Source organism: Mercurialis annua, linkage group LG2 (assembly GCF_937616625.2).
Source record: "Mercurialis annua linkage group LG2, ddMerAnnu1.2, whole genome shotgun sequence".
Classification (NCBI taxonomy): domain Eukaryota; kingdom Viridiplantae; phylum Streptophyta; class Magnoliopsida; order Malpighiales; family Euphorbiaceae; genus Mercurialis; species Mercurialis annua.
Window position 1 is genome coordinate 25451808 of NC_065571.1, and position 72089 is coordinate 25523896.

General features: G+C 32.7%; 1 protein-coding gene across 1 annotated transcript; it reads left to right on the top strand.

The window, feature by feature from the left end:
• The first annotated feature begins 11374 nt into the window (after positions 1 to 11374).
• LOC126668378 (uncharacterized) lies at positions 11375 to 56130 on the top strand. The gene is made up of 8 exons (XM_050361584.1): positions 11375 to 11402; positions 12093 to 12217; positions 12288 to 12349; positions 13635 to 13721; positions 52655 to 52829; positions 52911 to 53112; positions 53156 to 54937; positions 55010 to 56130. Exons 1-8 carry the CDS (start codon positions 11375 to 11377, stop codon positions 56128 to 56130), a joined length of 3582 nt encoding a protein of 1193 aa, XP_050217541.1.
• Positions 56131 to 72089: the final 15959 nt, after the last annotated feature.

The window sequence follows — 72089 nt, forward strand, 5'->3', positions numbered from 1 at the left end:
TTGTTTCACCTTTTAAGCGATTTAAGACAAATGTTTGTAAACATTACAGAACAAAACAGAACGTTTCACCTTTTTATCAATTTAAGCTAAATGTGTACAAACGTTATGAAACAAATACAAACGTTTCACCTTTTTAGCGATTTATGCCAAACGTTTACAAACGTTTCGTAATAAAACCAAACATTTCACCTTTTTATTGATTTAAGCCAAACATTTACAAATGTTATGAAACAAATCCAAACGTTTCCCCTTTTTAGCAATTTAAGCCAAATGTTTACAAACATTACGAAATAAATCCAAACATTTCACCTTTTTAGCGATTTAAGCCAAACGTTTACAAACGTTACGAAACAAAACCAAATATTTCCCCATTTTAGCGATCTAAGCGAAACGATTACAAACGTTACAAAACAAAAAAACGTTTAAAACGTTACAAAAAAAATCCAAACGTTTACAAACTTTATGAAATAAATCTAAATGTTTCAGCTTTTTAGCGATTTAAGCCAAATGTTTACAAACGTTACGAAACAAAACCAAGCCTTTCACCTTTTTACCAATTTAAACGTTTGGTTTTGTTTCGTTACGTTATTAAACGTTTGGATTTGTTTCTCAACGTTTGTAAACGTTTGGCTTAAATCGAACGTTTCACCTTTTTAGCAATAAAACGCAAACGTTTACAAACGTTATGAAACAAATCCAAACGTTTTACATTTTTAGCTATTTAAGCCAAACGTTTATAAACGTTACGAAACAAATCCAAAAGTTTAATAACGCTACGAAACAAAACCAAACGTTTCCAAACATTACGAAACAAAACCAAGCGTTTCCCCTTTTTAACGATATAAGCCAAATGTTTACAAACGTTACGAAACAAATTTTCACCTTTTTAACGATTTAAGCCAAACGTTTGCAAACATTACTAAACAAAATCAAACGTTTCATCTTTTTAGCGATATAAGCCAAACGTTTACAAACGTTACTAAACAAATTTTCAACTTTTAGAAATTTACGTTCTACTTCCATTAGTCGACATAATACACAAGGGCGTCTCACTTCCATACCACGTACGTACTAGCCCACTTGTCGACTTGTACATAGGGGTCATAATCGTAAATCGTGTAGCCTAATTGTCACGACCCAATCTCATGGGCCGAGACCGGCGCTAGGAAATGTGAGTGGTTGCTCCGAAACCCATAGAAAGCCTAAAAATGTAAACTAATTTTTCGCAATATATATACGTCATGCATGACAGACGTACACACGTGTCATGCTGGAAACACATGCCAGGCATACATGTCCTCTGGCAGTATCAAATATCAAAACGCAGTAAGCGTAAAATATTATTAACTTTAAAACATTAAAGTTATATTTACAGAAAACTATACATTACAAGCTGACTGGGAAAACACTTATCTACTGCATCTCTAAGAGTAAAGTACTGTTTCTTTACATACTTTCAAAAATACAGACTTCTGGAAGTAGGATATAAGTCTGTTGCTTCAAAGCGTCTTTCACCTGAAAGAAAGTCTGTGAGGGGTCAGTATATGGAAATATCTCGAGTTAGTTCATACATTTACTAATAAGTATTAAGATAAAACATAAAATAATGCCAAAGCATTCAAAACATATGCTGCCTAGAACAGGATCCGATTGAAACCCTAATCCACAAACAAGCTAGTCATATATCGTCTAACCCAAACATTAATCTCAAGTTGTGAGTCCAACTCACTGGTGAGTCCAACCCACTAGATACAGGGACTCTAGGTTTCACCGTAACCAAGTGCTCACTCGTATCAAATTCATACATTCAATCTCGAAATTAATACTCATAATCAACTCACAACTGTATCAAATCAAAACTGCTGCTGATAAGAAGGCTGCATCACAGTAGTCATCGAGCCCTAAGGCATCTGCCTCGGACAATCTCTAGCAAAATGACCTCGTTGACCACAGTTGAAACATGCTCCAGTAGCAATGTAACATGCGCCGTAGTGCCTCCTATTACAGTTCAGACATATAGGAACTCCGCCTCCCAAATCACTCATAGATCTGGCACTAAATCCGGTGCCTGAAGCACTGACTCTAGTTCCATATCGAGCTCTCTTATTTTTTTGCTGACGTGATATAGGTCGAGAATGACTTCTAACGTATGATAGAGTAGGTGCTCTCTGTACGCTACAGAACATATCACTCCTCATAGGCGCAAAATTGGAAGGATCGGAATCATTCCAAAACGGATTAGAGAAACTTCCATTTGCCTAGCACTATCGATCAGTTGCACTAGTGTTCTTCCAATATCAGACGTCAGACTCATAAATTCAACTCCTAAACCCTCTACAAACCTCGAGTTCACTCTGATTGGGTCTGCAGTCAGGTCAGGTGCAAACCTACTCACTCTGGTAAATTCCGTTACAAACTCTTGCACAGACCGATTTCTTGTACTCAGGGTCAGCCACTGATTACGATAACTCTCCGTCACCGCATACGGTGAGAAAAACTCTCTAAAACGATTCACGAATTCAGCCTAGGTCATAGTGTCCATGGTTTGCTGAATGTGCTGCTGAAACCAATCTTTCGCAGGTCCTTTCATTGACATTTCCACAATGATGATGGTCTGTCTCTCATTAGCTTGCAGATGTCGAGCGTTACGTTCTACTTCTTCTAGGAAGTCTAGAGCATCACCTGAGCCGTCAAACTTAGTTGGCTTGAGGAGCATATAAGCCAAAACGATATCTCCATCAGTGAAAGCAACATTGCGTAGCTGTTGCTGTCGTAGTTGTTCACGATGCATATTCTGCACCTCAGCCTGATTAGTTTGCATAGCCGCAATTTCCCGTAAGAAACAAGTTCAAATCAAAACCCACAACATTAGGTTGCTGGGCTTGCACTTGCACTTCAGGCGCCTGCGCCTGGGCCTCTTGGCCACCACCTCCGCCATGAACAGAAGACTCATCTTGAGCTTCTGGATTGACGTCATGTGCCCCTTCTATAACATTTCGTGCTGCAGCGGCAGCTCGCTCTTCTTCTTGTCGTTGGTCAGACATCCTGACCAAGACAAACAGCGTCACGTAGCCACATAATCGCATATCATCGCAAATGCATATCGTATTAAACGCGCATCTCATCACATGCGAATACACACGTAGGACAGACTCACATCCTAGAGGGAAAGCTGAAAGTTTGAAAATCAAATGAATACGTAGCAAAGACAAAATTCGAATCCTATGTGCTGCACTAGAATCCTATGAAAATCAATCACTCTTCTAACATAAGCAATGGTAACTGGACCATGCTCTGATACCAACATTGTCACGACCCAATCTCATGGGCGGAGACCGGCGCTAGGAATGGGAGTGATTGCTCCGAAACCCGTAGCAAGCCTAATAACGTAAACTAATTTTTCACAATACCTATACGTCATGCATGACAGACGTACACACGTGTCATGCTGGAAACACATGCCAAGCATACATGTCCTCTGGCAGTATCAAATATCAAAACGCAGTAAGCGTAAAATATTATTAACTTTAAAACATTAAAGTTATATTTACAGAAAACTATACATTACATGCTGACTGGGAAAACACTTATCTACTGCATCTCTAAGAGTAAAGTACTGTTTCTTTACATACTTTCAAAAATACAGACTTCTGGAAGTAGGATATAAGTCTGTTGCTTCAAAGCGTCTTTCACCTAAAAGAAAGTCTGTGAGGGGTCAGTATATGGAAATATCTCGAGTTAGTTCATACATTTACTAATAAGTATTAAGATAAAACATAAAATAATGCCAAAGCATTCAAAACATATGCTGCCTAGAACAGGATCCGATTAAAACCCTAATCCACAAACAAGCTAGTCATATATCATCAAATCCAAACATTAATCTCAAGTTGTGAGTCCAACCAACTAGATACGGGGACTCCAGGTTACACCGTAACCGAGTGCTCACTCGTATCAAATTCATACATTCAATCTCGAAATTCATACTCATAATCAACTCACAACTATATCAAATCAAAACTGGTGATCACGTAGTCCTATTGCCGCTCAATAGGTAGCACGTTCCATCGGATCAATACTGGTTTCAAATCAAGCGTATGCGCAATTCATATAAAAATTTCGCATCTAAAACATGCAATTCAAACATAAAGCAATATAAAATAATTGCTTGAATGAATACTTTAAAAGCAAATCGTATAAACTCACTGAAAACGCATATCCAAAAATACGTCGGGGCTTAGGAACGTCAAGCTTACCGAACTACTGGTCCAGCTGCTTCTGGCCTCGCCGGATCTAAAACATTTTTTAAAACACTGTGCGAAAACACTGTGCGTACGCGCGTCTGCCTATGCGACCGCACAGGGGACTGTGCGTCCGCACAGTCTTGGCAGACTGTGCGTTTGTCGTTCGCACAGTCACCTGACTGTTTGTTCGCACAGTCACCTGACTGTTCGTTCGCACAGTCACCTGACTGTTCGTTCGCACAGTCACCTGACTGTTCGTTCGCACAGTCACCTGACTGTTCGTTCGCACAGTCACCTGACTGTGCGTTCGCACAGTCACCTGACAGTTCGTTCGCACAGTCTCGCGGTGTGTTCGCACAGTTCGGCTGTGCGACGCACAGTCACGGGCTTTTGCCCGGGATCGATTCTGACGTGCTCCAACACGCCAAAACGCTCTAAATGCCAAAACACTAATTCTAACTTCAATACATTCAAATTCAATCCTATAATCGATAAAACGATAAAATCGTTTCGTGGCCTAAAACTTCGAATCGATATAACTCAAAATATATCCGTTTAAACGATAAGACGTCAAGCTTACCGTGATACGCCACTGAAATACGATCATTTCGAGTTATTAAACATCGGAAACGGAAGAGAAACGGAATCGAGCGACGGAAACGGCGATGAAAACGGCGAACCAGAGAAAGAAAATGAAATGAAGGAGTTGAGGTTCTGGATCCTTCAACTAAAGGAAATTTTATATATAACGGCTAATTTGCACTTTGGTCCTTGAAACTTTTCAAAAGTTTCAATTTAGTCCAAAACCTATTCGCGTCCAAATTTTTAAACGGTCTCCGATTGACTTGAAACTTTTACCATAAATACTATATATTATTTCGCGGACTTTGGCGAAATAATTATCGTTACGGGATTTATAATTTATTTTATATTAATTTTTGAAGTTAAATCATCAAATCCCGCTAATTAACTTATTAAAATTTATTTTAAATTCCCGATATAATTAAATTAAATTCTCCTTAATTTAATTTATCGGAAATCTCGACACGTGGCACGACTTAATTATCTTAAAATATTTTTGGGTATTACACTAACTTAAGGCATATACCTTATGTGAAAAGACCTTCCTATACTAGGTCGGTGTTAATCATCGTATACTACTGACACATAAAAAGGGGCTCATACTTTGTGCAAGCCTAGAAGACTTCTAGCACAAAAATGATGCTCTGTCTTATCCGAATCCAGCTACCTAAAAGACATCAAACGTGAAGGGTCAGTATTTGGAAAAATACTGAGTGAGCTTGCAAATTACTAACGTTATTATAAAAATATAACATCGCATTTCAAATAAAGCTTTCGTATAAAAATACATATAATCAAGCATTTGATCCGTTCGAAACTAAAAGTCTGAAACTTAACACGACATACGAATGTTCAAATCAAACTGATCCAAATGGTCAAGCCCGGGAGTAGCTCAACTCAACCAAGTCAGCCGCGACCAACCTCTTTATCCTAAGTGGTGGGTCCAACCCACTAGATACGGGGCTCAGTTTACTTTAACCGAGTTCACTTTCGTATCACATTCATATCATATGCGCATTTTATAATCTTAATGAAAATCTAGACACGCTAGACTGACTTAACTACTGATGATCACGCAGCCTATTGACACTTAATAGGTAGCTAGTGTATTCGGATCGCATACTAGAGTCTCGACTCAAAACAATCATTCAAGTCATCAAGTAATCAAATCAGATAAATGCGATGTATAAAATCATAATATATAAAAATAACTTTTATAAATAATACACGAAAGTAATTGCAACTCACTAAAACCGCTATCCCAAAACCGCATTATCACGATTCCACTAAAGTAAGTTCCATGCGTCGCTTGATCCATTAGCTACTCCAGCTCGTCGGTCTAATAGCTCGTCGATATGTCCATTTCCTATTCAAATCACTCGTACGCATAATTCATAAACGTAAACTTAGTACTAAAACCCTAAGTTATAAACATAGGTTAGCACGATTGTATTCCAAATATGACTCTTAACTTTGATAGTGTTCTAACACTTAGTCGAGATACTTGTTTTATATCTTTTTATTAATTTTCAATCATAGGTTCCTTATATCTCAAAATCCTAATCGAACACGTCGTGTTCGATATCCAAATTTCTTGTTTTCGGGGTCCGTATTTCCTTTTTAATGTTCGACACTTTGATAGTCGGAGACTAGGTCTTAATGGGGCGAGAACGCCTAAACAGGTAGGTTCGTGGGTTGTGCGAGCGCAAGAGAGGTTGTGTGCGTTCGCACAACCTTTTGTGCGGTCGCACATGTTGGTGTGCGCTCGCACACTGTGTCCGCTCACATACATTGATGTGCGCTCGGACACCGTATTATGCTTGCGCACAGTACGGCCGTGCTTTCGCACGCCGCTTTTGAGCCACTCCGACATGCTCTAATTTTATTCCGTCATGCTCCTATCTCATTTTAAGACAAACTCAACTCCAAATTCATCAAAGCGACAATAGAAACGTGCTTACAATTCGTTAGATTCGTTTCAAAACGAAACAGCCCTCTAAACTTCGATTTCAGAAACCACAAGGAAAATATTACCTTGATTTGGAGCTTGAATATGACAGAGGATTGAATTCCGAACAAATCGATATAACGAACACGTGATTTGGTCGAGAAACGGAGAAACGGCGACGGATCGAAGTAATCGTCGTTTTCTTCCTTTCTGATGCTTTCTCCTTATTTCTAGAATCATTTGATTTCTATTCTTCCTTTCCTTATTCATATATATATCTTGTCAAATTTTCCACTTTAATCCTTCATTTCTTTAACTTAAACAATTTCTCTTTGAAACTTATCCTTTTAACCAAACGGTTAATTATTCACTTTAACTTAATTACTTACGTATTATTTATATCCAAATAAATAATACTAATCCAAAATTATTATTTTGTGTAAATAATCTTCTAATTGCTATTCTCAAAGCTTAGTTAGCTAATTTACACTTTGTTCATGAACTTTTCAAAAATTACAATTTAGCCCCAAAACGCATCCGCGTCCAATTTTTAAAAGGTCTCTGATTGACTCGAAACATTTACTACTATTACTATAAAATATTTCGCGGACCTTGGCGAAATAATTTCCATCACGGGATTTATATTTTATTTTATATTAATTTTCTAACCTTTTTTCTCAAATCCCGCTAATATGCTTAATTAAAAGGCTTAATCACCAAAAAATGCCAAACCTATAAGTCTTGTGTCAATTATAGCCAAACCTTTAAAAATCACCAGATTTAGCCAAACCTTATATTTTCTGTTTCTTTTTTAGCCATTTTTGAATCGAACCGATTTTTCTGACACCGTGTCGTCCACGCCACCGCCAACTAAGCAATTGGCTGGCATGGCAGCTGAAATATTTAAATAAGGTTTGGCTATAACTGACACAAAATGCATAGGTTTGGTATTTTTTGGTGAATAAAACTAATTTTAAAATTAAATAATTAAATAATTAAATGATTAATTATATTATAATAAAATTCATATATATTTAAAAAATTATATTTTTATTTAACGCTAACTATAATTTATTTATTTTTTTACTAAATTTAAATAATTCTAATAATTGTTTTTTACATAATTTGATGGATATAATTAATTTAAATTATATTAAAAATAAAAAATGTCATATTCATCTTAAAATTTATTTTTTTTATATTCCATTCGTCGGTTCTTTGACTCCGCCGCCGTTTGAGACCCAATTGTTCGTCTTCCGACGAACAATCTGAGAGTAATATACACAACAAACATATGACAGTGTTCATAATTCAACTATACACACATAAACATAAAAATAATCACTAAATAGACTGCTTATTTAAAGGACGAGAGTAATTATTTTCTCATTTTTTTTTCTTTAAAAAGTGAAGCTCATTTTGGTGTAATCAATATATATCATGATGTTTATAAGCATAAACGCATATGTCATTTTACTCGGCATAGCCAAAAACTTACCTTAATTTACACATAACTATTTTATTTATTACCTAAATCTAATTATAACAAGATCTCAACAACATTAAAAATAATAAATCAAGTTCAAAATCATCATGAACATTAAACCCTTTCACCAAATTTAATTCAACATTAATTCCTAAGTAATACATGAATTCATTTTTTTAATTACAAATGCATTAAAATATATTATAATATAAATTTATTATATTTAATTAGGTTTAATAAAAAATTAAAATTAATATTAATTAGTATTAAATAGAAAATATTAATTATTTTTAAATATATATAAATTTCATAAATGATATAATTAATTTACTAATTATTAAATTTAAAAATTGGCTTGAATTTAAAATTAGGTTTATTCACCCAAAAAATACCAAACCTATTTTTTTTGTGTCAGTTATAGCCAAACCTTATTTAAATATTTCAGCTGACATGCCAGCCAATTGCTTAGTTGGCGGTGACATGGATGATACGGTGTCAGAAAAACCGGTTCAATTCAAAAATGGCTAAAAAGGAAACAAAACATATAAGGTTTGGCTAAATCTGGTGATTTTTAAAGGTTTGGTTATAATTGACACAAAATATATAGGTTTGGTATTTTTTGGTGATTAAGCCTAATTAAAATTAGTGTAAATTCCCAATAATGTTAAATTAAATCTATTTTAATTTAATTTATCGGAATTTACGACACGTGGCACAATTTCATTATTTTAAATATTTGGGGTATTACATTCTTCCCCCTTATAAAAATTTGTTCTCGAATTTTCATATACTCTTCTTACTTATTTTAATCCCTATACATAAATATACCGTATACCTTACGATGCTTGTTGGCGCGTGGAATTATCATTCCAGTTTTATACTTCATGTACATTAATGTCAATCGTCATTGACGACCTTCATATCATTATCTCCTTATATGATCTTCTTCTCTTCTATCTTGGATACATAACTCTTTCATCTGTTCTTTGTCTGATATATAACACTATGAACTCTTGTATTCGTAATTGAACTTTCAGTTCCTTGCTGATTTCCAATGGTAGTTCGTCCTAGTGATGTCTTATCAGTAAAGATGATAATCCTCGTTCTTAGGTTTTTCTTATTTATCGCCGACTGATGTAGACAACTCTATAGTTTGCACTATTCAATCTTCTTCGTTCAGTCGTTATTACGACTTGATCTTGATCTTAGACATCTTCTCTAATGACATTATCAGTCACCCCCACATGTACTTATGATTCTTCGTTCTTGATTCTTCCTCGTTGTTTGTGGAGTAGGTGGATATTCGATTAACTTTTAATTTCACTACTTACGTAGTCTATTTCTTAGGGTTATTGCCGTTGCCCAATATCTATTCGTCATGATGTTGGGGACTTGTTTCCATTATTTACTATCCTCTTATGACTCGTTATTTCAACTTATCATACAACATTTTCCTTTTTTTACTAGTGTCGTCCATTGACACGAATTGGATTCTCATGGCGTATCTTCATAAGGTCTTTTCTTTCTTCATAGGGCTTACTTGACCTTCTCTTTGTGTCTTTACATCTTGTATACATCCTTATTTGTTTCTATATCCATTGATCTATTTGCTTTTCTTAAGCGTGACGTACTATTCTTGAAACTCTTTGTCTTTTCTCACATGACATTGATCTGTTTCACTAGTCTTGTTTACAACCAAATATGGTTACTATGTTCTTATCTTAATAAGAATCGTGTGGTTGATGTTTTGGTAAGCTTCTTAAGCTTACATCATCTTCCTCACTTACTTAGGTGAGAGTCTTTAATCCCTTTTTCCCAACCGTTCATACACACTAAAATATTATTTAGTGGCATTGTTATATGCTTGATCTTCAAAATTGTTAATCTATTATCTTATCTATCCGAATGCATCCCCGTGTTCTCATGGATATCTTTGTCTATCCTTATCGCAAGCGTAACCATTCTTTACGACCTTTAATACATGTTGATCCTTATAAGCACTATTATTCTCAAATCTTATTGCCATATTTGGCACTTACCGACTATCCACAGCAACCTCTTTTCGATACCACTTTCTCATTTTAGTGAGTTCTCACTATTTTCCTCGTTGTGATCCATCTTTAGGAACTTTTAATATTTGACTTTAGTGTTAACCCTTAGGTCTTGGCGTTAATCTCTTATTTATCTTTCTCTTGTCTGATCTTTATCCATCTTGTTCCTTTAGCATCTTGTTGACATAGTTTGTTTTTCGGTCTTCAATAGGCTTTTAACATTCATCATCACGATCCAATTAATTTTTTATTTATCTTCCCTTTCTAATACTCGATCTTAGTTTGACTCTTAGTTTCCAAACTATCTCCTTTTGTTATCATGTAGCTTTAGGTTTAGCTTTTCTTACTATCCATAATCTTATTAATTCCATTGGCAGCTTCTTTCTTTCATCTCTACCGTACATGTGTTTCTTTTTCGATATCTCTTCGACTTTGTATTCTTAATAAATCATCAGGATTAATAGCTTTGGTGCTATAATCCTATGAAACTTCTCTTTTTATTCTATGCTCTTGCTCTTATCGTGTTTCTCGATCATCTTTTCTTAAACTCCTTATATTCGTCTTCATCATATCTCATATAACTTGGACTTCTTGCTTTAGCACCTTTAACATCGATTATCGATAGAGTGTCGCAGCCTATTCCGTTCAAATTACTCGACGTGCTACGTTCTCGGCCACACGCATATCCACTTATTTTACTCTTACTGACATTGTGACTGCCATTAGGGTTAATCATATATTTGTATTATATTTATCCCTTTTTGTTCCTATGTTGTCACAACTACATAGAATATTTTCCACCTAATTCTCTCATCATCTTTCCACGTGACTTTATCTTTTTCATTTCTCAATAACTCCTTATCAAATTCTTTGTGACATGCGCAAGTTGTTCGTACTTTCTTGATACTTGTCACTTTAACTGATCTCCTACTATCCATAATCTACCTTTGAATTCTTATACCTTATCATACATGTCATATGTCTTTGGCATACCTTACTTTCACTTCTTATTTCCCATTCGATTTATCTGATATCACTTTTTTTAGTATGACCCAGTTCTGATATGGAGTCTTTCCTTCACATCCTTTCAAGTATCTCGACACATAAAGCCTCATCCATATGTTCGATACGTTTAACGCTACATAATGTATCTATCTTTTCAAGGATTACAATTAATCTTCTACATCAATCGCGCTATGCACTTTACTCCTTATTAGCCAAACTAGAAACTTAAGATCCCATGCTTTGCGTACCTCTATCACACTTAAACTTGCTCCAATCTTTTCATTTGCTTTATAATCGCAACCTTATGGAAGTTCCAACTTCTAACTCACTTATTGCAACACTTGTCATTTATCTCTTGATCTTTCTTATCGTATAACTTCAAATATTCATTCTCATGCGGGGTTGGTGTTGGCTATACTTAGCAAGCCAAATCTTACACTTTAAACAATTCATTCCCATGCAAAACTGACATTAACTATACTTAGTTAATCCAATTCCATACTCTGTATTTCGTATTCTCGTCACACGCCCTCTTGGCTCGTCGCTTTTATCCGTATATATCCTCCATTGATATTTTTAATAAAACTAATTCAAGTCCTTGGTTTGACGATCGCAACGGTAAATACTTAGGTAACCATCTTAGAAACATCGAGTTCCAGTGACAACTTGATCCAACGGCTCTATAAAGAGTTGTCACGGTCTTACTAAGCCTGGCGACTCTAATATCACGCAATGTTCACATCATTCTTCCATATGGGTAATCTTTTATCTTCAAGGTATAAGCTATGAGTCGATTTCTATATTCGACTATCCTCCTGTTGTAGCATGGTGTCCTAATCATTTCGTTTATAGATGGGAACATCCCAGTTCATCGTTCAATCAATTACATTTCGCTACTCACGTACATCTTATCATTCGCTTCTCATATATAAACTTCATTCTTCTAATACACTTCTCTTCTTGTCTCGTAGTTTGATACCCTCGATGTGTCGACAAAAAGAGCACTTACATTATCGCTTATAACTAATCGGATGTACATTATTATCCGAATATATATTATTCTAGTCGTGCTCTAGTCCATTCAATCAATGCTAAGTCTATATATAGAAGCATAATCCTATGTCCTCGCGACTACACGTGTTCGTTCTTCTGGTGGCCTTGATCGCAACTTGATCTCGAGCATTTCATTGTCGTTACAGAGTTCTGGTCTAAGTATACTTACATAAAAACAAAACTCTTTCTAACAAAACGAATCATTTTGAAAGTTATATCAAAATTCCATTAAAACATTAGCAAAATTGTGCACTAGGGTGATGACGTCTCTCATCCCCAAAGAGTTGCCACAACTCACCTTGTGTATGTCCACAATGCACATGATGCATGTTCTATCAATGCATGTCTTCATTTATCATTCTCTTTATTAATAATGTATGTAGTGATTCATTCCTATCAATGTCGTGGAAATCATACATTTCTGTATCGGGTCTAGGCACAATTATGCTTTCCAAATCGTTTAAACAAATACCTTAGAAAGTTATAAACTTGGAGTTTTGTAAGCTCTCTAGACCTTTAAACTCTGTATCCGGCAAGTTCTCCTACTACTATAGCTTCATATCTCTTTCATACACGTCTTGGCGTCCCGATTAATCCCTTTTGACAGCATCTTTCGCGCTATTCGATGCTAACTACATACGCCTGACTATCGAGTCATAATACTATCTACTACATTCGACTCATAGGAGGCATTACATCTCTCCGAGAGTCCATCTGGATATGCATGTCGCGTATGCATATCCTAATGAAAACAAACACGCGTATTTATCTCGTATAAGCATGGCACCGCGAAATAAACAACATTTAACAAACTAATCTATCACTCTTATCACAAACAAACAATGCAAACTACTTGGATCAGACAGAACACAACTCTACAGCTGCAGTAGTTCCTAGGTCACTTAACCAACAAAACACATATTAGCAGAGGTAACTGGACCAACTACTCTGATATCATAATTATCACGACCCAATATATTGAGCCGAGACCGGTGCTAGGGAACGGGAGTGGTAGCTCCGGAACCCGTAGCAAGCCTAAAACCACTATAAAATTTTTCGCGATTAAACAAATAAGATATAAGTATAAACGGAAGCAACGTTATATATATATACACCAATCATTCGACATAATACATAAGGGCGTCTCACTTCTGTACCACGTACGGACTAGCCCACTTGTCGACTTGTACATATGGGTCATAATCGTAAACGGTGTAGCCTAACTTAAGGCATATACCTTATGTGAAAAGACCTTCCTATACTAGGTTGGTATTCATACCGTATACTACTGCTGCACAGAAAGGGGCTCATACTTTGTGCAAGCCTGGAAGACTTCTGGCACAAAAGAGATGGTCTGTCTGATCCGACCCCAACTACCTGAAAGACATCAAAAGTGAGGGGTCAGTATTTGGGAAAATACTGAGTGAGCTTGCAAATTACTAACGGTATTATAAAAATATAACATCGCATTTCAAATAAAGCCTTAGAATAAAAATACATATAATCAAGCATTTGATCCGTTCGAAACTAAAAGCCTAAAACTTAACAAGGCATAAGAATGTTCAAATCAAACTGATCCAAATGGTTCGGCCTGAGAATAGCTCAACTCAACCACGTCAGCCGCGACCAACCTCTTAATCCCAAATGGTGGGTCCAACCCACTAGATACGTTGCTAGGGTTACTTTAACCGAGTTCACTCTCGTATCACATTCATATCATATGCGCATTTCATAATCTTAATGACAATCTAGGCACACTAGACTGACTTAATTACTCGTGATCACGCAGCCTATTGACACCCAATAGGTAGCTAGTTTCTTCGGATCGCATACTAGAGTCTCAGCTCAAACTATCATTCAAGTAATCAAGTCATCAAATCATATAAATGCGATGTATAAAATCATAATATATAAAAATAACTTTTATAATAGCTCGTCGGTCTAATAGCTCGTCGATATAGCCATTTCCTATTCAAATCATACGTACGTTTAATTCATAAACGTAAACTTAGTTATAAAAGCCTAAGTTATAATCTTAGGTTAGCACGATCGTATTCCAAATATGTCTCTTAACTTTGATCGTGTTCTAACACTTAGTCGAGATACTTGTTATATCTCTGGTTTATTGATTTTCAATCATAGGTTCCTTATATCACGAAATCCTAATTGAACACGTCATGTTCGATATCCAAATTTATTGTTTTCGGGGTCCATATTTCCTTTTCAACGTCCGACAATTTAAAATTCGAAAACTAGGTCTTAATGGGGCGAGAACGCCCCAACGGGTAGGTTTGTGGGTTGTATGAGCGCACGAGAGGTTGTGTGCGCTCGCACACCTTCGTGTGCGATCGCACACCGTACTGTGCTTGCGCACAGTACGGCCGTGCTTTCGCACGCCGCTTACGAGCCGCTCCGACATGCTCTAATTTGATTTCATCATGCTCCTATCTCATTTTAAGACAAACTCAACTCCAAATTCATCAAAGCAACAATAGAAATGTGATTACAATTCGTTCGATTCGTTTAAAAATGAAACAACCCTCTAAACTTCGATTTCAGAAACCACAACGAAAATATTACCTTGATTTAGAGCTTGAATATGATAGAGGATTGAATTCCGAACAAATCGATATAAAAAACGCGTGATTTGGTCGAGAAACGGCGAAACAGCGACGGATCGAAGTAATCGCCATTTTCTTCCTTTCTGATGCTTTCTCCTCATTTCTGGAATCATCTGATTCCTATTCTTTCTTTCCTTATTCATATTTATATATCTTGGAAAATTTGCCACTTTAATCCTTCATTTCTTTAACTTATACCATTTCACTTTCAAACTTATCCTTTTAACCAAACGGTTAATTATTCACTTTAACTCAATTACTTACGTATTATTTATATCAAAATAAATAGTACTAATCCAATCCGTCAATAATCTTCTAATTTCTATTCTCGAAGCATAATTGGCTAATTTACACTTTGTCCTTAAACTATTCAAAAATTAAAATTTAGCCCAATATGCATCCGCGTCCAATTTTAAAAAAGTCTCCGATTGACTCGAAACTTTTACTACTATTAGTATAAAATATTTCGCGGACCTTGGCGAAATAATTTCCATCACGGGATTTATATTTTATTTTATATTAATTTTCTAACTTTTTTCTCAAATACCGCTAATATTCTTAATGAAAATTAGTGTAAATTCCCAATAATATTTAATTAAATCCATATTAATTTAATTTATCGGAATTTACGACACGTTGCACAATTTAATTATTTTAAATATTTGGGTATTAAAACGTTTCACCTTTTTAGCGAATTGAAGCCAAACGTTTACAAACGCTACGAATTTAAGCCAAACGTTTAAAACGTTACCAAACAAATCCAAACTTTTCACAATTTTAGCAAATTAAGTCAAACGTTTACAAACGTTACGGAACAAAAACAAACGTTTCCCCTTTTTATCGATTTAAGCCAAACGTTTACAAACGTTAGGAAACAAATCCAAGCGTTTCAATTTTTTAGCGATTTAAGCCAAACGTATAAAACGTTACGAAAGAAATCCAAACGTTTCAAATTTTTAGCGATTTAAGCCAAACGTTCACAAACGTTACTAAACAAAGCAAAACATTCCAAACGTTTCGCCTTTTTAGCGATTTATGCCAAACGTTTACAAACGTTACGAAACAAATCCAAACGTTTCCCCTTTTTAGCGATTTAAGTCAAACGTTTACAAACATTACGAAACAAATCCAAATGTTTCCCAATTTTAGCGATTTAAGCCAAACATTTACAAACGTTACGAAACAGATTCGAATGTTTCCCAATTTTAGCGATTTAAGCCAAACGTTTAAAACAGTACGAAACAAATCCAAACGTTTCCCAATTTTAGCGATTTAAGCCAAACGTTTACAAACGTTACGAAACAAATCCAATTGTTTTACCTTTTTAGCGATTTAAGCCAAACATTTACAAACGTTGCGAAACAAATCCAATTGTTTCGCCTTTTTAGCAATTTAAGCCAAACGTTTACAAACCTTACAAAACAAATCCAAAAGTTTCACATTTTTAGCGATTTACGGCAATCGTTTACAAACGTTACAGAACAAAACTAAACGTTTTACCTTTTTAGCGATTTATGCCAAAAGTTTACAAACGTTACCAAACAAATCCAAGCGTTTCACCTTTTTAGCGATTTAAGCCAAACATTTAAAACGTTACGAAACAAATCCAAACGTTTCATATTTTTAGCTATTTAAGCCAAACATTTACAAACGTTACGAAACAAAGCCAAACATTTACAAACGATACGAAACCAATCCAAACATTTCCCCTTTCTAACGATTTAAGCCAAAAGTTTACAAACGTTACGAAACAAATCCAAACGCTGATAAACGTTTCTCCTTAACTCGCTAAAAAGGTGAAATGTTTGGATTTATTCCGTAACGTTTATAAGCGTTTGGCTTAAATCGCTAAGAAGGGGAAACGTTTGATTTTGTTTTGTAACGTTTGTAAACGTTCGGCTTATATCGTTAAAAAAGTGAAACGTTTGGATTTATTTCGTAACGTTTGCAAACGTCTGGCTTAAATCGCTAAAAATGGGAAACATTGGTTTTGTTCCGTAACGTTTGTAAATGTTTGGTTTAAATCGCAAAAAACGTAAAACGTTTAGATTTGTTTCGTAACTTTTGTAAATGTTTACTGTAAATCGCTAAAAATGTGCAACATTTAGATTTGTTTCGTAACGTTTGTAAATGTTTGGCTGAAATCAGTAAAATAGGAAAATGCTTGGATTTGTTTCGTAACTTTTGTAAACGTTATGTTTTGTCGATTTAAGCCAAATATTTACAAACTTTACGAAACAAATCAAAACGTTTCACCTTTTTAGCGATTTAAGCCAAACGTTCACAAAACCAAACGTTTCACCTTTTTAGCGATTTAAGCCGAACGTTTACAAACGTTACAGAACAAATCCAAACGTTTGGTTTTGTTCTGTAACGTTTGTAAACGTTTGGCTATAATTGCTAAAAATATGAAACGTTTGGATTTATTTCATAACGTTTGTAAACGTTTCACTTAAATCATTAAAAAGGTGAAATTCTTGGATTTGTTTCATAACGTTTGTAAACGTTTGGCTTATATCGCTAAAAAGGTGAAACGTTTAGATTTGTTTTGTAATGTTTGTAAATGTTTGGCTTCAATCGCTAAAAAGGTGAAACGTTTGGATTTGTTTTTGTACCGTTTGTAAACGTTTGGCATAAATTGCTAAAAAGGTGAAACGTTTGGATTTGTTTTGTAACGTTTGTAAACGTTTGGTTTAAATTGCCAAAATGGGGAAACGTTTGGATTTGTTTCGTAACGTTTATAAACGTTTGGCTTAAATCGCTAAAAAGGGGAAACATTTGGATTTGTTTCGTAACGTTCGTAAACGTTTGGCATAAATCGCTAAAATAGGGAAACGTTTGGTTTTGTTTAGTAAATGTTTGCCTTAAATCGCTAAAAAGGTGAAACATTTGGTTTTGTGAACGTTTGGTTTTGTTCTGTAACGTTTATAATAGTTTGGCTTAAATCGCTAAAAATATGAAACCTTTGGATTTATTTTGTAACGTTTGTAAACGTTTGACTTAAACCGATAAAAAGGAGAAACGTTTAGATTAGTTTCGTAATGTTTGTAAACGTTTGGCTAAAATTGCTAAAAATATGACACGTTTGGTTTTATTCCGTAACGTTTGTGAACGTTTGGCTTAAATAGCTAAAATATGAAACAATTGTATTTGTTTCGTAGCATTTGTAAACGTTGGGCTTCAATCGCTAAAAAGGTGAAAACATTTGGATTTGTTTCGTAACATTTGTAAACGTTTGGCTTAAATCGCTAAAATGGGGAAACGTTTGGTTTTGTTTCGCAACATTCGTAAACGTTTGGTTTAAATATCTAAAAGTATGAAACATTTGGATTTGTTTCGTAACATTTTAAACGTTTGGTTTTTTTCGTAACGTTTGTTAACGTTTGGCTTTAATCACTAAAAAGGTGAAACATTTGGTTTTGTTTCGTAACGTTTGTAAACGTTTGGCTTAAATTGCTAAAAAGGGGAAACGCTTGGATTTCTTTCGTAACGTTTTAAACATTTGGTTTTGTTTCGTAACGTTTGTAAACGTTTAGATTAAATCGCTAAAAAGGTGAAACGTTTGGATTTGTTTCGTAACGTTTGTAAATGTTTGGCTTAAGGAGGAACGTTTGGATTTATTTCGTAACATTTGTAATCGTTTGGTTTTGTTTCGTAACGTTTGTAAACGTTTAGATTAAATCGCTAAAAAGGTGAAACGTTGGATTTGTTTCGTAACGTTTGTAAATGTTTGGCTTAAGGAGGAACGTTTGGATTTATTTCGTAACATTTATAATCGTTTGGTTTTGTTTCGTAACGTTTGTAAACATTTGGCTTAAATCGCTAAAAAGGTGAAACGTTTGGTTTTGTTTCGTAACATTTGTAAACGTTTTGCTAAAATCGCTAAAAAGGTAAACGTTACGAAACAAATCCCTAAATTCATTTAAACGTTTGGTGTTAAAACGCTGCGAAACAAAACCACACGTTTCCTGTATTTAGTGATTTAAGCCAAACGTTTACAAATGTTACAAAACAAAACCAAACGTTTACAAACGTTACGAAACATATCCAAGTGTTTCACCCTTTTAGTAATTTAAGCCAAACGTTTACAAATGTTACGAAACAAATCCAAACGTTTCCCCTTTTTAGCGATATAAGTCAAACGTTTACAAACGTTATGAAACAAATCCAAACGTTTCCCCATTTTAGCAATTTAAGCCAAACGTTTACAAACGTTACGAAACAAATCCAAACATTTCACCGTTTTAGCGATTTAAGCCAAACGTTTACAAATGTTACGAAACAAAACCAAACGTTTCCCCATTTTAGCGATTTAAGCCAAACGTTTACAAACATTACGAAACAAATCTAAATGTTTCACCTTTTTAGCGATTTAAGCCAAACGTTTACAAAGGTTACGAAACAAATCCAATTGTTTCACATTTTTAGCGATTTAAGCCAAACGTTTACAAAAGTTACGGAACAAATCCAAGTGTTTCACCTTTTTAGCAATTTTTTAAACCAAACATTTACAAAGTTACGAAACAAAACCAAATGTTTCACCTTTTTAGCGATATAAGCCAAACGTTTCACCTTTCAAAACATTTGTAAACGTTTGGCTTAAATCGCTAACAAGGTGAAACATTTGGATTTGTTTCGTAATGTTTGTAAACGTTTGGCTTAGATCGCTAAAAAGATGAAACGTTTGGATTTGTTCCGTAACATTTGTAAAACTTTGTCTTAAATCCCTAAAAAGGTGAAACGTTTTGATTTGTTTCGTAACGTTTGTAAACTTTTGGCTTAAATAGCTAAAAAGGTGAAACGTGTGGATTTATTTCGTAACGTTTGTAAACGTTTGGCTTAAATTGGTAAAAAGGTGAAACGCTTGGATTTGTTTCATAACGTTTGTAAATGTTTGGCTTAAATTGCCAAAAAGGTGAAACACTTGGATTTTTTTCGAAACGTTTGTAAATATTCGGCTTAAATTGCTAAAAAGGTGACACGCTTCGATTTTTTGCGTAACGTTTGTAAATGTTCGGCTTAAATCGCGAAAAAGGTGAAACGCTTGGATTTATTCCGTTACGTTTGTAAACTTTCGGCTTAAATCTCTAAAAAGGTGGAACATTTGGTTTTGTTCCGTAACGTTTTTAAACGTTCGACTTAAATTGCTAAAAAGGTGAAACAATTGGTTTTGTTTCGTAACGTTTGTAAACGTTTTGCTTAAATCGCTAAAAAGGTGAAACATTTGGTTTTGTTTCATAACTTTTGTAATGGTTTGGCTTAAATCGCCAAAAGGGTGAAACGTTTGGTTTTGTTTCATAACCTTTGAAACGTTTGGCTTATATTGCTAAAAAGAAGAAATGTTTGGATTTGTTTCGTAACGTTTGTAAACGTTTGGCTTAAATTACTAAAAAGTTGAAACGCTTGGATTTGTTTCATAACGTTTGTAAACATTTGGCTTAAATTGCTAAAAAGGTGAAACATTTGGATTTGTTTCATAACGTTTGTAAATGTTTGGCTTTGTTTCATAACGTTTGTAAACGTTTGCATTTGTTTCATAACGGTTGTAAACATTTGGTTTTTTTCGTGACTGTTGTAAACGTTTGGTTTTTTTCGAAACGTTTGTAAACGTTAGGCTTAAATTGCTAAAAAGGTGAAACGCTTGGATTTGTTTCGTAACATTTGTAAACGTTTGGCTTAAATTGCTAAAAAGGTGAAACCTTAGATTTGTTTCGTAAACGTTTGGCTTAAATCGCTAAAAATGTGAAACGTTTCGATTTGTTTCGTAACATTTTAAACGTTTGGTTTTGTTTCGTGACGTTTATAAGCATTTGGCTTTAATCGTTAAAAACGTGAAACGTTTGGTTTTGTTTCATAACCTTTGTAAACTTTTGGCTTAAATCACTAAAAGGGATAAGCGTTTGGATTTGTTTCATAACGTTTGTAAACGTTTGGCTTAAATCGCTAAAAAGGTGAAACGTTTGGATTTGTTTTGTAACGTTTGTAAACATTTGGCTTAAATTGCTAAAAAGGTGAAACTCTTGGATTATTTCGTAACGTTTGGCTTAAATCGCTAGAAAGGGGAAACGTTTGGTTTTGTTTCGTAACGTTATAAATGCTTGGATTAGTTTCGTAACATTTGTAAACGTTTTGTTTGTAAACATTTGGCTTAAATCGCTAAAAAGGTTAAACGTTTGGTTATGTTTCGTAAAGTTTTGCTTAAATTGCTAAAAAAGTGAAACGTTTGGACTTATTTCGTAACGTTTGTAAACATTTGGCTTAAATTGCTAAAAAGGTGAAACGCTTGAATTTGTTTCGTAAAATTTTAAATGTCTGGATTTGTATTAAAACGTTTGTAGACGTTTGGCTTAAATCGCTAAAAAGGGGAAATGTTTGGATTTGTTTGGCTTATATTGCTAAAAAGGTGAAACGCTTGGATTTGTTTTGTAACATTTGTAAACATTTGCCTTAAATTGCTAAAAAGGTAAAACATTTGGATTTGTTTCGTAATTTTGTAAATGTTTGGTTAAAATCGCTAAAATGGTGAAATTTTTGGATTTTCCAAACGTTTACAAACGTAACGAAACAAATCCAAACGTTTCACCTTTTTAGCGATTTAAGCCAAACGTTTACAAACGTTACGAAACAAATCCAAATGTTTCCCCATTTTTGCGATTTAAACCAAACGTTTACAAACATTGATGAAACACATTTATGAAACAAATCCAAACGGTTCCCATTTTAGCAATTTAAGCCAAACGTTTACAGACGTTACGAAACAATCCAAACGTTTCACCTTTTTAGCGATCTAAGCCAAACGTTTACACACGTTACGAAACAAAACCAAATGTTTCACATTTTTAACGATTTAAGCCAATTGTTTACAAATGTTACGAAATAAATTCAAACGTTTCATCTTTTTAGAAATTTAAGCCAAATGTTTACAAAAGTTACGAAACAAATCCAAACGGTTCCCCATTTTAGCGATTTAAGCCAAACATTTACTAACATTACGAAACAAATAGCTAAAACGTTGCGAAACAAACGTTTACAATCGTTACGAAACCAATCCAAACGTTTAAAACGTTGCTACACAAATCCAAACGTTTCACATTTTTAGCAATTTAAGCAAAACGTTTATAAACGTTACGAAACAAATCAAAACGTTTTACCTTTTTAGCAATTTAAGCCAAACGTTTACAAACGTTACGAAACAAAACCAATCGTTTAAAACGTTACGAAACAAAACTAAACATTTAGATTTTTAGCGATTTAAGCGAAATGTTTACAAGCGTTTCGAAACAAAACCAAACATTTACAAACGTTATGAAAATAAATTTTATTTTTCGTGGGATTTTAAAATAGTATCGACCAATTATTTTATGAATTTTTTTTTTGTTTCAACGTAAGCAAAAGCGGGCAAGTACTCTGTTAAAAAAATAAGACATTTTGTATAGTTGATTTTTAGGGTAATAATGGCACTTGTATTTTAGCTTATTGACCATAATAGATTTAAAGCAATCAAAGAAAAATTTAAAAATGGTAATATTAACCATGGATAACTTTATAAAGGGTAGCAGTAAATAAAATAATCGAGACATTATTTAATTATTGAACAAAAAAAATGATGATTAGGTTAAAAGGCAAACCTAGCAAAGGCTAAAAATCAAGATATTTTAATTTTGATAATTTTAGTTGGCAATAAAATTAACCTAAAATATGAGATGATCATAGTTTGAATTTCATAGTAAGTTTATGTTAAGTAAATAAAATAAATTTGGTAATGACCTATAGTAGATTTACGATGGTCAAGACAAGTATAATTGATTCGGAAAGGGGTTCCGAAATGAGAAAAATAAGTTAAAAGGAGAAATAAGGTGTTGTGAGTTAGAAAAAGGGATTATGAAAATTCGAGGACGAATTTTTATAAGGGGGAGTGAATGTAATACCCATATTTGGTGTGTATGGAATTTTTAAAGAAAAGGATAAAATTGGAAATTTTATTGGGAACTTATAGCCTACGAAGCGATATTTTTGATATCGATTAAGGTTCTAATTAAGTTATAATAATTATTTAAGAATTTTACGTGTTTGTGTGTGTGCATGAGTAATTATGTGATTTAATTATTTTACATGGGTGGCATTTTGGTAATTTCGGCCATAACAAGTAAATTTGGTTAAAATATTAAAATGTCGATTTATCACGGAGTTTAATGTATTTGGGGTTTGAATAAAATAAAAATGAGACGGAAACGGTTTTCAAGAAAAGATTTTGTATTTTTTCGAAAACCGACAAAATAATGATTGGAAATTGTTTTATTATCATAAATAGTAAAACGACAAGGGAAATATTTATATTTAAGAGGATAAGGACACATGGAATACATGTGTCAAACATGCATGTCTATATGTCACTTTAGTAAAGAGACTTTTTAATTTATTAAGACAAAATTTAAATTATGATCTAAAAATAGGAAAAAATAAAATACCTTTTACTTTGGCCGAATCTACCTTAGGCTAAAATACCATCTTTTCCTTTTTTTCAAGCTCCTTAAGGTAAGAACTAAATTAACTTTATGTTTGTACTTGATTTAATGTTACTGTTTTAAAGAAAATTCTCTCTTTTGTGTTCTTGATGAATTGTGGGGGTGTGCTTAAAATTTGATTTTCTTTGTAAAGTTTGAGTCTTTGCCATGATCAAAAAATGTGGGTCTTGAATTTTAAAAGAAATTTCGGATTTAAAAAAAATAGATTTTTAAGACTTGAAATTTACATGCAATAGGGTTTTTAAATAAGTTGAGGTCATCAAAGAAATGGGTAAAGGTTAATTTCGAATTAATCCAAGTATTTTTTATACCTAAGAGTTAAAATTCTTAAATGATTTCAAGAGCCATTTATAATAGTTAAAAAGCTGAAATTTTTGAAAATTGGGTATTTTATGGAATTTTTAAGTTAAATAAAGTTATTTAAGTAAGAGATAAAAAGGAGAAAAATTTGTTGGTAATGGCCAAATATTTGTTGAAGAACTTTGAGAAAAAAAACTTGAAAATTTCACTTATTAATGGATGTATTTCTATAGTAAATTTATGGTTTAAATGGTTTATTAAGAGGGTATTTTTAATCTAAGAAAAATCTGGAAATAATATAGTTGGGGGTGATAATAGAATTTACTATGTTGATCATAAAATATCGAAGAAAAAAATTAATTTTTTAACTTGGTCATTTTGATATTGCCGAAATATATGGGTCAACAATTGAAAATTTGATTTGTAAATTGTTGAATCTTAGATTGAAATGGTTTATTGGAAAGTTAAATGTTTAAGTTAATTTAATTGAAAAATGCCGAATATGTATAAGAATTTTTAAGGTAAATTTTAGGGTTAATGTTAAAAAAAGAAATCACGAACTTTACACGTTTTCTCATTTTAATCACGAGGTTTAAATTTTCTCATTTTCATACACGAACTACCACTTTTTTTTCAAATTCATACATGGTGTTGAGGTGGCACTCATTAATTTGTGTAAAATGACCTCCACCTCAGCGAATTACACCAATGGAGCCGTGACACATCAGCACCGTGCATGAATTTGAGAAAAAGTGGTAGTTCGTGCATGAAAATGAGAAAATTTAAAATGCATGATTAACATGAGAAAACATGTAAAGTTCGTGAATTTTTATGACTTTACCCCTAATTTTATGATTTGTGGGTAAATTTTTTATGGAATTTATGTCTTGTTCAATGCTTTAGATTTTTTATGTAATAGGGTGTTTTAAATTGCTTTTGTGAAATTGTATGATAAATGTTTCTGGTTAATATTGAATCTTTGTATATTGTTGGCCGAATAAATGATAGGGTGAAATAGGCATAATTTGTGAAAATATTGTATGAACTATTTGTGATTGAATGATTTAGGAGGCATAAATATATGTGGAATTTGTTAGAATGTTAGTGGTTAATTAAATATGTGTTGGCCGAATAAATATTGAAAAATGGCATGGATTTATGTAGTGTAAAAATTGCTAAATTTTGATGGAAATGTTAAGGTGTGAAATGGTGAGATAGATATAATTTTCATTTGGTTAAAATGGTGTTTATAAATATGTTGGCATGTTAAAGTAGCTAAAAATACTAAGTGCTAAATTGTGGTGTGTTGGCCGAATAGTGTAAGCATTGTTGGATAAATTTTGTGAGAAATTATTTGGTATTGATTGTTTATAATTGTATGCTTAGTCTAGTAATTAACCAAGTGTTGGTTAATTAGGTTGATGATTAAATCTATGGCATGAGATTTTAGAAATGCTAAATTTATAATGAATTGAAATTAATTGTTATGAATTTTTGGTGATTAGGTGATAGAGAGATGGGGTACTGGTCGGCGAAGCACTACCGGCCGGTGAATGGAGCACGGTGGCTTTGTTCTACCGAGCCACGGCACGGTTGGGTTAAAAATCCAAACCCAAACCGTTAAGGACCAAGACCGATTGAATGGAGTTCCAGAATAGGACCTTGGACTAAATACTGTAGACATGACTTAATGTTAAAATATGGACTTAAATAAATTTAATGGATTAAATAAAATATAAATAAAAGACTAAAATGTATTTTATAAAAGTTTAAAGGCTTATATTTTATTTAATGGAATTAAATGGACCTAGAATGTATGATAGGTCTAAATTTGTTTAGTTTAAATAAAATTGTAAATTTTTAAATTTTGTTTAAACCCAAAAGTCATATTTTCTATATGGACTATTGTAAAGTTATGAATCAATTACTATTTAATTAAAATTGAAATTTTAATTAGAGGATTATGATTCATTTGACATTAGGGGAATTAATAAAGACTATAAATAATAGTGAAAGGGCAAAATGGTAAATTGATATAGAGAAGGTAGAATGAACCGAACCGGACTTTGATTTAAATTAAAATTCCTAAGTTCCCGATAATTAGAAAGGACTTCGTACGTTGTGAAATACGATTAGTGTTGTATTCGTATAGTTTGTTAGGGTCAAATCTTAGAATAAAGCGTTTTCTTCCAGGAATCTACTCGAACGTTAAGGTGTGACGAAATGTCAATCTTTGGAGGAGCGTATCTACAAGGTGTCAGTTGAAATAGACCGAGAAGCTAGCGATGGAATAACGCGGCTTAAAATTATTTTGTGGACTACAGTCTGTGAGTTTACATTTTTACATGCACGTATTAAAATAATAAAAATATTTTACTCTAATAAGAGAATATAATTATTATAAATATTTTAAGTATTTTTAAATTATATCGTGGTATATATATATATATATATATATATATATATATATATATATTTCAAAGATGTGAATTTTGAAACAGATAAAATATGATCTGGATTTGACTTAACGAAACGTGCCTTCTATTAGGCGGTAATAAAGCTAAGTGATCACTAGATAAAGGGAGATACGTATTTTATTTTTAAGTAATGCGTGAATGTGAATGGTAAGTCTAAGGCGACGGCCTAGACATGGTGGGAGAGTTCTGAGACGACGGTCTAGAACCCCGAACAGATTGACGACACAGTGGCGAAACTGGCCCCGTCGAACGATCTAAAGATTAACAGCGACGGAACGAGAGAGTTCTGTTGTTAGATCTAAAGTGAAGTTGGAAACAGGCTAAAGTACGGTTTAGCGCTGTATGGATTAGTGGATGAATAAACTAACGGCAAAAGAACGTACGGAATCTGTCGATTAGTTACGGAGACTTAAAGGATTTGCGTTTACGAACGTTTTATGGATATATGTTTGTGGAAATCCAACCGGTATCATTATTTTGATATGCGTATTTTGAATTGTATTTGTTTTGTTTAATATATGTGTGTAAACTTGCGAACTCATCAGTATATCTGACCCATGTTGTTGTACTTTTTTTTCAGGTACGTAGACTGTCATTGATGGGACTTCATATTCTTGCTTCATGAAGTCTCTTTTTGGGTCAGGTGGTATTATGTGAAAAGTATCTGGTAGCGCTGCAGTAGACCAGTCTAGATATACAGACGCTAGCATGCTTTTGTTGCGATGAGTTGCCACGTATCAACTCTGCTTTATATTTCATCGTATGTTTATATTATGTGTATGTATGCATGCTTAAACTCTTTTGTGTTGCGATGCTTCTCGGGTATGTGTATTACCGAGATGTGTGAAAAAATAGTTGGAAACTGTAATGACATCGCTATGGTATGTTTAAAGTGGGCCCGACGTTGCAAGTATTTAGTTGTTATGTTTAACTTTAACGGTTATCGGTTTCGGGAAGGAATGGTATCCCAATTGTGTTTGAAACGATAACACCCAGTTTTTTTAAATGCTTAAACTGGAAAAGAATTTTTATAAATAATTCCGCGAAAAACATTTACACCCAGTTTTCAGAATATTAACTCTTGGTTTTCGGAAATTAATTATTAAAACCATTCGTTTAAAAGAATGTGATTTTTATTTTAAGGCTTGCTACGGGATTCAGAACAACCACTCCCATTCCCTAACGCCGGTCTCGATCCGAGAATCGGGTCGTGAAAAAAAATCCAAACGTTTCCCCATTTAGCGATTTAAGCCAAACTTTTACAAACGTTACGAAACAAATTTACGAAACAAATCCAAACGATTCACCTTTTTGGCAATTTAATCTAAACGTTTACGAATGTGACGAAATAAATCCAAACAATTCATTTTTTTTAGCAATTTAAGCCTAACATTTACAAATGTTACGAAACAAAACCAAACGTCTTGCATTTTTAGCGATTTAAGCCAAACGTTTAAAAACGTTACAAAACAAATCTAAACGTTTCACCTTTTTAGCAATATAAGCCAAACGTTTACAAACGTTATGAAACAAATCAAAACGTTTCACTTTTTTAGCGATTTAAGCCAAACGTTTACAAACATTACAAAACAAATTCAAACGTTTCACCGTTTTAGCAATTTAAGCCAAATATTTACAAACGTTACGAAACAAATCGAAATGTTTCCCCATTTTAGCGATTTAAGCCAAATGTTTACAAACGTTACTAAACAAATCCAAGCGTTTCACCTTTTTAGCAATTTAAGCCAAACGTTTACAAACGTTACAAAACAAATCCAAATGTTTCCCCATTTTAGTGATATAAGCCAAACGTTTATAAACGTTACGAAACAAATCCAAGCGTTTCACCTTTTTAGCAATTTAAGCCAAAAGTTTCCAAACATTACGAAACAAATCCAAACGCTTCACATTTTTAGGGATTTAAGCCAAATGTTTACTAACATTACGAAACAAATCCAAACTTTTCCCCATATTAGGGATTTACGCCAAATGTTTACAAATGTTACGAAACAAATACAAATATTTCCCCATTTTTAGCGATTTAAGCCAAACGTTTACAAAAGTTATGAAACAAAACCAAATGTTTCGCCTTTTTAGCAATTTAAGCCAAACGTTTACAAACGTTACGAAACAAATCCAAGCGTTTCACCTTTTTATAATTTAATCCCAACGTTTACAAACGTTACGAAACAAAACCAAACGTTTGGAAAATCGCTAAAAAGGTTTACAAATGTTACGAACCAAAACCAAATGTTTAAACTTTTTAGCGATTTAAGCCAAACGTTTACAAACTTTACGAAACAAAACCAAACGTTTAAAACTTTACAAAACAAATCCAAATGTTTCACATATTTAACGATTTAAAGCAAACGCTTACAAACATTACAAAACAAATTCAAAGGTTTCGACTTTTTAGAGATTTAAGTCGAACGTTTCAAACATTTACAAACGTTACAAAACAAATCCAAATGTTTCACCTTTTAGCGATTTAAGCTAAACGTTTACAAACGTTACGAAACAAATCCAAACGTTTCACCTTTTTAGCGATTTAAGCCAAACGTTTACAAACGTTACGAAACAAATCCAAATGTTTCGCCTTTTTAGCGATTTAAGGCAAACGTTTACAAACATTACGAAACAAATCCATACGTTTAACCTTTTTAGCGATTTAAGCCAAACGTTTACAGACGTTACGAAACAAAACATGATATTCACCTTTTTAGCAATTTAAGCCAAACGTTTAGAAACGTTACGAAACAAATCCAAGCGTTTCACCTTATTAGCATTTTAATCCGAACGTTTACAAACGTCACGAAACAAAACCAAACGTTTAGCAAATCGCTAAAAAGGTTTACAAAGGTTACGAGCCAAAACCAAACGTTTAACCTTTTTAACGATTTAAGCCAAACGTTTACAAACTTTACGAAACAAAACCAAACGTTTTGCCTTTTTAGAAATTTAAGCCAAACGTGTACAAACGTTACGAAACCAATCCAAACTTTTCACCTTTTTAGCAATTTAAGCCAAACGTTTACAAACGTTACGAAACCAAAACCAAACATTTCCCCTTTTTAGCGATTTAAGCCAAATGTTTATAAACGTTATGATAGAAATCCAAACATTTCACCTTTTTAGTTGTATAAGTCAAACCTTACGAAACAAATCCAAACGTTTCCCCTTTTTAGAGATTTTAGCCATACGTTTACAAATGTTTTGAAACATATACAAACGTTTCCCCTTTTAGCAATTTAAACCAAACGTTTACAAACGATATAAAACAAATCCAAGCATTTCACCTTTTTAGCAATTTAAGCGAAACGTTTACATACGTTACAAAAAAATTCAATCGTTACACCTTTTTAGCAATTTATGCAAAACGTTTACAAACGTTAAGAAACACATCTGAAACTTTCATGTTTTTAGCGACTTAAGCAAAACGTTTACAAACGTTACGAAACAAATCCAAACGTTTGATCTTTTTAGCAATTTAAACCAAACGTTTACAAACGTTACGGAACAAATCCAAGCGTTTCACCTTTTTAGCAATTGAAGCCGAACATTTACAAACGTTACGAAACAAAGACAAACGAAACAAAACCAAATGTTTATAAACGTTTGTCTTTGTTTCGTAACGTCTCCAAACGTTTGGATTCACCTTTTCAGCAATTTAAGCCAAACGTTTATAAATGTTGCGAAACAAATCGTAACGTTTCACATTTTTAGCGATTTAAGCCGAATGTTTACAAATATTACGACACAAAACCAAATGTTTGACCTTTTTAGCGATATAAGCCAAACATTTATAAAACGTTTACAAACATTACGAAACAAAACCAAACGTTTCACCTTTTTAGCAATTTAAGTGAAACATTTACAAACGTAACAAAAAAAATTTCACCTTTTTATCAATTTAAGCGTAACGTTTAGCAACGTTACCAAACAAATACAAACATTTCACCTTTTTAGCAATTTAAGCCAAACGTTTACAAATGTTATGAAACAAATCCAAACATTTCACCTTTCCCCATTTTAGCGATTTAAGCCAAATGTTTAAAAACGTTACGAAACAAAACTAAACGTTTAAACCATTACGAAACAAAACTAAACAAATCCAAACGTTTCACATTTTTAGCGATTTATGCCAAACGTTTACGAACGTTACAAAACAAGTCCAAGCTTTTCACCCTTTTAAAAATTTAAGCCAAACGGTTACAAACGTTACGAAACAAATCCAAGCGTTTCACCTTTTTAGCAATTTAAGCAAAATGTTTAAAACATTAGGAAACAAAACCAAACAATTCACCTTTTTAGCGATTTATGCCAAACGTTTACAAACGTTACGAAACAAATCCAAATGTTTCACCTTTTAAGGGATTTAAGCCAAACATTTACAGACGTTACGAAACAAATGTAAAAGTTTCACCTTTTGAGCGTTTTAAGCCAAACGTTTACAAACGTTACGAAACAAAACCAAATGTTTACAAACTTTAGGAAACAAAACCAAGCATTTCACCTTTGTAAAAGTTTTACCTTTTTAGCGTTTTAAGCCAAAAACCAAATGTTTACAAACTTTACGAAACAAAACCAATCGTTTACAAACGTTATAAAACAAATCCAAACATTTCACCTTTTTAGCGATTTAAGCCAAACGTTTACAAACTTTACGAAACAAAACCAAGCGTTTCACCTTTTTAGCAATTTAACCCAAACGTTTACAAATGTTACGAAACAAATCCAAGTGTTTCACCTTTTTCACATTTTTAGCAATATAAGCCAAACGTTTTGAAACGTTGTGAAACAAAACCAAACGTTTCAAACATTACGAAACAAATCCAATCGTCTCATATTTTTAGCAATTTAAACCAAACGTCTACAAACGTTAAGAAACAAATGCAATTGTTTCACCATTTACGCCATTACAGCCTAACGTTTGGAAACGTTACGGAACAAAACCAAACGTTTCACCTTTTTAGCAATTTATGCCAAACGTGTACAAACGTTTTGAAATAAATCCAAACGTTTGACCTTTTTAGCGATTTAAGCCAAACGTTTACAAACGTTAAGTAAAAAACCAAACATTTCCCCCTTTTAGCGATTTAAGCCAAACGGTTACAAATGTTACGAAACAAATCCAAACGTTTCACTTTTTTAGCGATTTAAACCAAACGTTTATAAATTTTACGAAACAAAACCAAACGTTTCACCTTTTTAGCGATCTAAGCCAAACGTTTACAAACGTTACGAAACAAAACCAAACGTTTAAAACGTTACCAAAAAATCCAAACGTTTACCAACATTACGAAAAAAATCCAAATGTTTCAGTTTTTTATTGATTTAAGCCAAACGTTTACAAAGGTTACGAAACAAAACCAAGCGTTTCATTTTTTTACCAATTTAAGCCAAACGTTGACAAACGTTGCGAAACAAATCCAAGCGTTTCATATTTTTCACATTTTTAGCGATTTAAGCCAAACGTTTACCAACGTTACCAAACAAAACAAAACGTTTAAAATGTTACGAAACAAATGCAAACGTTTCCCATTTTTAGCAATTTAAGCCAAACGTTTACATAAGTTACAAAACAAATCTAAACGTTTCACCTTTTTACCGATTTAAGCCAAACGTTTGGAAATGTTTGGGAACAAAACCAAACGTTTCACCTTTTTAGCAATTTAAACCAAACGTTTACAAGCGTTACGAAATAAATCCAAACATTTTACATTTTTAGCGATTTAAGCCAAATGTTTACAAACGTTACGAAACAAAACCAAACGTTTCGCAAATCGCTAAAAAGGTTTACAAACGTTACGAGCCAAAACCAAATGTTTACCCTTTTTAGCGATGTAAGCCAAATGTTTACAAATTTTATGAAACAGAACCAAACGTTTCACCTTTTTAGCAATTTAAGCCAAACGTGTACAAACGTTACGAAACAAATCCAAACGTTTCTCCTTTTTAGCGATTTAAACCAAACGTTTACAAACGTTACGAAACCAAAACCAAACATTCCCCCTTTTTAGCGATTTAAGCCAAACGTTTAAAAACGTTACGAAACAACTGTAAACATTTCGCCTTTTTAGCGTTTTAAGCCAAACATTTAGAAACGTTATGAAACAAAAAATAACGTTTCCCATTTTAGCGATTTAGGCAAATAATTTACAAACGTTACGACACAAAACCAAACGTTTATAACGTTACGAAACAAATCCAAACGTTTACTAACGTTACGAAACAAATTCAAACGTTTACAAACGATACGAAACAAATTCAGACGCTTCACCTTTTTAGCAATTTAAGCCCAACTTTTACAAACTTTACGAAGCAAAACTAAGCGTTTCACCTTTTTAGTAATTTAACCCAAACGTTTAAAAATGTTACGAAACAAATCCAAGCGTTTCACCTTTTTCACATTATTAGCAATTTAAGCCAAACATTTACAAACGTTACGAAACAAAACCAAACGTTTCAAACATTACGAAACAAATCCAAACGTCTCACATTGTTAGCAATTTAAGCCAAACGTTGACAAACGTTATGAAACAAAAAAATGTTTCTAAACATTATAAAACAAAGCCAAACGTTTATAAACGTTACGAAACAAATGTAAAAGTTTTACCTTTTTAGCGTTTTAAGCCAAACGTTTACAAACGTTACGAAACAAAACCAAATGTTTCCCCTTTTTAGCGATTTAAGCCAACCATTTACAAACATTATGAAACAAAACCATACGTTTATAACTTTACGAAATAAATCCAAACGTTTACAAACGTTACAAAACAAATCCAAACATTTCACCTTTTTAGCGATTTAAGCCAAACGTTTACAAACTTTACGAAACAAAACCAAGCCTTTCACATTTTTAGCAATTTAACCCAAACGTTTACAAACGTTACGAAACAAATCCAAGCGTTTCACCTTTTTCACATTTTTAGTAATATAAGCCAAACGTTTTGAAACGTTGCGAAAGAAAACCAAACATTTCAAACATTATGAAACAAATCCAAAGGTCTCACATTTTTAGCAATTTAAGTCAAACGTCTACAAACGATACGAAACAAATCCAATAGTTTCACCTTCTAAGCGATTTAAGCCTAACGTTTGGAAATGTTAGGAAACAAAAACAAATGTTTCTCCTTTTTAGCAATTTAAGCCAAACGTGTACAAATGTTACGAAACAAATCCAAATGTTTGACCATTTTAGCGATTTAAGCCAAACGTTTACAAACGTTACGAAAAAAAACCAAACATTTCCCCTTTTAGCGATTTAAGCCAAACGGTTAAAAATGTTACGAAACAAATCCAAACGTTTCACCTTTTTAGCGATTTAATCCAAACGTTTACAAATGTTACGAAACAAAACCAAACGTTTCACCTTTTTAGCGATATAAGCCAAACGTTTACAAATGTTACGAAACAAAACAAAACGCTTAAAACGTTACCAAAAAAATCAAAACGTTTACAAACGTTTCAAAAAAATCCAAACGTTTCAGCTTTTTATTGATTTAAGCCAAACGTTGACAAACATTATGCAACAAAAAAATGTTTATAAACATTATGAAATAAAACCAAATGTTAAAAACGTTATGAAACAAATCCAAATGTTTCACATTTTTAGCGATTTAAGCCAAACGTTTACAAACGTTACAAAATAAGTCCAAGCTTTTCACCCTTTTAGAAATTTAAGCCAAACGTTTACAAACGTTCAGAAACAAATTTAAGAGTTTCACTTTTTTAGCAATTTAAGCAGAATGTTTAAAAACGTTACGAAACCAAACCAAACAATTCACCTTTTTAGAGATTTATGCCAAACGTTTACAAATGTTACGAAACAAATCCAAACGTTTCACCTTTTAAGGGATTTAAGCCAAACGTTTACAAACATTACGAAACAAATGTAAAAGTTTCACCTTTTTAGCGTATTAAGCCAAACGTTTACAAACGTTACGAAACAAAGCCAAATGTTTCCCCTTTTTAGCGATTTAAGCCAACCGTTTACAAACGTTACGAAACAAAACCATACGTTTATAACGTTACAAAATAAATCCAAAGGTTATAAAAGAAATCCAAACATTTCACCTTTTTAGCGATTTAAGCCAAACGTTTACAAACTTTACGAAACAAAACCAAGCGTTTCACTTTTTTAGCAATTTAACCCAAACGTTTACAAACGTTACGCAACAAATCCAAGCGTTTCACCTTTTTCACATTTTTAGCAATATAAGCCAAACGTTTTGAAACGTTCCGAAATAAAACCAAACGTTTCAAAAATTATGAAACAAATCCAAAGGTCTCACATTTTTAGCAATTTAAGCTAAACGTTTACAAACGATACGAAACAAATCCAATTGTTTCACCTTTTAAACGATTGAAGCCTAACGTTTGGAAACGTTACGGAACAAAAACAAACGTTTCACCTTTTTAGCAATTTAAGCCAAACGTGTACAAACATTACGAAACAAATCCAAATGTTTGACCTTTTTAGCGATTTAAGCCAAACGTTTACAAACGTTACGAAAAAAACCAAACGTTTCCCCCTTTTTGCGATTTAAGCCAAACGGTTACAAATGATACGAAACAAATCCAAACGTTTCACCTTCTTAGCGATTTAAGCCAAACGTTTACAAATGTTACAAAACAAAACCAAACTTTTCCCCTTTTAGCGATCTAAGACAAACGTTTACAAACGTTACGAAATAAAACCAAACTTTTAAAACGTTACCAAAAAAATCAAAACGTTTACAAACGTTACGAAAAAAATCCAAACATTTCAGCTTTTTATTGATTTAGGCCAAACGTTTACAAAGGTTATGAAACAAAACCAAGTGTTTCACCTTTTTACCAATTTAAGCAAAACGTTGACAAACGTTGCGAAACAAATCCAAGCGTTTCACCGTTTTTCACATTTTAGCGATTTAAGGCAAACGTTTACCAACGTTATCAAACAAAACAAAACGTTTAAAATGTTACGAAACAAATCCAGACGTTTCTCATTTTTAGCAATTTAAGCCAAACGTTTATAAAAGTTACAAAACAAATCCAAACGTTTCACCTTTTTACCGATTTAAGCCAAACGTTTCGAAACATTAGGGAACAAAACAAAACGTTTCATCTTTTTAGCAATTTAAGCCAAACGTTTATAAACATTACAAAATAAATCCAAACATTTTACCTTTTTAGCGATTTAAGCCAAATGTTTACAAACGTTAAGAAACAAAACCAAACGTTTAGCAAATCGCTAAAAAGGTTTACAAACGTTACGAGCAAAAACGAAACGTTTACCCTTTTTAGCGATTTAAGCCAAACGTTTACAAACTTTACGAAACAAAACCAAACATTTCGCCTTTTTAGCAATTTAAGCCAAACGTGTACAAAAGTTACGAAACAAATCCAAACGTTTCTCCTTTTTAGCGATTTTAGCCAAACGTTTACAAACGTTACGAAAACAAAACCAAACATTTCCCCTTTTTAGCGATTTAAGCCAAATATTTACAAATGTTACGAAACAAATCCAAACGTTTCACATTTTTAGCGATTTAAGCAAAATGTTTACAAACGTTACGAAAGAAATCCAAACGTTTCACCTTTTTAGTTGTTTAAGTCAAACCTTACGAAACAAATCCAAACGTTTCTCATTTTTAGCGATTTAAGCCAAACGTTTACAAACGTATCGAAATAAATCCAAACGTTTCCCTTTTTAACAATTTAAGCCAAATGTTTACAAACGATACGAAACAAATCCAAGCGTTTCACCTTTTTAGCAATTTAAGCCAAACGTTTACAAACGTTACAAAACAAATCCAAACGTTTCACCTTTTTAGCAATTGATGCAAAACGTTTGCAAATGTTACGAAACAAATCCAAACGTTTCATGTTTTTAGCGAGTTAAGCCAAACGTTTACAAACGCTATAAAACAAATCCAAACGTTTCATCTTTTTAGCAATTTAACCCAAATGTTTACAAACGTTACGAAACAAATCCAAGCGTTTCACCTTTTTAGCAATTTAAGCCGAACATTTACAAACTTTACGATATAAAACCAAACGTTTATGAACGTTTGGCTTTGTTTCATAACTTCTCCAAACGTTTGGATTTACCTTTTCAGCGATTTAAGCCAAACATTTATAAATGTTACAAAACAAATCCAAATGTTTCACATTTTTAGCGATTTAAGCCGAACGTTTACAAACATTACGACACAAAACTAAACGTTTGGCCTTTTTGGCGATATAAGCCAAACGTTTACAAAACATTTACAAACATTACGAAACAAAACCAAACGTTTCACCTTTTTAGCTATTTAAGTCAAACTTTTACAAACGTTACAAAACAAATTTTAACCTTTTTATCAATTTAAGCGTAACGTTTACCAACGTTACATAACAAATACAAACGTTTCACCTTTTTAGCAATTTAAGCCAAACGTTTTCAAATGTTATGAAACAAATCCAAACATTTCACCTTCCCCATTTTAGCGATTTAAGCCAAATGTCTAATAAAATTTCGAAACAAAACTAAACGTTTCACCTTTTTAGCGATTTAAGCCACATATTTACAAACGTTATGAAACAATAAAAATGTTTTAAACATTACGAAATAAAACCAAACGTTTAAACCGTTACGAAACAAATACAAACGTTTCACATTTTTAGCGATTTAAGCCAAACGTTGCAAAAAAAGTCCAAGCATTTCACCTTTTTAGCGATGTAAACCAAACGTTTACAAACGCTACGAAAGAAATCCAAGCGTTTCACCTTTTTATTAATTTAAGCCAAACGTTTAAAAACGTTACGAAGCAAAACCAAACGTTTCACCTTTTAAGAGATTTAAGCCAAACGTTTACAAACGTTACAAAACAAATCCAAACGTTTCCCCTTTTAAGGGATTTAAGCCAAGCGTTTACAAACGTTACGAAACAAATGTAAACGTTTAACCTTTTTAGCGATTTATGCCAAAAGTTTAGAAACATTACGAAACAAAACAAAACGTTTTCCCTTTTTAGCGATTTAAGCCAACCATTTATAAACGTTACGAAACAAAACCAAACCTTTTGCAATGTTTGTAAACGTTTGGCTTAAATCACTAAAAAGGGGAAACGTTTGGATTTGTTTTGTAATGTTTGTAAACGTATGGCTTAAATCGCTAATACGTTGAAATGTTTGGATTTATTTTCTAACATTTGTAAACGTTTGGCTTATATTGCTAAAAAGGTGAAACGATGTGATTTGTTTCGTAACTTTTGCGAATGTTTGGCTTAAATTGCTAAAAAGGTGAAATGCTTGGATTTGTTTCGTGACGTTTATAAATGTTTGGCTTTAATCGCTAAAAGATGAAACGTTTGGGTTTGTTTCGTAACGTTTGTAAACGCTTGGCTTAAATTGCAAAGACGTGAAACATTTTGATATGTTTCATAACCTTTGCAAACGTTTGGCTTAAATCGCTAAAAAGGTGAAACGTTTGGATTTGTTTTGTAACGCTTGTAAACGTTTGGCTTAAATTGCAAAAAACGTGAAACATTTTGATATGTTTCGTAATGTTTGTAAACGTTTTGCTTAAATCGCTGAAAAGGTGTGAAACGTTTAAATTTGTTTCGTATCGTTTGTAATGTTTGGCTTCAATCGCCATAAAGGTGAAACGTTTGGATTTGTTTCGTAACGTTTGTAAACGTCTGGCATAAATTGCTCAAAAGGTAAAATGTTTGGATTTATTTCGTAACGTTTTAAACGTTTGGCTTAAATCGCTAAAATGGGGAAGCATTTGGATTTGTTTCGTAACGTTTGTAAACGTTTGGCTTAACTTGCTAAAAAGTTGAAATGTTTGGTTTTGTTTCATAACGTTTTTAAACGTTCGGCTTAAATTGTTAAAAATGGGAAACGTTTGGATTTGTTTCGTAACGTTTGTAACGTTTGGCTTAAATTGCTAAATAGATGAAACACTTGGACTTTTTTCGAAACGATTGTGAACATTATGCCTAAATTACTAAAAAAGGTGAATAAATTTCTAAAAAGGTGAAACGCTTGGTTTTGTTTCGTAACATTTGTAAGGGTTTGGCTTAAATCGCTAAAAATGTGAAACGTTTGGATTTGTTTCGTAACGTTTTAAACGTTTGATTTTGTTTCGTAACGTTTGTAAACGTTTGGATTAAATCACTAAAAAGGGGAAGCGCTTGGATTTGTTTTGTAACGTTTGTAAACGTTTGGCTTAAATTCCTAAAAAGGCGAAACGTTTGGATTTGTTTCATAACGTTTGGAAACGTTTCGCTAAAATCACTAAAAAGGTGAAACGTTTGGATTTATTTCGTAACGTTTGTAAACGTATGGCTTAAATCGGTAAAAAGTTCAACGTTTGGATTTGTTTCGTAAAGTTTGTAAACGTTTGGCTTTAATTGCTAAAAAGGTGAAACGCTTGGATTTGTTTCGTAACGTTTGTAAACGTTTAGCTTAAATTGCTAAAAAGGTGAAACGCCTGGATTTGTTTCATAAGGTTTGTAAACGTTAGGCATAAATTGCAAAAAAGGTGAAACATTTGAATTTGTTTCAAATTGCTAAAAAGGTGAAACATTTGGATTTGTTTCATAACCTTTGTAAATGTTTGGCTTAAATCGCTAAAAAGGTGACACGTTTGGATTTGTTTCGTAACGTTTGTAAACGTTTGGCTTAAATCGCTAAAAATGTGAAACGTTTGGATTTGTTCGTTAACATTTGTAAACATTTGGATTAAATTGCTAAAAAGGGGAAACGCTTGGATTTGTTTCGTAACGTTTGTAAAGGTTTGGCTTATATTGCTATAAAGGTGAAACGCATGGATTTGCTTTGTAATGTTTGTAAACGTTTTGCTTAAATTGTTAAAATGGTGAAACACTTGGTTTTGATTTGTAACGTTTGCGAACATTTGGTTTAAATCGCTAAAAATGGGAAATGTTTAAAGTTTTTTCGTAACGTTTTAAACGTTTGGTTTTGTTTCGTAAAGTTTATAAATGTTTTGCTTTAATCGCTAAAAGGTGAAACATTTGGGTTTGTTTCGTAACGTTTGTAAATGTTTGGCCTAAATCGCTACAAAGGTGAAACGTTTTGGATTTGTTACATAACATCTATAAACGTTTGGCCTAAATAGCTAAAAAGGTGAAAATTTTGGTTTTGTTTCGTAACGGTTGTAAATGTTTTGGGTTTGGATTTATTTCGTAACGTTTGTTTTAAATCGCTAAATAGGTGAAACATTTGGATTTGTTTCGTAATGTTTTTAAACGATTGGTTTTATTTCGTAATGTTTGTAAACGTTTGGCTTAAATCGCTAAAAATGTGAAACGTTTGAATTTATTTCGTAACATTTTAAACGTTTAGTTTTGTTTCGTAACGTTTGTAAACGTTTGGCTTAAATCGCTAAAAAGGTGAAACGTTTGGATTCGTTTCGTAACGTTTGTAAACGTTTGGCTTAAATTGCACAAAAGGTGAAACGTTTGGATTTGTTTCGTAAGATTTCTAAACGTTTGGCTTTAATCGCTAAAAAGGTGAAACATTTGAATTTGTTTATTAAAGTTAATAAACGTTTGGCTTAAATCGCTAAAAAGGTGAAATGTTTAGATTTGTTTCGTAACGTTTTAAACGTTTGGCTTAAATCAAAAATATGGGGAAACATTGTGATTAGTTTCGTAATGTTTGTAAATGTTTGACTTAAATCGCTAAAAAGGTGAAACGTTTGGATTTATTTCGTAATGTTTGCAAACGTTTGGCTTATATTGCTAAAAAGGTGAAATGCTTTGATTTGTTCTGTAACATTTGTAAACATTTGGCTTAAATCGCTAAAAAGGGGCAACGTTTGGATTTGTTTCGTAATGTTTGTAAACGTTTGGCTTCTATCGCAAAAAAGGGGGAACGTTTGGATTTGTTTTGTAACATTTGTAAACGTTTGGCTTAAATTTCTAAAATGGGAAAACGTTTGGATTTGTTTTGTAACGTTTGTAAACGTTTGACTTAAATAGCTAAAATGTTGAAACGTTTGGATTTGTTTTGTAACGTTTGTAAACGTTTGGCTTAAATAACTAAAATGGAGAAACGTTTGGATTTGCTTCGTGATGTTTGTAAACATTTGAATTTGTTTCATAACGTTTGTAAACATTTGGTTTTGTTTCGTAACATTTATAAACGTTATGTTTAAATCGCTAAATTGGGGAAACATTTGGATTTGTTTCTTCACATTTCTAAACGTTTGGCTTCAATCGCTAAAAAGGTGAAACGTTTGGATTTGTTTCGTTACGTTTGCAAACGTTTGGCTTAAATTGCAAAAAATGTGAAAAGTTTCTTTTTGTTATGTAATGTTTGTAAGCGATTGGATATGTTTCGTAACGTTTGGCTTAAATTACTAAAAAGGTGAAACGCTTGGATTGTTTCATAACGTTTGAAAACGTTTGGCTTAAATTTTTAAAAAGGTAAAATGCTTGGATTTGTTTCGTAACGTTTGTAAACGTTTGGCTTAAAATGGCAAAAAAGGTGAAACGCTTTGTTTTGTTTCGTAATATTTGTAAAGGTTTAGCTTAAATCGCTAAAAAGGTGAAACGTTTGGCTTAAATCGCTAAAAAGGTGAAACATTTGGATTTGTTTCGTAACGTTTGTAAACGATTGGCTTATACCGCTAAAAAAGTGAAACGTTTGCGTTCGTTTACAAACGTTTGGATTCGTTTACAAACGTTTGGATTTAAATTGCTAAAAAGGTGAATGTTTGGATTTGTTTACAAACGTTTAGATTTAAATTGCTAAAAAGGTGAAACGTTTGTAAACATTTGGCTTAAATCGATAAAAATGTGAAACGTTTGGGTTTCTTTTGTAACGTTTGTAAACGTTTGGCTTAAATCGCTAAAAAGGTCAAACATTTTGTTTTGTTTCGTAATGTTTGTAAACGTTTGGTTTAAATTGCTAAAAAGATTAAATGCTTGGATTTGTTTCGTAACATTTGTAAACGTTTGACTTAAATTGCTAAAAAGGTGAAACACTTGGATTTTTTTCATAACGTTTGTAAACGTTTGACTTAAATCGCTAAAATGGTGAAACATTTGGATTTGGTTCGCAACTTTTGTAAACGTTTGGCATATATCGCCAAAAAGGTGAAATGTTTCGATTTGTTTCGTAACATTTCAAACATTTTGCTTAAATCACTCAAATGGGGAAATATTTGGATTTGTTTCATAACGTTTGTAAACGTTTGGCTTAAATTGCTAAAGAAGTGAAATGGTTGGTTTTGTTTCGAAATGTTTGTAAATTTTCGGCTTAAATCGCTAAAAAGGTTAAACGTTTGGATTTGTTTCGTAACGTTTGTAAACATTTGGCTTAAATAGCTAAAAAGGTGAAACAATTTGTTTTGTAACCTTAATAAATGTTTAGGTTAAATTACTAGAAAGGTGAAACGCTTGGATTTGTTTCAGAACGTTTTTAAACGTTTGGCTTAAATTTCTAAAAAGGTGAAACGCTTGGATTTGTTTCGCAACGTTTGGCTTAAAATGGCTAAAAAAGTGAAATGCTTGGTTTTGTTTCGTAACATTTGTAAAGGTATGGCTTAAATCGCTAAAAATGTGGAATGTTTGAATTTGTTTCGTAACGTTTTAAACATTTGTTTTTGTTTCATAACGTTTGTAAATGTTTGACCTAAATAGCTAAAAATGTGAAACATTTGGATTTGTTTTGTAACGTTTGTAAACGTTTGGCTTAAATTGCTAAAAAGGCAAAACGTTTGGATTTGTTTCGTAACGTTTGTAATCTCTTGGCATAAATTGCTATAAAGGGGAAACGTTGGGATTTGATTCGTAACGTTTGTAAACGTTTGGCTTCTATCGCTAAAATGTTTCAACGTTTGGATTTGTTTTGTAATGTTTGTAAACGTTTCGTTTAAATCACTAAAAAGGTTCAACGTTTGGATTTATTTCCTAATGTTTGTAAACGTTTGGATTAAATCGCTAAAAAGGTGAGACGTTTGGATTTGTTTCGTAACGTTTGTAAACGTTTGGCTTAAATTGCTAAAAAGGTGAAACGCTTGGATTTGTTCGTAACGTCTGTAAACGTTTGGCTGAAATTGCTAAAAAGGTGAAACGCTTGGATTTTTTTTGCAACGTTGGTAAACGTTTGTCTTAAATTGCTAAAAATATGGAACGCTTGGATTTGTTTCATAACCTTTCTAAATGTTTGGCTTAAATTGATAAAAAGGTGAAACATTTGGATTTGTTTTATAACGTTTTTAAACGTTTGGCTTAAATTGATAAAAAGGTGAAACATTTGGATTTGTTTTATAACGTTTTTAAACGTTTGACTTAAATCGCTAAAAAGGTGATACATTTGGATTTGCTTCGTAAGGTTTGTAAACGTATGGCTTAAATTGCTAAAAAGGCGAAACGCTTGGATTTGTTTGGTAATGTTTGTAAACGTTTAGCTTAAATTGCTAAAAAGGTGACACGTTTGGATTTGTTTCGTAACGTTTGTAAACGTTTGGCTTAAATTGCTAAAAAGGTGAAACGCTAGGACTTGTTTCGTAACGTTTGTAAATGTTTTGCTTAAATTGCTAAAAACGCGAAACGCTTGGTTTTGTTTCGTAACGTTTGTAAAATGTTTGGCTTAAATCGCAAAAAAGGTGAACCGCTTGGATTTGTTTCGCAACGATTGTGAACATTTAGCCTAAATTACTAAAAAAGGTGAATAAATTGCTAAAAAGGTGAAACGCTTTGTTTTGTTTCGCTAAAGTTTTGGCTTAAATCGCTATGATGTGAAACGTTTGAATTTGTTTCATAACGTTTCAAACGTTCGGTTTTGTTTCGTAACGTTTGTAAACGTTTGGCTTAAATCGGTAAAAGGGGAAACGTTTCGATTTGTTTTGTAACGTTTGTAAACGTTTGGCTTAAATTGCTAAAAAGGAGAAACGTTTGGATTTGTTTCGTAATGTTTGTAAACGTTTGGCTTAAATCGCTAAAAAGGTGAAACATTTGGATTTGTTTCGTAACGTTTGTAAACGTTTGGCTTAAATCACTAAAAAGGGGAAACATTTGGATTTGTTTTGTAACGTTTGTAACGTTTGGCTTCAATCACTAAAAAGGAGAAACGTTTAGATTTCTTTCATAACGTTTGTAAACGTGTGGCTTAAATCGCTAAAAAGTTGAAATGTTTGGATTTGTTTTGTAACTTTTGTAAACGTTTGGCTTAAATTGCTAAAAAGGTGAAACGCTTGGATTTGTTCGTAACGTTGTAAACGTTTGGCTGAAATTGCTAAAAAGGTGAAACGCTTGGATTTTTTTCGCAACGTTGGTAAACGTTTGTCTTAAATTGCTAAAAATGTGGAACGCTTGGATTTGTTTCATAACCTTTCTAAATGTTTGGCTTAAATTGCTAAAAAGGTGAAACGCTTGGATTTGTTCGTAACGTCTGTAAACGTTTGGCTGAAATTGCTATAAAGGTGATACATTTGGATTTGTTTCTTTACTTTTGTAAACGTATGGCTTAAATTGCTAAAAAGGCTAAACGCTTGGATTTGTTTGGTAATGTTTGTAAACGTTTGGCTTAAATTGCTAAAAAGGTGACACGTTTGGATTTGTTTCGTAACGTTTGTAAACGTTTGGCTTAAATTGCTAAAAAGGTGAACACTTGGATTTGTTTCGTAACCTTTGTAAATGTTTGACTTAAATTGCTAAAAAGGTGAAATGCTTGGATTTGTTTCGTAACGTTTGTAAACGTTTGGGTTAAATTTCTTAAAATGTGAAACGCTTGAATTTTGTTTTGGAACGTTTGTAAACGTTTGGCTTAAATTGCTAAAATGGTGAAATGTTTGGATTTGTTTCGTAACGTTTGTAAATGTTTTGCTTAAATTGCTAAAAAAGCGAAACGCTTGGTTTTGTTTCGTAAAGTTTGTAAAATGTTTGGCTTAAATTGCAAAAAAGGTGAACCGCTTGGATTTGTTTCGCAACGATTGTGAACATTTAGTCTAAATTACTAAAAAAGGTGAATAAATTGCTAAAAAGATTAAACGCTTTGTTTTGTTTCGTAACATTTCTAAAGTTTTGGCTTAAATCGCTATAATGTGAAACGTTTGAATTTGTTTCATAACGTTTTAAACGTTTGGTTTTGTTTCGTAACGTTTGTAAACGTTTGGCTTAAATCGTTAAAAGGGGAAACGTTTTGATTTTTTTTGTAACGTTTGTAAACGTTTGGCTTAAATTGCTAAAAAGGAGAAACGTTTGGATTTGTTTCCTAATGTTTGTAAATGTTTGGCTTAAATCGCTAAAAAGGTGAAACATTTGGATTTATTTCGTAACGTTTGTAAACGTTTGGCTTAAATCACTAAAAAGGGGAAACATTTGGATTTGTTTTATAACGTTTGTAAACGTTTGGCTTAAATCACTAAAAAGGGGAAATGTTTGGATTTGTTTCGTAACGTTTGTAAACGTTTGTATTAAATCGCTAAAGAGTTGAAATGTTGGGATTTGTTTTGTAACTTTTGTAAACGTTTGGCTTAAATTGCTAAAAAGGTGAAACGCATGGATTTGTTCGTAACGTTTGTAAACGTTTGGTTGAAATTGCTAAATAGGTGAAACGCTTGGATTTTTTTCGCAACGTTGGTAAACGTTTGTCTTAAATTGCTTAAAATATGGAACGCATGGATTTGTTTCATAACCTTTCTAAATGTTTGGCTTAAATTGATAAAAAGGTGAAACATTTGGATTTGTTTCATAGCGTTTGTAAACGTTTGACTTAAATCGCTAAAAAGGTGATACATTTGGATTTGTTTCGTAACGTTTGTAAACGTATGGCTTAAATTGCTAAAAAGGCGAAACGCTTGGATTTGTTTGGTAATGTTTGTAAACGTTTGGCTTAAATTGCTAAAAAGGTGACACATTTGGATTTATTTCATAACGTTTGTAAACGTTTGGCTTAAATTGCTAAAAAGGTGAAACGCTTGGATTTGTTTCGTAAAGTTTGTAAATGTTTGACTTAAATTGCTAAAACAGTGATACACTTGGATTTGTTTCGTAACGTTTGTAAACGTTTGGGTTAAATTGCCTAAAATGTGAAACACTTGAATTTGTTTTGGAACGTTTGTAAACGTTTGGCTTAAATTGCTAAAAAGGTGAAACTCTTGGATTTGTTTCGTAACGTTTGTAAATGTTTTGCTTAAATTGCTAAAAAAGCGAAACGCTTGGTTTTATTTCGTAATGTTTGTAAAATGTTTGTCTTAAATCACAAAAAGGTGAACCGCTTGGATTTGTTTCGCAACGTTTGTGAACATTTAGCCTAAATTACTAAAAAAGGCGAATAAATTGCTAAAAAGGTGAAACGTTTTGTTTTGTTTCGTAACATTTCTAAAGTTTTGGCTTAAACCGCTAAGATAGGAAACGTTTGAATTTGTTTCATAACGTTTTAAACGTTTGGTTTTGTTTCGTAACGTTTGTAAACGTTTGGCTTAAATCGTTAAAAGGGGAAACGTTTTGATTTGTTTTGTAACGTTTGTAAACGTTTGGCTTAAATTGCTAAAAATTAGAAACGTTTGGATTTGTTTCGTAATGTTTGTAAACGTTTGGCTTAAATAGCTAAAAAGATGAAATATTTGGATTTGTTTCGTAACGTTTGTAAACGTTTGGCTTAAATCACTAAAAAGGTGAAACATTTGGATTTGTTTTATAACGTTTGTAAACGTTTGGCTTAAATCACTAAAAAAGGGAAACGTTTGGATTTGTTTCGTAACGTTTGGAAACGTTTGGCTTAAATCGCTAAAAAGTTGAAATGTTTGGATTTGTTTTGTAACTTTTGTAAACGTTTGGCTTAAATTGCCAAAAAGGGGAAATGCTTGGATTTGTTTCGTAGCGTTTGTAAACGTTTGGCTGAAATTGCTAATAAGGCGAAATGCTTGGATTTTTTCGTAACGTTGGCTTAAATTGCAAAAAATGTGAAACATTTTGATTTGTTTCATCACCTTTGTAAATGTTTGACCTAAATCGCTAAAAAGGTGAAACGTTTGGATTTGTTTCGTAAGGTTTGTAAACGTTTGGCTTCTATCGCTAAAAAGGTGTGAAACGTTCGGATTTGTTTCATATCGTTTGTAAACGTTTGGCTTCAATCGCTAAAAAGGTGAAACGCTTGGATTTTTTTCGTAACGTTTGTAAACGTTTGGCATAAATCGCTAAAAAGGGGAAATGTTTGGATTTGTTTCGTATCGTTTTAAACGTTTGTCTTAAATGGCTAAAATTGGGAAGCATTTGGATTTGTTTCGTAACGTTTGTAAACGTTTGTCTTGAATTGCTAAAAAGTTGAAATGTTTGGTTTTTTTTTTGTAACGTTTATAAATGTTCGGCTTAAATCGCTAAAATGGCGAAATGTTTGGATTTGCTTCGTAGCGTTTATAAATGTTTGACTTAAATAGCTAAAAAGGTGAAACGTTTGGATGTGTTTCGTACCGTTTATAAATGTTAGCCTATATCACTAAAAAGGTGAAACGTTTGGATTTGTTTCGTAACGTTTGTAAACGTTTGGTTTAAGTTGCTAAAAAGGTGAAACGCTTGGATTTGTTTCGTGACGCTTGATAAAATTTAGCCTAAATTACTAAAAAAGGTGAATAAATTGCTAAAAAGGTGAAACGCTTGGTTTTGTTTCGTAACATTTGTAAACGTTTGGATTAAATCACTAAAAAAGGGAAACATTTTGATTTGTTTTAAAACATTTGTAAACATTTTGCTTATATTGCTAAAAAGGCGAAACGTTTGGATTTGTTTCGTAACGTTTGGAAACGTTTCGCTTAAATAACTAAAAAGGTGAAACGTTTGGATTTGTTTCGTAACGTCTGTAAACGTTTGGCTTAAATTACTAAAAAGGTTCAACGTTTGGATTTGTTTCGTAACGTTTGTAAACGTTTGTCTTGAATTGCTAAAAAGTTGAAATGTTTGGTTTTTTTCCGTAACGTTTATAAATGTTCGGCTTAAATCGCTAAAAAGGCGAAACGTTTGGATTTGCTTCGTAGCGTTTATAAATGTTTGACTTAAATCGCTAAAAAGGTGAAACGTTTGGATGTGTTTCGTACCGTTTATAAATGTTAGCTTATATCACTAAAAAGGTAAAACGTTTGGATTTGTTTCGTAACGTTTGTAAACGTTTGGCTTAAATTGCTAAAAAGGTGAAACGCTTGGATTTGTTTCGTAACGATTGATAAAATTTAGCCTAAATTACTAAAAAGGGTGAATAAATTGCTAAAAAGGTGAAACGCTTGGTTTTGTTTCGTAACATTTGTAAACGTTTGGCTTAAATCACTAAAAAGGGAAACATTTTGATTTGTTTTAAAACATTTGTAAACATTTTGCTTATATTGCTAAAAAGGCGTAACGTTTGGATTTGTTTCGTAACGTTTGGAAACGTTTCGCTTAAATAACTAAAAAGGTGAAACGTTTGGATTTGTTTCGTAACGTCCGTAAACGGTTGGCTTAAATTGTTAAAAAGGTTCAACGTTTGGATTTGTTTCGCAACGTATGTAAACGTTTGGTTTTAACTGCTAAAAGGTGAAACGCTTGAATTTGTTTCGTAACGTTTGTAAACGCTTAGCTTAAATTGCTAAAAAGGTGAAATGCTTGGATTTGTTTTGTAACGTTTGTAAACGTTTGGCATAAATTGCTAAAAAGGTGAAACATTTGGATTTGTTTCAAATTGCTAAAAAGGTGAAACATTTGGATTTATTTCATAAAGTTTGTAAATGTTTAGCTTAAATCGCTAAAAAGGTGACACGTTTGGATTTGTTTCGTAACGTTTGTTAACATTTGGCTTAAATCGCTAAAATGGTGAAACGGTTGCATTTCTTTCGTAACTTTTGTAAACGTTGTGCTTAAATTTCTAAAAAGGGGAAACACTTGGATTTTTAGAAATATAAGCCAAACGTTTAAAAATGTTATGAAACAAATCCAAGCGTTTCACCTTTTTAGCAATTTAAGCCAAACGTTTACAAACGTTCCAAAACTAATCCAAGAAGTTTCAACTTTTTAGTAATTTAAGCCAAACGTATAAAAACGTTACAAAACTAATCCAAGCGTTTCTCCTATTTAGCAAATTAAGCCAAACGTTTACAAACGTTACGAAACAAATCCAAGCGTTTCACCTTTTTGGCAATTTAACCTAAACGTTTACAAATGTTACGAAACAAATCCAAACGTTTCACATTTTTAGCGATATAAGCCACACGTTTATATACGGTACGAAACAAATCAAAACGTTTCACCTTTTTAGCGATTTAAGCCAAACATTTATAAATGCTACGAAACAAATTCAAACCTTTCACCTTTTTAGCGATTTAAGCCAAAAGTTTACAAACTTTACAAAACAAATCAAGCGTTTTTCATTGTTTAGCAATTTAAGCCAAACATTTACAAACGTTACGAAACAAATAAAAGCGTTTCACCTTTTAAGCAAATTAATCCAAACGTTTACAAAGATTACGAAACAAATCCAAATGTTTCACCTTTTTAGCGATTTACGCCAAACATTTAGAAACGATACGAAAAAAATTTAAACGTTTCACCTTTTTAGTGATTTAAGCCAAACATTTACAAACGTTACGAAACAAATCCAAACATTTCATCTTTTTAGCGAATTAAGCCAAATGGTTACAAACTTTATAAAACAAAACCAAACGTTTCGCCTTTATAGCGATTTATGCCAAACATTTACAAACGTTACGAAACAAATCCAAACGTTTCCCCTTTTTAGCGATTTAAGCAAAACGATTACAAACGTTAAGAAACAAAACCAAACATCTAAACGTTACGAAACAAATCCAAACGTTTTACATTTTTAGCGATTTAGGCCAAACCTTTACAAATGTTACGAAACAAAACCAAGCATTACACCTTTTTAGCAATTTAAGCCAAATGTTTACAAATTTTACGAAACAAAACCAAGCGTTTCACCTATTTAGCAATTTAAGACAAATGTTTACAAACGTTACCAAAAAAATCCAAACGTTTCCCCTTTTTAGCGATATAAGCCAAACGTTTACAAAGGTTATGAAACAAATCCAATTCTTTCACCTTTTTAGCAATTTAAGCCATACGTTTACAAACGTTACGAAACAAATCAAAGCGTTTTATTGCTATAAAGGGGAAACGCTTATATTGCTATAAAGGGGAAACGCTTTGATTTGCTTTGTAATGTTTGTAAACGTTTTGCTTAAATTGCTAAAATTGTGAAACGCTTGGTTTTGATTTGTAATGTTTGCAAACCTTTGGCTTAAATCGCTAAAAATGGGAAAAGTTTAAATTTTTTTCATAATGTTTTAAACGTTTGATTTTGTTTCGTAAAGTTTATAAATGTTTGGCTTTAATCGCTAAAAGGTGAAACGTTTGGATTTGTTTCGTAACGTTTGTAAATGTTTGGCCTAAATCGCTAAAAAGGAGAAACATTTAGATTTGTTACATAACATCTGTAAACGTTTGGCCTAAATCGCTAAAAAGGTAAAAAAATTGGTTTTGTTTCGTAACGGTTGTAAATGTTTTGGGTTTGGATTTATTTCGTAACGTTTGTAAACATTTATTTTAAATCGCTAAATAGGTGAAACGTTTGGATTTGTTTCGTAACGTTTTTAAACGATTGGTTTTATTTCGTAATGTTTGTAAACGTTTGGCTTAAATCGCTAAAAATGTGAAACTCTTAGATTTATTAAACGTTTAGTTTTGTTTCGTAACGTATGTAAACGTTTGGCTTAAATCGCTAAAAAGGCGAAACGTTTGGATTTGTTTCGTAACGTTTGTAAACGTTTGGCTTAAATTGCTAAAAAGGTGAAACGTTTGGATTTGTTTCGTAAGATTTCTAAACGTCTGGCTTTAATCGCTAAAAAGGTGAAACATTTGAATTTGGTTCGTAAAGTTTGTAAACGTTTGGCTTAAATCGCTAAAAAGGTGAAACGTTTAGATTTGTTTTGTAACGTTTTAAACGTTTGGCTTAAATCGAAAAAATGGGGAAACATTGTGATTTGTTTCGTAATGTTTATAAATGTTTGACTTAAATCGCTAAAAAAGTGAAACGTTTGGATTCGTTTCGTAATGTTTGCAAACGTTTGGCTTATATTGCTAAAAACGTGAAACGCTTGATTTGTTCTGTAACGTTTGTAAACATTTGGCTAAATCTCTAAAAAGAGGAAACGTTTGGATTTGTTTCGTAATATTTGTAAACGTTTGGCTTCAATCGAAAAAAAAAGAAACGTTTGGATTTGTTTCGTAACATTTGTAAACGTTCGCCTTAAATTGCTAAAATGGGAAAACGTTTGGATTTGTTTCGTAACGTTTGTAAACGTTTGGCTTAAATAGCTAAAAAGGTGAAACGTTTGGATTTGTTTCGTAACGCTTGTAAACGTTTGGCTTAAATAACTAAAATGGAGAAACGTTTGGATTTGTTTCGTAACGTTTGTAAACATTTGGATTTGTTTCATAACGTTTGTAAACATTTGGTTTTGTTTCGTAACGTTTATAAACGTTATGCTTAAATCGCTAAATTGGGGAAACATTTGGATTTGTTTCTTCACATTTCTAAACGTTTGGCTTCAATCGCTAAAAAGGTGAAACGTTTGGATTTGTTTCGTTACGTTTGTAAACGTTTGGCTTAAATTGCAAAAAATATTGGAAGTTTATTTTTGTTATGTAATGTTTGTAAACGATTTGATATGTTTCGTAACGTTTTTAAACGTTTGGCTTGAATTACTAAAAAGGTGAAACGCTTGGATTGTTCCATAACGTTTGAAAACGTTTGGCTTAAATTTCTAAAAAGGTGAAACGCTTGGATTTGTTTCGTAACATTTGTAAACGTTTGGCTTAAAATGGCTAAAAAGTTGAAATGCTTGGTTTGTTTCGTAATATTTGTAAAGGTTTGGCTTAAATCGCTAAAAATGTGGAACGTTTGGATTTGTTTCGTAACGTTTTAAACGTTTGATTTTGTTTCGTAACGTTTGGAAACGTTTTGTTTAAATCACTAAAAAGGTGAAACGTTTGGATTTGTTTCGTAAAGTTTGTTAACGTTTGGCTTAAATTGCTAAAAAGGCGAAACAATTGGATTATTTTGTACCGTTTGTAATCGTTTGGCTTAAATCGTTAAAAAGGCGAAACGTTTGGATTTGTTTTGTAGCGTTTGTGAACGTTTGGCTTAAATCGGGAAAAAGATTCAACATTTGGAATTTTTTTGTAACGTTTGTAAACGTTTGTTTTAAATCACTAAAAAGGTTCAACGTTTGGATTTGTTTCGTAACATTTGTAAACGTTTGGCTTAATTTGCTAAAAAGGCGAAACATTTGGATTTTTTTGTACTGTTTGTAATCGTTTGGCTTAAACTGCAAAAAAGGTGAAACGCTTGGTTTAATTTGTTTCGTAACGTTTGTAAACGTTTAACTTAAATCGCTAAAATGTGAAACATTTGGATTTGTTTCGTAACGTTTGTAAATGTCAGACTTAAATCGCTAAAAAGGTGAAACGTTTGGATTTTTTTTGTAACGTTAGTAAACGATTCGCTTAAACCGCTAAAAAGGTGAAACGTTTGGATTCGTTTACAAATGTTTGGATTCGTTTACAAACGTTTGGATTTAAATTGCTAAAAAGGTGAACGTTTGGATTTGTTTACAAATGTTTGGATTTAAATTGCTAAAAAGGTGAAACGTTTGGAATCGTTTCGTAACGTTTGTAAACGTTTTGCTTAAATCGCTAAAAATGTGAAACGTTTGGGTTTCTTTTGTAACGTTTGTAAACGTTTGGCTTATATCGCTAAAAAGGTCAAACATTTTGTTCTGTTTCGTAACGTTTGTAAACGTTTGGTTTAAATTGCTATAAAGGTTAAACGCTTGGATTTGTTTCTTAACATTTGTAAACGTTTGACTTAAATCGCTAAAATGGTGAACGTTTGGATTTGTTTCGTAACTTTTGTAAACGTTTTGCTTAAATCGCTAAAAAGGTGAAACATTTGGATATGTTTTGTACCGTTTGTAAACGTTTGGCTTCAATCGCTAAAAAGGGGAAACGTTTGGATTTGTTTCGCAACGTTTGTAAACGGTTGGCATATATCGCCAAAAAGGTGAAATGTTTGGATTTGTTTCATAACATTTCAAACATTTAGCTTAAATCACTCAAATGGGGAAATATTTGGATTTGTTTCGTAACGTTTGTAAACGTTTGGTTTAAATTGCTAAAAAGGTGAAATGTTTGGTTTTGTTTCGTAACGTTTGTAAACTTTCGGCTTAAATCGCTAAAAAGGTTAAACGTTTGGATTTGTTTCGTAACGTTTGTAAACGTTTGGCTTAAATTGATATGTTAGTGTGCTGGAACATTAGAGGGATTAGTAATGCCCTCAAGCAATCTGAGATCATTTCTCTAATTGCTCTAAATAGGTTGAAGATGGTTGGTTTAGTAGAGACTAGAGTTAATAGTTCTAAGTTTGATTCAGTTTGGAGTAAGATGAAAAGTAAGTTGCCAGGTTGGGAGATAATCAATAACTATGTGTGTTCTAGTATGGGCAGAATCTGGATCATTTATAATAAGAATGATATAGTTGTCAGCCCTGTTGTAACTCATAACCAATTTATCCATTGTAGAATTGATTGTGATTATACTACCTTCTATTGCACTGTTGTTTATGGATCTTAGATAGCTGCAGATAGAACTGAGTTGTGGAATAATATATCTCTTATTAGTCAGTCTATAGATGATAAATGGATTGTAATTGGGGATTTCAATGCTGTAATGAATGATGGTAATAGGTTGGGTGGCAATATGATTGACATTAATGCTGCTGATGAATTTAAGAACTGTGTTCATGATTCAAATCTTATGGAACTAATGAGAACTGGTAATAGTTTCACTTGGTGTAATAACCAAATTGGTGAGAGTAGGATTTGGAGGAGATTGGATTGGTGTTTCATTAATGATTAGTGGAATAGCTATTGGAATGATTCTTACTATGATGTTAAAAGCCTATCACTCCCCTCTTATTGTTCATCTTGTTAGTAATAGGGTGAGAAAGGTGTCTTTCAGATTCTTTAATGTTTGGAGTGAGCATCCATCTTTTCGAAACATTGTGACTAGTGGCTGGAATAGAAATGCTTATGGGAACCGTATGAACCAAGTGTATCAGAAGCTTAAATGGCTAAAGAAAGACTTGAGAATGTTAAACAGATTGGAGTTCAGTGATATATCTGATAAAGTTGTGAAAACAAAGGAGTTACTAAGCAGTCTTCAAGCTAATATTCTTGTGGATCCTTTTAATGAATTACTGCATGAAGAGGAAAGAGTTATGTACAAGCATCTCTATAATCAAATGGCTTGGGAAGAAAGCATTATTAGACAGAAATCCAGAATTTCTTGGATTAAATTGGGTGACCAGAATACAAATTTTTTTCATAGGAGTATGATTCAAAGACAAGCTAGGAAAAAGATTATTTCTATAGCTCTCAATAATGGTTCTATCTGTTCTGATCCAGAAAGGATTAAGATGGAAATTGTTAAACACTATGAAAACACTATTGGGTCTTGTTCTCTCAATAGGATCAACTCTGATGCTGAGATGTTTGCTGAAGGTGTTAATCTGAGTGAATCTGACAGAATGGAGTTAGATAAAGAGGTTTCTATAGATGAAATTAAAGAGGCCATTTTCTCCATCAACAATGACAAAGCCCCTGGCCCTGATGGATACAGTAGTGCTTTCTTTAAGAAGTCTTGGAATATAGTTGGAAGTGATATCTCTAAGGCCATCACTGATTTCTTCTCAAATGGAAGAATGCATAAGCATACCAATTCAACCTCCATTACCCTTATTCCTAAAGTGCCTGATCCTAAAATCATTGGTGATTATAGACCCATTGCATGCTGCAATGTGATTTATAAAGGCATTTCAAAGGTTCTGGCTAGAAGGCTTAGCAGGGTTATTGGGAAAATTGTCAATCCTTGTCAATCTGCTTTTGTGCCTGGGAGATGCATCTCTGATAACATCGTTTTAGCTCATGAGATAGTGAGAAATTATCACAGAGGGAAAGACAATGCGTGTGCAATCAAAGTTGACATCCAGAAGGCGTATGATACAGTAGCTTGGGATTTTATTGAAGAGATCCTTATTGGTTTCAGGTTCCCCAGGAAGTTTACAACTCTAGTCATGACCTGCATCAGGACTGCCATGTTCTCAATAATGGTTAATGGAGAATCTGTAGGTTTTTTTCCTGGTAAGAAGGGCCTAAGGCAGGGGGACCCCATATCCCCCTTAATCTTTATTCTTTGCATGGAGTTTTTTTCAAGAATTATGCAGAACAGTACAAAGGAAGGGTCTGGTTACACCTATCACAAAGGTTGTAATAGAATTAAGCTAACTCACCTGGCTTTTGCAGATGATCTGCTAATTTTCAGCAATGGGGATCCTGCATCCATTAGCATTATCAACAATGCTATCAATAAGTTCTCTTCTTGTTCAGGTTTAAAGCCTAATCATCATAAAAGCTCTATATTTTTCAATGGGCCTGCTGGTGATCAGAAATCTGCTCTGCTTAATATCCTGGATTTTCAGGAGGGTGAATTACCTGTCAAATATGTAGGTCTGCCTCTTTTTTCTACTAGACTATCCAAAGAGCACTGTAATAGCTTAATTCAAAGAATAACAAGTAGAGTGTCAGCTTGGAACTCCAGAAGTTTGTCCTATGCAGGAAGACTTCAATTGATCAACTAAGTGCTTCTCAGTATGCACATTTATTGGTGCTCAGTGTTTTTTCTTCCTAAAGCAGTAATTCATGGAGTTGAAGCAATCTGTAGAAGATACCTTTGGCATGGTGTGCATAGCACTAAAAGAGGTGAGCTGGTTAAATGGAGTTCAGTAAGCACTGGGAAGTGTTGTGGTGGTTTGGGAATTAAACCAATCCATATATGGAATAAAGCTGCTGTTTCTAAGCATATTTGGGAGTTGATTTCAGAGAAGCCTTCCATGTGGGCTAGCTGGGTCAATGCTAACAAGCTCAGGAAACTGAGTTTTTGGGGAATTACCAAACCTCATGACTGCTCCTGGTCATGGAGGAATTTGTTGAAGATCAGAAGTGAGGTCAAGCCTATGTTTGAGTATAAGCTAGGCAATGGGAAGAAGTTTCAATTTTGGAATGACCCTTGGGTAGGAGGAAAGTCTTTGGTGGAAAGATTTCCTAACATTAATATTGTTGACTCAGATGTTCCTAAAGAAACAAAGGTTTTCAAGCTTTGGAGGAATAACTGTTTGTCCTTTCCAGACCCTATGGATGACCATACTCTTGATGCTGGGAATTACATTCAAAGCAATTACAAAATCAACAATACTACCGATGATAAAATAGTGTGGAAAGCTCAGAATAATGGATACTTTTCTATTAAAAGTGCCTGGAGTTTCTTAGCTGGTGTTTGTGAGAAGGTTACTTGGCATTCTTTAATTTGGTTTGCAGGTCAAATCCCCAGATACTCGTTTATCACTTGGCTGGCCATTTTGAATAGATTAAACACCAGGGACAAACTTGCAAGATGGAGTGTAATCAACTCTGCTATGTGTGTGTTTTGTAATGCTCACAGTGAGTGCACTGAGCACCTCTTTTTTAGATGTGATTTTTCTGCTGATGTCTGGAGGAGAACTCTGGATGTCTTGGGATTCCAGAGGCAAGCTTTTGACTGGAGAAGAGAGGTGAGCTTCTTTACCAGAAGATCAAAAGGAAAATCCAGGATTGCTAAGACCAGGAAGATCTGGTTCACTGCCACAGTTTATCATCTGTGGATAGCCAGGAATGATGTTATTTTCAACCAAAAAACAGACACTTGTGATCAAATCTTTGAGAAGATCAGGAAGGCAGTTGAAGCTAGACTGAATTAGAAGTGCTCTGTTTTGGGTTTTGAGTGGGAGGGTAGCAGGGAGCCTTGGTAGGCTGATTTGTGTCTTTTTTTGGTTTTGGTTAGCTGAGCTTCTCAGGTTGTGTCCTGGTTTTGCCTTTGGGCTGTTGTATGTGGCCTTTTTGTTCAAGCAATAATAAAATTGCTATTTTGGTGATTGACCAAAAAAAAATTTGTTTCATAACCTTTATAAATGTTTAGGTTAAATTACTAGAAAGGTGAAAAGCTTGGAATTGTTTCAGAACATTTGTAAACGTTTGGCTTAAATTTCTAAAAAGGTGAAACGCTTGGATTTGTTTCGCAACAGTTGGCTTAAAATGGCTAAAAAAGTGAAACGCTTGGTTTTGTTTCGTAACAATTGTAATGGTATGGCTTAAATCGCTAAAAATGTGGAATGTTTAGATTTCTTTCGTAACGTTTTAAACATTTGTTTTTGTTTCGTAACGTTTGTAAATGTTTGACCTAAATCTCTAAAAAGGTGAAACGTTTGGATTTGTTTTGTAACGTTTGTAAACGTTTGGCTTAAATTGCTAAAAAGGCAAAACGTTTGGATTTGTTTCGTAACGTTTGTAATCATTTGGCTCAAATCGTTAAAAAGGGGAAACGTTTGGATTTGTTTCGTAACGTTTGCAAACCTTTGGCTTCCATCGCTAAAATGGTTCAACCTTTGGATTTGTTTTGTAACGTTTGTAAACGTTTGGCTTAAATCACTAAAAAGGTTCAACGTTTGGATTTGTTTCCTAACGTTTGGATTAAATCACTAAAAAGGTGAAACGTTTGGATTTGTTTCCTAACGTTTGTAAACGTTTGTCTTAAATTGCTAAAAATGTGGAACGCTTGGATAAAAAGGTGAAACATTTGGATTTGTTTCATAACGTTTGTAAACGTTTGGCTTAATTCGCTAAAAAGGTGACACATTTGGATTTGTTTCGTAACGTTTGTAAACGTATGGCTTAAATTGCTAAAAATGTGAAACGCTTGGATTTGTTTGGTAATGTTTGTAAACGTTTGGCTTAAATTGCTACAAAGATGAAACGTTTGGATTTGTTTCGTAACGTTTGTAAACGTTTGGCTTAAATTGCTAAAAAGGTGAAACGCTTGGATTTGTTTCGTAACGTTTGTAAATGTTTGACTTAAATTGCTAAAAATTGAAACGCTTGGATTTGTTTCGTAACGTTTGTAAACGTTTGGGTTAAATTGCTTAAAATGTGAAACGCTTGAATTTGTTTTTGGAACGTTTGTAAACCTTTCGCTTAAATTGCTAAAAAGGTGAAACGATTGGATTTGTTTCGTAACGTTTGTAAATGTTTTGCTTAAATTGCTAAAAACGCAAAACGCTTGGTTTTGTTTCGTAACGTTTGTAAAGGTTTGGCTTAAATCGCAAAAAAGATGAGCCGCTTGGATTTGTTTCGCAACGATTGTGAATATTTAGCCTAAATTACTAAAAAAGGTGAATAAATTGCTAAAAAAGTGAAACGCTTGGTTTTATTTCGTAACATTTCTAATGTTTTGGCTTAAATCGCTATGATGTGAAACGTTTGAATTTGTTTCATAACGTTTTAAACGTTTGGTTTTGTTTCGTAAAGTTTTTAAACGTTTGGTTTTGTTTCGTAACGTTTGTAAACGTTTGGCTTAAATCGTTAAAAGGTGAAACGTTTCGATTTGTTTTGTAACGTTTGTAAACCTTTGGCTTAAATTGCTAAAAAGGAGAAACGTTTGGATTTGTTTCGTAATTTTTTTAAACGTTTGGCTTAAATCGCTAAAAAGGTGAAACATTTGGATTTGTTTCGTAACGTTTGTAAACGTTTGGCTTAAATCACTAAAAAGGAGAAACATTTGGATTTGTTTTGTAACGTTTGTAAACGCTTGGCTTCAATCACTAAAAAGGGGAAACGTTTGGATTTGTTGCGTAACGTTTGTAAACGTTTTGCTTATATCGCTAAAAATTTGAAATGTTTGGATTTGTTTTGTAACTTTTGTAAACGTTTTGCTTAAATTGCTAAAAAGGGGAAACGCTTGGATTTGTTTCGTAACGTTTGTAAACGTTCGGCTGAAATTGCTAAAAAGGTGAAATGCTTGGATTTTTGTCATAACATTTGTAAACGTTTGACTTAGATTGCAAAAAATGTGAAACATTTTGATTTGTTTCATCACCTTTGTAAATATTTTACCTAAATCGCTAAATATGTGAAACGTTTGGATTTGTTTCGTAACGTTTGTAAACGTTTGGCTTCTATCGCTAAAAAGGTGTGAAACGTTTGGATTTGTTTCGTAACGTTTGTAAACGTTTGGCTTCAATCGCTAAAAAGGTGAAACGCTTGGATTTTTTTCGTAACATTTGCAAACGTTTGGCATAAATTGCTAAAAAGGGGAAATGTTTGGATTTGTTTCGTAACGTTTTAAACGTTTGGCTTAAATGGCTAAAATGGGGAAGCATTTGGATTTGTTTCGTAACGTTTGTAAACGTTTGGCTTGAATTGCTAAAAAGTTGAAATGTTTGGTTTTTTTCGTAACGTTTATAAATGTTCGGCTTAAATCGCTAAAAAGGCGAAACATTTGGATTTGTTTCGTAGCGTTTATAAATGTTTGGCTTAAATCGCTAAAAAGATGAAACGTTTGGATGTGTTTCGTACCGTTTATAAATGTTAGCTTATATCACTAAAAAGGTAAAACGTTTGGATTTGTTTCGTAACGTTTGTAAACGTTTGGGTTAAATTGCTAAAAAGGTGAAACGCTTGGATTTGTTTCTTAACGATTGTTAAAATTTAGCCTAAATTACTAAAAAAGGTGAATAAATTGCTAAAAAGGTGAAACGTTTGGTTTTGTTTCGTAACATTTGTAAACGTTTGGCTTAAATCACTTAAAAAGGGAAACATTTTGATTTGTTTTGAAACGTTTGTAAACATTTTGCTTATATTGCTAAAAAGGCGAAACGTTTGGATTTGTTTCGTAACGTTTGGAAACGTTTCGCTTAAATAACTAAAAAGGTGAAACGTTTGTATTTGTTTCGTAACGTCTGTAAACGTTTGGCTTAAATTGCTAAAAAGGTTCAACGTTTGGATTTGTTTCGTAGCGTTTGTAAACGTTTGGCTTCAATCGCTAAAAAGCTTGGATTTTTTTCGTAACGTTTGTAAACGTTTGGCATAAATTGCTAAAATGGGGAAATGTTTGGATTTGTTTCGTAACGTTTTAAACGTTTGGCTTAAATGGCTAAAATGGGGAAGCATTTGGATTTGTTTCGTAGCGTTTGTAAACGTTTGGCTTGAATTGCTAAAAAGTTGAAATGTTTGGTTTTTTTCGTAACGTTTATAAATGTTCGGCTTAAATCGCTAAAAAGGCGAAACATTTGGATTTGTTTCGTAGCGTTTATAAATGTTTGGCTTAAATCGCTAAAAAGATGAAACGTTTGGATGTGTTTCGTACCGTTTATAAATGTTAGCTTATATCACTAAAAAGGTAAAACGTTTGGATTTGTTTCGTAACGTTTGTAAACGTTTGGGTTAAATTGCTAAAAAGGTGAAACGCTTGGATTTGTTTCTTAACGATTGTTAAAATTTAGCCTAAATTACTAAAAAAGGTGAATAAATTGCTAAAAAGGTGAAACGTTTGGTTTTGTTTCGTAACATTTGTAAACGTTTGGCTTAAATCACTAAAAAAGGGAAACATTTTGATTTGTTTTGAAACGTTTGTAAACATTTTGCTTATATTGCTAAAAAGGCGAAACGTTTGGATTTGTTTCGTAACGTTTGGAAACGTTTCGCTTAAATAACTAAAAAGGTGAAATGTTTGGATTTGTTTCGTAACGTCTGTAAACGTTTGGCTTAAATTGCTAAAAAGGTTCAACGTTTGGATTTGTTTCGTAACGTTTGTAAACGTTTGGGTTTAATTGCTAAATGGTGAAACGCTTGGATTTGTTTCGTAACGTTTGTAAACGCTTAGCTTAAATTGCTAAAAAGGTGAAATGCTTGGATTTGTTTTGTAACGTTTGTAAACGTTTGGCATAAATTGCTAAAAAGGTGAAAGATTTGGATTCGTATAAAATTGCTAAAAAGGTGAAACATTTGGATTTATTTCATAAACTTTGTAAATGTTTAGCTTAAATCGCTAAAAAGGTGACACGTTTGGATTTGTTTCGTAACGTTTGTTAACATTTGGCTTAAATCGCTAAAATGGTGAAACGTTTGGATTTATTTTGTAACGTTTGTAAACGTTGTGCTTAAATTGGTAAAAAGGGGAAACGCTTAGATTTTTAGAAATATAAGCCAAACGTTTAAAAATGTTATGAAACAAATCCAAGCGTTTCACCTTTTTAGCAATTTAAGCCAAACGTTTACAAATGTTCCAAAACTAATCCAAGCGTTTCACCTTTTTAGTAATTTAAGCCAAACGTTTAAAAACGTTACAAAACTAATCCAAGCGTTTCTCCTTTTTAGAAAATTAAGCCAAACGTTTACAAACGTTACGAAACAAATCCAAGTGTTTCACCTTTTTGGCAATTTAACCTAAAACGTTTACAAATATTACGAAACAAATCCAAACGTTTCACCTTTTTAGCGATATAAGCCACACGTTTATAAACGGTACGAAACAAATCCAAACGTTTCACCTTTTTAGCGATTTAAGCCAAACATTTATAAACGCTACGAAACAAATTCAAACCTTTCACCTTTTTAGCGATTTAAGCCAAACGTTTACAAACGTTACAAAACAAATCCTAGCGTTTCTCCTTTTTTAGCAATTTAAGCCAAACATTTACAAACATTACGAAACAAATAAAAGCGTTTCACCTTTCAAGCAAAGTAATCCAAACGTTTACAAAGATTACGAAACAAATGCAAATGTTTCACCTTTTTAGCGATTTAAGCCAAACATTTAGAAACGATACGAAAAAAATCTAAACGTTTCACCTTTTTAGTGATTTAAGCCAAATATTTACAAACGTTACGAAACAAATCCAAACATTTCATCTTTTTAGCGATTTAAGCCAAATGTTTACAAACATTACGAAAGAGATCCAAACGTTTCGCCTTTATAGCGATTTAAGCCAAACGTTTACAAACGTTACGAAACAATTCCAAACGTTTCACCTTTTTAGCGATTTAAGCAAAACGTTTACAAACGTTACGAAACAAAACCAAACGTTTAAAACGTTACGAAACAAATCCAAACGTTTTATATTTTTAGCGATTTAGGCCAAACCTTTACAAACGTTACGAAACAAAACCAAGCATTTCACCTTTTTAGTAATTTAAGCCAAATGTTTACAAACGTTACGAAACAAAACCAAGCGTTTCACCTTTTTAGCGATTTAAGACAAATGTTTACAAACGTTACCAAAAAATTCCAAACATTTCCCCTTTTTAGCGATATAAGCCAAACGTTTACAAAGGTTATGAAACAAATCCAAATCTTTCACCTTTTTAGCAATTTAAGCCATACGTTTACAAACGTTACGAAACAAATCAAAGCGTTATACCTTTTTAGCAATTTATGCCAAACGTTCACAAACGTTACGAAACAAATTCAATCGTTTCACCTTTTTAGAAATTTAAGCCAAACATTTACAAACGTTACGAAACAAATTCAAACGTTTCACCTTTTTAGCGATTTTTGTCAAATGTTTACAAACGTTGCGGAACAAATCCAAACGTTTCACCTTTTTAGCGATTGAAGCCAAACGTTTACAAACGTTTCGAAACAAATCCAAACACTTCACATTATTAGCAATTTAAGCCAAACTTTTACAAAGGTTACGAAACAAAAACCAAGCGTTTCACCTATTAAGCAATTTAAGCAAACGTTTACAAACGTAGCGAAACAAATCCAAGCATTTCACCTTTTTAATAATTTAAGCCAAACGTTTAAAAACATTACAAAACTAATCCAAGCGTTTCACCTTTTTAGCAAATTAAGCCAAACGTTTACAAACGTTCCGAAACAAATCCAAGCGTTTCACCTTTTTAGTAATTTAATCCAAACGTTTACAAACGTTACGAAACAAATCCAAACATTTCATCTTTTTAGCAATTTAAGCCAAACGTTTACAAACGTTACAAAAAAAAAACCAAGAATTTCACCTTTTAAGCAATTTAAGCAAACGTTTACAAACGTAGCGAAACAAATCCAAGCGTTTCACCTTTTAAATAATTTAAGCCAAACGTTTAAAAACGTTACAAAAGTAATCCAAGCGTTTCACCTTTTCAGCAAATTAAGATAAACGTTTACAAACGTTACGAAACAAATCAGGGCGTTTCACCTTTTTAGCAATTTAACCCAGACGTTTACAAACGTTACGAAACAAATCCAAACATTTTACCTTTTTAGCGATATAAGCCAAACGTTTATAAACGGTACGAAACAAATCCAAACGTTTCACCTTTTTAGCGATTTAAGCCAAACATTTATAAACGCTACGAAACAAATCCAAACATTTCTCCTTTTTAGCGATTTAAGCCAAACGTTTACAAACGTTACGAAACAAATCCAAGCGTTTCTCCTTTTTTTAGCAATTTAAGCAAAAACGTTTACAAACGTTACGAAACAAATCCAAAAGTTTCCCCTATTTAGCAAATTAAGCCAAAGGTTTACAAAGGTTACGAAACAAATCCAAACGTTTCACCTTTTTAGCCATTTAAGCCAATCGTTTATAAACGTTACGAAATAAATCCAAACGTTTCGCCTTTATAGCGATTTAAGCCAAACGTTTACAAACGTTACGAAACAAATCCAAACGTTTTTCCTTTTTAGCGATTTAAGCCAAACGTTTACAAACGTTACGAAACAAAACCAAACGTTTAGAACGTTACGAAACAAATCCAAACGTTTTACATTTTTAGCGATTTAAGCCAAACCTTTACAAACGTTACGAATCAAAACCAAGCATTTCACCTTTTTAGTAATCTAATCCAAATGTTTACAAACATTACGAAACAAATCTAAGTGTTTCACCTTTTTAGTAATTTAAGCCAAATGTTTACAAACGTTACAAAACGAATCCAAACCTTTCACCTTTTTAGCAATTTAAGCCAAACGTTTACAAACGTATGAATAAAATCCAAACGTTTCACCTTTTTCGAGAATTAAGCCAAACGTTTGCAAAGGTTACGAAACAAATCCAATTGTTTCACCGTTTTAGCAATATAAATCAAACGTTTAGAAAGGTTACGAAACAAATCCAAGCGTTTCACCTTCCTAGCAATTTAAGCCAAACGTTTATTAACCTTACGAAACAAATCAAAGCGTTTCACCTTTGTAGCTATTTTAGCCAAACGTTTACAAACGTTACGAAACAAATCTAAGCGTTTCTCCTTTTTAGCAATTTAAGTTAAACGTTTACAAACGTTACAAAACAAATCAAAGCGTTCCACCTTTGTAGCAAATTAAGCCAACGTTTACAAACGTTACGAAACAAATCCAAACGTTTCACCTTTTTAGCAATTTAAGCCAAATGTTTACAAACGATACGAAACAAATCTAAACGTTTTTTTTACCTTTTTTTTGCGATTTAAGCAAAATCTTTACAAACGATATGAAACAAATCCAAACTTTTCGCCTTTATAGCGATTTTAGCTAAAAGTTTACCAACGTTACGAAACAAATCCAAACGTTTCACCTTTTTAGTAATTTAAGCGAAACGTTTAAAAACGTTACAAAACTAATCCAAGCATTTCACCTTTTTAGCAAATCAAGCCAAACTCTTACAAACGTTCCGGAACAAATTCAAGTGTTTCACCTTTTTAGTAAATTAAGCCAAACGTTTAAAAACGTTACAAAACTAATCCAAGCGTTTCACCTTTTTAGCAAATTAAACCAAACGTTTACAAATGTTACGAAACAAATCCAAGCGTTTCACCTTTTTAGCAATTTAAGCTACAATCGTTACGAAACAAATCCAAACGTTTTACCTTTTTAGCGATATAAGCCAAACGTTTATAAACGGTACGAAACCAATCCAAACGTTTCTCTTTTTAGCGATTTAAGCCAAACATTTATAAACTCTGCGAAACAAATTCAAACGTTTCACCTTTTAGCGATTTAAGCCAAACGTTTACAAACGATACGAAACAAATAAAAGCGTTTCTCCTTTTTAGCAATTTAAGCCAAATATTTACAAAAGTTACGAAACAAATCCAAATGTTTTACCTTTTTAGTGATTTAAGCCAAACGTTTACAAACGATACGAAACAAAGCCTTTATAGCGATTTAAGCCAAATGTTTACAAACGATATGAAACAAATCCAAACATTTTGCCTTTATAGAGATTTAAGCCAAACGTTTACAAACGTTACGAAACAAAACCAAACATTTCACCTTTTTAGCGATTTAAGCCAAACGTTTACAAAGGTTATGAAACAAATCCAAATGATTCACCTTTTTAGCAATTTAAGCAATATGTTTACGAACGTTATGAAACAAATCAAAGCGTTTCACCTTTTTAGCAATTTAAGCCAAACGTTTACAGACGTTCCGAAACAAATCCAAATATTTCCCCTTTTTCACGATTTAAGCCAAACGTTTACAAACGCTATGAAACAAAACAAAAAGTTTAAAACTTTACGAAACAAATCCATACGTTTTAGATTTTTAGACATTTAAGCCAAACATTTACAAACGTTACGAAACAAATCCAAACGTTTCTGTTTTTTAACAATTTAAGCCAAAAGTTTACAAATGTTACGAAACAAATCAAAGCATTTTAACTTTTTTGCAATTTAATCCAAACGTTTACAAACGTTCCGAAACTAATCCAAGCGTTTCACCTTTTTAGTAATTTAAGTCAAACGTTTAAAAACGGTACAAAACTAATCCAAGGGTTTCACCTTTTTAACAAATTAAGCCAAACGTTTACAAACGTTACGAAACAAATCCAAGCATTTCTCCTTTTTAGTAATTTAACCCAAACGTTTACAAACGTTACGAATCAAATCCAAACGTTTCACCTTTTTAGCGATATAACCCAAACTTTTATAAACGGTACGAAGTAAATCCAAACGTTTCACCTTTTTAGCGATTTAAGCCAAACATTTATAAACGCTACTAAACAAATCCAAACGTTTCACCTTTTTAGGATTTAAGCCAAACGTTTACAAACGTTACGAAACAAATCCAAGAGTTACTCCTTTTTTATCAATTTAAGCAAAAAGTTTACAAACGTTACGAAACAAATTAAAGCGTTTCACGTTTTTAGCAAATTAAGTCAAACGTTTACAAAGTTTACGAAATAAATCCAAACATTTCACCCTTTTAGCGATTTAAGCCAAACATTTACAAATGATACGAAAGAGATCTAAACGTTTCGCCTTTTTAGTGATTTAAGGCAAACGTTTACAAATGTTACGAAACAAATCCAAACGTTTCCCCTTTTTAGCGATTCAAGCCAAATGTTTACAAACGTTATGAAACAAATCCAAACATTTCACCTTTTTAGCAATTTAAGCCAAACATTTATAAACATTACGAAACAAAATTAAACGTTTAAAATGTTACGAAATATATCCAAACGTTTTAGCTTTTTAGAAATCTAAGCCAAACGTTTATGAACGTTACGAAACAAAACCAAACGTTTAAAACTTTACTAAACAAATCCAAACGTTTTACACTTTTAGCGATTTAAGCCAAACCTTTACAAACGTTACGAAACAAAACCAAGCATTTTACCTTTTTGGCAATAAAAGCCAAATGTTTACAAACGTTACGAAACAAAACCAAGCGTTTAGCCTTTTTAGCAATTTAAGAAAATGTTTACAAACGTTACGAAAAAAATCCAAACGTTTCCCCTTTTTAGCGATATAAGCCAAATGTTTACAAAGGTTAAAAAAAATCCAAATGTTTTACCTTTTTAGCAATTTAAGCCATACGTTTACAAATGTTACGAAACAAATCAAAGCTTTTTACCTTTTTAGCAATTTAAGCCAAACGTTCACAAACGTTACAAAACAAATTCAAGCGTTTCACCTTTTTAGAAATTTAAGTTAAACGTTTACAAACGTTACGAAACAAATCCACACGTTTCACCTTTTTAGCGATTGAAGCCAAACGTTTACAAACGTTACGAAACAAATCCACACGTTTCACATTTTTAGCAATTTAAGCCAAACGTTTACAAACGTTACGAAACAAAAACCAAGCGTTTCACCTTTTAAGCAATTTAAGCAAACGTTTACAAACGTAGCGAAACAAATCCAAGAATTTCACCTTTTTAGTAATATAAGCAAAACGTTTAAAAACGTTACAAAACTAATCCAAGCGTTTCACCTTTTTTGCAAATTAAGCCAAACGTTTACAAACGTTCCGAAATAAATCCAAGTGTTTCACCATTTTAGTAATTAAAGACAAACGTTTAAAAACTAATCCAAGCGTTTCACCTTTTTAGCAAATTAAGCCAAACGTTTACAAAATTTACGAAACAAATCTAAGTGTTTCGCCTTTTTAGCAATTTAACCCCAACGTTTACAAACGTTATGAAACAAATCCAAACGTTTTACCTTTTTATAAACGGTACGAAACAAATCCAAACGTTCCACCTTTTTAGCGATATAAGCTAACATTTATAAACGGTACGAAACAAATCCAAACGTTTCACCTTTTTAGCGATTTAAGCCAAACATTTATAAACGCTACGAAACAAATCCAAACGTTTCGCCTTTTTAGCGATATAAGCCAAACGTTCAGAAACGTTACGAAACAAATCCAAGCGTTTCTCCTTTATAGCAATATTAGCCAAAGGTTTACAAACGTTACGAAGCAGATCAAAGCGTTTCACATTTTTAGCGATTTAAGCCAAACGTTTACAAAGGATACGAAACAAATCCAAACGTTTCACCTTTTTAGCGATTTAAGCCAAACGTTTACAAACGATACGAAACAAATCTAAACGTTTCACCTTTTTAGCGATTTAAGCCAAAGGATTACAAACGTTACGAAACAAATCCAAATGTTTCACCTTTTGAATGATTTAAGCCAAATGTTTACAAACGATATGAAACAAATCCAAACATTTCGCTTTATAGCGATTTAAGCCAAACGTTTACAAACGTTACGAAACAAATCAAAAAGTTTAACCTTTTTAGCGATTTAAGCCAGACGTTTACAAACGTTGTGAAACAAAACCAAACGTTTAAAATGTTACGAAACAAATCCAAACGTTTTAAATTTTTAGCGATTTATGCCAAACCATTATAAAAGTTAACAAACAAAACCTAGTATTTCACCTTTTTAGCAATTTATGACAAATGTTTACGAACGTTACGAAACATATCTAAGCGTTTCTCCTTTTTAGCAACTTAAGCCAAATGGTTAAAAACGTTACGAAACAAATCCAAACATTTCACCTTTTTAGCAATTTAAGCCAAACGTTTATAAACGTTACGAAACAAACCAAACGTTTAAAACTTTACGAAACAAATCAAAACGTTTTAAATTTTTAGCGATTTAAGCCAAACCTTTACAAACGTTGCGAAATAAAATCAAGAATTTCACCTTTTTGGCAATAAAAGCCAAATGTTTACAAACATTACGAAACAAAACCAAGCGTTTCACCTTTTTAGCAATTTAAGACAAATTTTACAAATGTTACGAAAAAAATCCAAACGTTTCACCTTTTTAGCGATATAAGCCAAATGTTTACAAAGGTTATGAAACAAATTCAAATGTTTCACCTTTTTATCAATTCAAGCCATACATTTACAAACGTTACGAAACAAATCAAAGCGTTTTACTTTTTTAGCAATTTAAACCAAACGTTTACAAACGTTACGAAACAAATTCAAGTGTTTCACCTTTTTAGAAATTTAAGCCAAACGTTTACAAACGTTATGAAATAAATCCAAACGTTTCACCTTTTTAGCGATTTATGTCAAACGTTTACAAACGTTACGGGACAAATCAAAATGTTTCACCTTTTTAGCGATTGAAGCCAAACATTTACGAACGTTACGAAACAAATCAAAACGTTTCAATTTTTTAGCAATTTAAGACAAACATTTTACAAACGTTACGAAACAAAAACCAAGCATTTCAACTTTTAATCAATTTAAGCAAACATTTACAAACGTAACGAAACAAATCCAAGCGTTTCACCTTTTTAGTAATTTAAGCTAAACGTTTAAAAACGTTACAAAACTATTCCAAGCGTTTCACCTCTTTAGCAAATTAAGCCAAATGTTTACAAACGTTACGAAACAAATTCAAGCGTTTCACTTTTTTTGCAATTTAACCCAAACGTTTACAAATGTTACGAAACAAATCCAAATGTTTTACCTTTTTAGCGATTTAAGCCAACGTTTATAAACGGTACGAAACAAATTTAAATGTTTCACCTTTTTAGCGATTTTAAGCCAAACATTTACAAATGTTACAAAACAAATCCAAGCGTTTCTCCTTTTTAGCAATTTAAGCCATAGAATTATAAGCGTTACGAAACAAATCAAAGTGTTACACCTTTTTAGAAAATTAAGCCAAACGTTTACAAAGGTTACGAAACAAATCCAAACGTTTCATCTTTTTAGCGATTTAAGCCAAACGTTTACAAACGATACGAAACAAATCAAAACTTTTCACCGTTTTAGCGATTTAAGCCAAACGTTTACAAACGCTACGAAACAAATCCAAATGTTTCACCGTTTTAACGATTTAAGCCAAATATTTACAACCGATATGAAACAAATCCAAACGTTTTGCCTTTATAGCGACTTAAGCCAAACGTTTACAAACGTTACGAAACAAATCCAAACGTTTTGCCTTTATAGCGACTTAAGCCAAACGTTTACAAACGTTACGAAACAAATCCAAACGTTTTGCCTTTATAGCGACTTAAGCCAAACGTTTACAAACGTTACGAAACAAATCCAAACGTTTCGCCTTTTTAGCGATTTAAGCCAAACGTTTACTAACGTTACGAAACAAAACCAATCGTTTAAAACGTTACGAAACAAATCCAAACATTTTACATTTTTTGCAATTTAAGCCAAAGCTTTACAAACGTTACGAAACAAAACCAAGCATTTCACCTTTTTAGCAATTTAAGACAAATGTTTACAAACGTTACGAAACAGAGCTAAGCGTTTCACCTTTTTATCAATTTAAGCCAAATGTTTACAAACGTTATGAAACAAATCCAAACATTTCACCTTTTTAGCAATTTAAGTTAAACGTTTACAAACGTATGAAACAAATCCAAACGTTTCATCTTTTTTGAGATTTAAGCCAAACGTTTACAAAGGTTACGAAACAAATCCAATTGTTTCACCTTTATAGAAATATAAGCAAACCATTCAAGAACGTTACGAAACAAATCCAAGCGTTTCTCGTTTCTAGAAATTTAGGCCAAACGTTTACAAACGTTACGAAACAAATCCAAGCGTTTCACCTTTTTAGCAATTTAAGCCAAACGTTTACAAACGTTACGAAACAAATCCAAGCATTTCTCCTTTTTAGCTATTTAAGCCAAACGTATACAAAAGTTACGAAACAAATCAAAATGTTTCACCTTTTTAGCAATTTAAGCCAAATGTTTACAAATATTACAAAACAAATCCAAACGTTTCACCCTTTTAGCAATTTAAGACAAAAGTTTACAAACGTTACGAAGCAAATCCAAATGTTTCACCTTTTGAGTTATTTAAGCCAAACGTTTACAAAGGTTATGAAACAAATCCAAATGTTTCAACTTATAAGAAATTTAAGCCATGTATTTACAAACGTTATGAAACAAATCAAACTATTTCACCTTTTTAGCAATTTAAGCAAAACGTCTACAAACGTTCCGAAACAAATCCAAGTGTTTTACCTTTTTAGCAATTTAAGCCAAACGTTTACAAAGGTTACGAAACAAATCCAAATGTTTAGCCTTGTTCGCGATTTAAGCCAAACGTTTACAAACGCTACGAAACAAAACCAATAGTTTAAAACATAACGAAACAAATCCATACGTTTAACATTTTAAGCGATTTAAGCCAAACCTTTACAAACGTTACGAAATAAATCCAAATGTTTCACATTTTTTGAAATATAAGCCAAACGTTTACAAATGTTACGAAACAAATCCAAGTGTTTCAAATTTTTAGTAATTTAAGCCAAACGTTTAAAAACGTTACAAAACTAATTCAAGCGTTTCACCTTTTTAGCAAATTAGGCCAAACGTTTACAAACGTTATGGAACAAATCAAAGCGTTTGACCTTTTTAGCAATTTAACCCAAACGTTTACAAACTTTACGAAACAAATCCAAACATTTCACCTTTTTAGCGATATGAGCAAAACGTTTACAAACGGTACGAAACAAATCCAAATGTTTCACCTTTTTAGCGATTTAAGCCAAACATTTATAAACGATACGAAACAAATCCAATCTTTTCACCATTTTAGCGATTTATGTCAAACGTCTACAAACATTACGAAACAAATCCAAGCATTTCTCCTTTATAGCAATGTAAGCCAAACGTTTATAAACGTTACGAAACAAATCAAAGTGTTTCAACTTTTTAGCAAATTATGCCAAACATTTACAAAGGTTATGAAACAAATCCAAACGTTTCACCTTTTTAGCGATTTAAGCCAAACATTTACAAACGATACGAAACAAATCTAAACGTTTCACCTTTTTACTAATTTAAGCCAAATGTTTCCAAACGTTACGAAACAAATCCAAACGTTTCGCCTTTTTAGCGATTTAAGCCAAATGTTTACAAACGTTAGGAAACAAATCCAAACGTTTCGCCTTTATAGCGATTTAAGCCAAACGTTTGCAAACATTACGAAACAAATCCAAAAGTTTTACATTTTTAGCCATTTAAGCCAAACGTTACGAAACAAAACCAAATGTTTAAAATGTTACGAAACAAATCCAATTTTTTTGAATTTTTAGCGATTTAAGCCAAACCTTTACAAACCTTACAAAACAAAACCAAGCATTTCACCTTTTTATTAATTTAAGCGAAATGTTTACAAACGTTTCGAAACAAAACCAAGCGTTTCACATTTTTAGCAATTTAAGACAAATGTTTACAAACGTTACGAAAAAAATCCAAACATTTCACCTTTTTAGCGATATAAGCCAAACGTTTACAAAGGTTATGAAACAAATCTAAATATTTCATCTTTTTAGCAATTTAACCCATACGTTACGAAACAAATAAAAGGATTTTACGTTTTTAGCAATTTACGCCAAAAGTTTACAAACGTTACGAAACATATTCACGCGTTTCACCTTTTTAGAAATTTAAACCAAACGTTTACAAACGTTACGAAACAAATCCAAACATTTCACCTTTTTAGCGATTTATGTCAAATGTTTAGAAACGTTACGAAACACATCCAAACGTTTCACATTTTTAGCAATTGAAGCCAAACGTTTACAAACGTTACGAAACCAAAACCAAGCATTTCACCTTTTAAGCAATTTAAGCAAACGTTTACAAACATTACGAAACAAATCCAAACGTTTCCCATTTTTAGCGATTTAAGCCAAACGTTTACAAACTCTACGAAACAAATCCAAACGTTTCCCCTTTTTAGCAATGTAAGCCAAACGTTTACAAACTTTACGAAACAAATCCAAGCGTTTCATGTTTTTAGCAATTTAAGCCAAATGTTTACAAACGTTACTAAACAAATCCAAGCGTTGCCCATTTTTAGAAATTTAAACCAAACGTTAACAAACGTTACGAAACAAATCCAAACATTTCACCTTTTTAGCGATTTATGTCAAATGTTTAGAAACGTTACGAAACAAATCCAAACGTTCCCCATTTTTAGCGATTTAAGCCAAACGTTTACAAACTCTACGAAACAAATCCAAACGTTTCCCCTTTTTAGCAATGTAAGCCAAACGTTTACAAAGATTACGAAACAAATCCAAACGTTTCCTATTTTTAGCGATTTAAGCCAAACGTTTACAAACTCTACGAAACAAATCCAAACGTTTCCCCTTTTTAGCAATGTAAGC

Coding starts and splice junctions, on each gene's coding strand:
- LOC126668378 (XM_050361584.1), top strand. CDS start 11,375: ATGGAGTCTTTCCTTCACATCCTTTCAA. Junction 12,218..12,287: donor AATTACATTTCGCTACTCAC/GTACATCTTATC, acceptor CTTGTCTCGTAG/TTTGATACCCTCGATGTGTC. Junction 13,722..52,654: donor CTTCTGGCACAAAAGAGATG/GTCTGTCTGATC, acceptor TGCTCTAAATAG/GTTGAAGATGGTTGGTTTAG.